The 55195-nt window shown below is 33.6% G+C and overlaps 2 protein-coding genes and 2 pseudogenes across 17 annotated transcripts; all 4 read left to right on the top strand.

Annotated features, from left to right (window-relative positions):
* The first annotated feature begins 1132 nt into the window (after positions 1-1132).
* On the top strand, positions 1133-14465 carry LOC147404145 (terpene synthase 10-like; annotated as a pseudogene). The gene is made up of 8 exons (XR_015177281.1): positions 1133-1239; positions 5959-6259; positions 6338-6599; positions 7569-7936; positions 8243-8461; positions 8739-8871; positions 13333-13581; positions 14043-14465. The product of XR_015177281.1 is annotated as a terpene synthase 10-like (transcript).
* Positions 14466-32539: 18074 nt separating this feature from the next.
* Positions 32540-37539, top strand: LOC147404144 (terpene synthase 10-like). Of its 4 annotated transcripts, none has more exons than XM_086439987.1 (7): positions 32540-32766; positions 32844-33105; positions 33973-34348; positions 34656-34874; positions 35188-35326; positions 36536-36784; positions 37205-37539. In XM_086439987.1, the coding sequence occupies exons 1-7, from the start codon at positions 32551-32553 to the stop codon at positions 37505-37507; spliced, it is 1764 nt and encodes a 587-aa protein (XP_086296113.1). In that variant the 5' UTR covers positions 32540-32550; the 3' UTR covers positions 37508-37539. The 4 variants fall into 4 exon arrangements, with proteins under 4 accessions (XP_086296113.1, XP_086296116.1, XP_086296114.1 ...); XM_086439990.1 differs by having other exon boundaries at positions 36536-36725; positions 37205-37374; XM_086439988.1 differs by lacking the exon at positions 34656-34874.
* A 6740-nt stretch (positions 37540-44279) lies between these two features.
* LOC147404143 (serine/threonine-protein kinase STY13-like) lies at positions 44280-54213 on the top strand. Of its 11 annotated transcripts, none has more exons than XM_086439983.1 (7): positions 44280-44628; positions 48350-48453; positions 49174-49314; positions 51585-51693; positions 52480-52709; positions 53516-53665; positions 54074-54213. In XM_086439983.1, exons 3-5 carry the CDS (start codon positions 49190-49192, stop codon positions 52516-52518), a joined length of 273 nt encoding a protein of 90 aa, XP_086296109.1. In that variant the 5' UTR covers positions 44280-44628; positions 48350-48453; positions 49174-49189; the 3' UTR covers positions 52519-52709; positions 53516-53665; positions 54074-54213. The 11 variants fall into 11 exon arrangements, with proteins under 11 accessions (XP_086296109.1, XP_086296110.1, XP_086296108.1 ...); XM_086439982.1 differs by lacking the exon at positions 48350-48453 and adding an exon at positions 48994-49087 and having other exon boundaries at positions 44281-44628; XM_086439981.1 differs by lacking the exon at positions 48350-48453 and adding an exon at positions 48994-49077 and having other exon boundaries at positions 44282-44628.
* On the top strand, positions 53683-54930 carry LOC147404142 (senescence-specific cysteine protease SAG39-like; annotated as a pseudogene). Its single transcript, XR_015177705.1, has 2 exons — positions 53683-53863; positions 54003-54930. The product of XR_015177705.1 is annotated as a senescence-specific cysteine protease SAG39-like (transcript).
* The last annotated feature ends 265 nt before the right edge of the window (positions 54931-55195 follow it).

Below are 55195 nucleotides of genomic sequence, written 5' to 3'. Positions count from 1 at the left end.
CAAAGAAAATAACAAAGAAAATTAAGAAGTAAGCCAAAGAACACAAAGATTTACGCGATTCGAAAACAATACCTACGTCTATGGACAAATCCAATCGTCTTCACTAAGAAATCAAAGGAGAATAATACAATAAATAACTATTCAAGATTTTAATCTCAAACACAAGCCTTAAAGCCTTTGTACACTCCTTTCCCTTTCTCTCTCAAACCTCAGACGAATTGACTCAGTACAGATTACAACCCAATACCCAAATATATATATATATATAAGAGGAAAGATTAAAAATCAACTAAGATTCAAATTAAAGATGAAATGGAGTTCTAAACCCAATGAGATAGTGGTTGATGACCAATATCTTAATATAACTAGAAAATTATTTCCACAAGAAAACCCAATCCTAATCTAAAAATTCCAAACTTATCCTAACCATTATATTGAAACTCAATCCAACATCTTTGATAAACGTCACATAAATATAACACCAAAAATGTATATATCATAGTTACAAATAAGAAGTTACGATGTTCTCATAAATTTATTTAGAATATGAACTTTGTTCTTCATTATTTTAATGAAACCTCGAAAAAAAATACGCCTTAATATTCAAAATGAAGAGAATATCATTCATGATAAAAAAAAAAATCGTCGAAAATGATCAAAATTACCTTTGAAAAACCTAAGTAAGTGAAAAAGATGAGAAAATGATAGTTTGGGTATTTCAAAGACATTATAACCGTGAGATGAGGTTAAGAGACTATCAAGAAAAGAAAAATTTACTAAACGAACTATTAAGAGACCCTCAAAAACTTAGGGACTATCTAGAAAAAAGTCCCTCCACCAGGTCCTTTAAGTATTTTTTCAAAAAAAAATAAAATCCAAAAAGTAAAAAACTTTCAACATGTGTAAGTAAATTTTTTTTTTTTAATTCTAATTACTTTTACTTTTACCACTTACCATTCAATGAACATGCACAAGTTGTAAGTTTTACACACCACAACATTGTGGGTACCAACTAGCTAGATATGTTGATTCTCCGTGACTTACGCGTTCTAGTGTACATCCTTAAGAAAGAATACATGAAGAAGGATTGATTTCTTTCTTAGTGGAGTACAACAGAGTAGAGGAGCAATTAATGACTTGTTATCCATCTTTTGTATTTTACTTTCTTATTGGTGCTGCTGGGAAATCTGCACAGAAAGGATTGCATACATGGTCACCCGATGTTATGGAGGGTCCCAGGTAGTTTCAATGCTACAAAGGAAACCAGGTTGCAGTGATGCACTGGCACGACAAGGATTTTGGAATTGATGTGATAAATCATTTTATGATTCGTCGAGCTAACTAATTAGTCCCCGCAAAGTGCTGGAATATTAATTTGTGGGGATCAAATGGGTGGTCTGCTTCATTTATATTTTTGAAATTGTAAATGTAGGGTAATGCCCCTAAATCATTACAAATTATTCTTCTTTCTTATAAATCTCTTTGCTTGCTTAAAAAAAATTCTTATTGTGAAAATTTAATTCCTTTGATTTAACATTAATTTTAGTTTAATTGTTTAATATAATGTTTCTTATGGAGTTTGAACGTAAAAGAAAATGTTGTTTGTGGAGTTCGTTGAATTCGGCACTTATTAAATTTATGGTGGAGGCTAAAGTGGCAATGAGCCCCACTAAATTTTGGATGAACACCTCTAAGATATCTTCAAAAAGATAAAAAATATATCCTTTAAAGATTTTGGTGAATATTTGAGATACTCCTGCTTTTTTCGACTTAACAACATACACTCTTGACCGCGGTCTTCCCAAGCTAACTAATAGAAATTTTATTTTAAGGAAAAATTGGCCTCTAACTTTTGCCAAGCAGACAGTTGAGATGGGAGGATATTTCCTAAGGATTATGGAATGAAATGGATTGGATATACTTAAGAAGCATGAACTAATCCTTAGGAAATCTACATTTTTCCTCATATCTCAGTCGTATGGTTGATGTTGTGCATTAACATAGTTTATGTTTAGAAAAAGAGATTCTATTACCACACCAACTTTGGCTAGCGCCACTCCAATTCATATGTAAATCACCAAAGAATTAACACACATGTTAGCGTGATGCTAGCAAAAAGTTGGTGGGCAACAAATAAATGTTCTCTATTGAAATGAAGGGTATTTCAGTCATTTTGATTACTATGTGATAGAAGAGTTTTGTTATCAAATGCTTATTTCCAAGGTGTATTTAGAGAACCTAAATGTGCCCCTAAGGGCACATATTAACAAAACCCGTGATATAGCAGGATCAAGGTAGTAATCATGACTTCATGATCAGTTTGAAAAACACATGATGAGTATATATCCTATCCGTAAATATTGAGAAGACTTTTTTATTCATGTTTTAAAACGTGCTTTGAGTCTGGCTTTTACCTAACAAGTTGTCAAGTCAATGATTTGTGAGATTAGAAAACTTACCCATTTTATGATTGAAATGGAGAGTATTTCAATCCTTTTGATTGCTCTGATATAGAATAGCAATATCAAGTAGTATTCACTAGTTTGAAAAACACATGATGAGTATCTATCAATTATTTTTAAAGTTGTGATTTTCTGACGTCCACTTTGACATACGTCCTGTGATGTGGCATGTGTTAGAATCACATATTTTTTTCATCAGGATGTACAACTGCACATATTTATTTTGTATCCCAAGGAAAAAGATCTTTGGTTCTAACACATGCCATGTCAGGGCGACAATAAATCATTACTCTTATTATTAAGACAACTCTTTTATCCATGTTTTAAAACATGCTTTGAGACTAGCTTTCACCCAACGCGCTGTCAAGTTCATGAATTTTTCTTAGAGAGATTCTATTGGCATATCAACTTTTACTTATTACACCCTAAATAGAAACAAAGAATCTCCATTTCGTGCATTGAATATGATGAAATTTCGAGTTTGGTACACTGTTCATTTTAATTCCCAAAATATGCATTCGTAATTTTTATAATCTACGAGCTCGTGAGTTCGTCACTTTTAATATCTACAAATTCATAGATATACCAACGAATTCATTGATTATAAAAGTTACGCATTCACTTGAAATACATGCTTTGGGAATTAAAATGAACATTGTATCGAAACCGGAATTTGGACATAAGTTGTGCACATTTTGAGAAAAATCCCTAAAGAAAATAAGTGAATAATTGAAAGCTGTAGTGCCAATAAAAGCTCTCTTCTCTCTTTGCTAGATTTCTATTTTTTGGGTTTAGGATTTTATATCAGTCTAATCATTAGACAACTACTGAAATTGTAATTGAACGAGAGTTAATGATGTTTGGGTAGCAATCCGCAAACTTATGGAAAATGAACTCATATGTTCACTCGCAATCTTAACTGTTATAAACATAAAATCCAACGGTTGATATAAATCTTAGGGATATGTGATGGATTCTTGAAATATATATCTTGTCTCAATTGTTGGATTTTACGTTTACATGATTACATGATTGGAATTGTGAGTGAACATATGAATTCCCTTTCTATGAGTTTATTGATCCCAACCCATAATGTTTTGTAATGTAAAGGTTATAGGTTATAGTTTGAGCCAAACCTTTGGAATGTTTGAAAAGTGTTTTAATCTTTAATTGGGGTGTGATAAAAAATTAAGAAATTAGGATGTAATACGTAAAAGTTGGGGTGCCAATAGTAACTATCTTATTTTATGATTGAAATGGAGTATATTTCAGTCATTTTGATTGCTCTGTGATAGAATATCATGATCAAGGTAGTAATCATTAGTTTTAAAAACACATGGTGGGTAGGAATGGCAATATGGGTTGGGTTGTCTCATGTTGAGGTGAGGGTACTCTGAAAATTTACTCAACCCAAATTGACCCATTTAATAATTGTATAAGAAATTTAAACTTGAACCCAAAACATATATTAAATAGGTAATCTGACCCAATCCATGTAACTCGTTTAGTAAAATTTTAATCTTAAGTAGAAAAACTAAGTTCCATCACACCCCGCCCCCCCCACTCAAAAAAAAAAAAAAAAAAAAAATCCAATGTTTTTGAATTTTGTCCTCTATATCCATGTGGACTCAAATAATGTGTTTGGATACCACAAGATAGTCTTCAATTGGGAGACCAATGAATGTTGGGTGTAGTGAACATGCCTCCCTCCAAGAAGGGAGAGGTTTTGAGTTCAAGTTCCCTCGTTGGCCACCCGGGCTTACTTGGTATGTGTGTTTGTGGGGTATTGTATGTATTTGAGAAATGCCGTCATAAAAAGAGGATAGTACAGTCAACAAACTTTCCTTACTAACTTAATACAGAAAATGTTTTTCTTTACCATACTAAAATATAACTCTTAATTATTTGGAAATATCTTAAAACACCTTTTATATTTTATAAAATTTGAAAAATAAAATGTATTATGAAAAAGTTCTACGAAATTCTTGTAAAAAAATGAGTAATTTTAAACACCCTTAAATAATTATTAATATTTGAAATGCCTCACATGTTTCATGATTTAAAATGACAAGTCAATGACACAATAATTAAATGTATTAAAACAGGCTAATGGGTTGATGTCCTTAACCTAGACATGACATGTTTAATAATCGTGTTAGACAAGTCAACACTATTATGACCTTAATCCAAGTAGGCTTGACCAAAACCCACTAATTTCATGTCATGTTCACCGATCGTGTTAAGATTGCCACCCCTAATAGTGGGTATCTATCTATATTTATTAAGAAGGTGCCACTTAGCTAAGTGGTAAGGAGAGTTGATCTCATGACCTAGGTTTAGACCCCAATGAATCATGGTTTTAAATCTCGTTCAAGATTGAGATGACTTGCTCGGGTCATCTTTGGTATTGTTGAGCAAGGAGATGGATATAAACTTTGTCTCAATATTCACATCATCTTGCGAGATGAATGAGATGACATAGACGATATTTTGAAAATTTCGGCCAAGACAGTAAAACTCGACTGATTCAATCGGGATTTTGATTAAAATAATTAAAAATTTAAAATTTATTATATAAATAAAATACGATTTTATGACTAAACATTTTCTAATCTAAGTTATTTTATTAAAATATTATAATTATTTTCATTTAAACATTTATAAATAGAATTGAATCATTTCTCTTGTGAAAGATGAGTTTGACTTGTCCAAGACAATTCAGACTTATTCATGGATGAGACGAGATGTCAAACCGAGTTTCGAAACCATATGTTGAACTCACCTTCACCTCCATTAATCACTATCCCCTGCTTACTTAGACAAAATAAATAAATAAAATAAGAGAACCTCTTTATTCATGTTTTAAAACGTGCTTTGAGACATGTCCCCTTGTGGCTAATTGTTCGTTGGCTTTTAACCAACGAGTTGTCAAGTCGATGATTTGTGAGTCAATTAGTATGCGTCAAATAAAAATACATTAAATTTATAAAAATTTATGAATAAGTTTAACTATTTAAGAAAATGAGTAATATTTATTATTCTGTTCCCATAAAAATGTTTAAATATAACAGCAAAATTAGTTGATAGGCCTCTTTGATAAATTGATTTGACCGAGTCACCTCAAAACACAAGCGAGTTAAGCTGATTTGGACAAGTTTGGGAGTGGATTCAAATTTTGCAACTCACTCTTTTCATGTCATGATGATATTTAGAGTAATGACTAAAGGACTCCCACACGGACATACTCAATGAACTCTTCTTCCCTGATGTGACATGCACCAGAACCGTGGATCTATACTCTTTGGGATATACAACTGAAAATCTCCATAAATATATCTAGTTATGTATCTCTAGGAGTACAGATCCACGGTTCTGGCACATGTTACGTTAGGGGAGTCCATTGAGTATTTAATCTGGGAGTCATTTTATCACGACTCAGATATTTATCATGCTTGCTATGTCACACCTGCGTGACTTGTGTGACTTGATTTCTTAGGTTAAACAGTGAAGTTTGGCCTTTAAATGGACCAGCCCATGTTATAGTGAACTTCACAACATATGTAACACTATTGAAACTTGAAATGGATCTTCCTCTTCTCTTCCAATCTCCTTTCAAACACTTGCATCCTACCACACACATCCCTCCCATAACTGAACCCAATAAACGTCGGATTAGCCATGCTCGATTATTGGTTAGCGCTCGAATCAGTGATCCAACAATACAAAGGAGATCGGCAAACTATAAGCCAAGCATTTGGGATCATGATTTTATACAATCTATAAATACTGATTATAAGGTAATCATGATACAATACATGTCATATATTATAGTTGCATGGATCTCACTAATAATGTAAAAAATTTGTACTGTCTAGGGGGCGATGTACACTAAAAGAGCTGAGGATCTCATGACAGATGTTAGGCGCATGTTTGATGAAGCTGTGGGACCATTGTCTCGACTGAAGCTGATCGATACCATCCAAAGATTGGGAGTGGGGTACCATTTTGAAAATGACATCAGGAAGGCCCTTGATACCATACTGTGCATCAAGGATGACGATGTTTTCATAGAGGATCTATGTGCCACAGCCTTACGCTTTAGACTCCTTAGACAACATGGGTATAAAGTATCTCAAGGTGTAATACCATTACAACTATTCCTACTATTGCTATTAAATTTGTAACGACCGGATTCTCAGAATGTGTGTTTTATCATTGGTAAAATACCATTTCGTGAGCTGAATGTGACAATTATGACTCACTGTTCATTTTAATTCCCAAAATTAACATAAAAAGTGAGATCACTGAATTTTCAAAATGACGACCTCACTGGTATAATAAGGTAGTGAGATCACTACGAACTTGCCAGATCGTTACACTTCTATAACCATAGAGATTGTCAGTTTGAAAAAAAAGTCAATGATCTTGCTTCTTTAAACCAGCAAGAAGCAAGATCATCACTTTGAAAAACCTATGACCTCACCCTTCATATTATGGGAATTAAAATGAACAATTAGCCCAAATGGGAATTTCATCAGAAGTTGATCATGTTTTGAGAAATTTCTGTCCCATCATTATATCAAGATAAAATATGTATCCCAAAGATACGTTACCTATCTCCGACATATATCTTGACATATGGATTTCATATTTTAATGACTGAGATTTTGTGTTTTTTCATGAGTCAATGGACCACAATCCAATGCATGACATATCACCAGGATACATGTTTTATATTGACCATTAAAGCATGAAATGCAATGATTGGGGTTCATCCTAGGGATGCATATATGGCATATCCTGAAGATGTGTTTATCCTTTTTTTTTTTTTTCTTTTTTTAATGACGGGGTGTCCAGACCGTATGTAGACCCGACTAGCAGGGAGAGGCATCTGATCTTTTAGAACACGATATCTCTTAAACCACACAAATCAGATAAGCTGAGATAAATTCCTTTGGGTGGACAACGAGGGGGCTTGAATTTCAAACCCAACACTTTTGATATTTATCCTAGAGTAGGTTAAATGTTTCATCATGACCATTAAAACAAAAATCCAACTCTTATCTATCTATTAACTAGGGAATGTTTTTTTTTTGTGAAAACTAGATGTATTTAATAGCTTCAAAGACAAAATGGAAGGTGATTTTAAGACAAGCATTGGCACAGATGTTGAAGGAATGTTGAGTTTGTATGAAGCTTCATTCTATGCTTTCGAAGGAGAAGAAGGAGGCCCAAGAATTCACAAGAAGACAACTCCAGGTGGTCAAAGGGAACAGTGATACATATCTTGCCAAACAAGTGAGCCATGCCTTGGAGCTCCCCTTCCATTGGAGGATGCCAAGACTAGAATCTAGGTGGTTCATAGATGCCTATGATACGAGGGATGACATGGACCCGTTGTTACTTAAGTTTGCCAAGTTGGACTTCAACACGGTTCAAAATACACACCAAGATGACATAAAATCTCTCTCAAGGTAAAAAAACATGATGTACATTGTTTTTATTATAAATATCTATTGATGGTTTAAAGTTCCATATCATTTCAAAATGTTTCATTTGAGACATTCCAGTTCTAGACATGACAGGGAAAGAAATATTAAACATTTCGTATTGTATTGGAATATTTTGATTGAGATTGTCTCGATATTTCGTCCAATTAAAATATATATTACCTAAATATGAGAATTTAAATTTGATATATATTTGTGTAGGTAGGTATATATGTCAGATAAGGTTGGGCCATGTAACAGTCTTTTGTGCTTTTGTTCTTTGGAGTTTAGGTGGTGGAGGAACTTGGGCCTTGGAGAAAGATTGAGCTTTGCTAGGGATAGGTTGATGGAGAGTTTCTTCTGGTCTGTCGGTGCAATGTTTGAGCCCCAGTACGGATACAACCGGAGAGAAATGACAAAACTCACTGCTTTTGTTACTATAATTGATGATATTTATGATGTCTATGGTTGTTTGGATGAACTTCAACTATTTACTGATGCAGTTGAGATATGACATACAGTCTTGAGGTCTCCAATATGTCTAGTTCGAACTACACTCAGCTTGTAATCAAGTCTTACCAGATGATGACACGTGTAGGGTTAGGATTAATTCCACTTTTCACCTTATACAATTGTCAATTGGTATTATAAAATATGTTTGTTCTTAAATATAAGCTCTCATAGATATATATAAAATATTTGGGAACTTATCCTAAATTTAAGAATTAGGTTGGAATAAAATTAACTTACCCGACCCAATTTTCTATATTTAATAATAGTGAAATAGTTGGACTTTGATGAAACTTTTTGCAGATTACATGAAAATATGTTTTCTAGCCATCTATAACACTGGGAATGAAATGGCTTACGAAGTTCTTAAAGATCAATCTTGCAACATCATACCATACATAAGGAAAACGGTATTACATGTTTCTCCTGTTAAATTTCATTGCTGTTATTTTGTTCTATCCATTTTCTTTTGTTTTCTGTAATTAATTATTGGGCCAAGGTATATATCATCATCATCGTCAGATATATGATGATGATGATTATCGAATATATTTACACAGCTATTTACATTCATATGGTCTAAACTTACTCCCTATTTGAACCCACGCTTGTGAGGTCCTACAGGAATATATTTCGGCCAAATTAGTCGAATCTAAAAATTTACACATAGTTGACTAAAAATAACATTTTAAATCACTATGCTGGACTATAATAAGGTATGCTATGATGTATACCAAATCAGATATGTAGAAGATGGAGATTGGGATATTGATTGTTATTAGGATTAGAATAGATTTATATTACTTTGTTTGTCTATTAGCTCAATTTGAATTCGTGTGTTTGCCATCCTAGAATGAACCCAATTCGAAGAGGTAGGTAGAGATAATTCTTTTCTTGGTTCGCTTTGGTTCCCTAGATCAGTTTGCTAGCTTGATTCGTTTCTGCGCGCGCGCACAGACACACACACACATATATGTATATATATATATACATATAGGGAGTAGTTCAACAGCCCCATCATGGTGCCCCATATGGTGCCATGCATTTTTCAAAACATGGGTTACAAGCTTTGGAATGAGCTGATTTTTTGTGAGGATGATCTCTATGATGAGGAGATCATCTTGACCAAAAATCAGCTCATTCCAAAACTTCTAACTCCGTCAAAAGTGATTTACAAAAATTGGACGGTCCAAGATTCTTCAACTTGTAAACTAGGGTTAGAAGTTTCAAAATAAGCTGATTTTTTGTGAGGATGATCTCTTCACCGTAGAGATCATCCTCACAAAAAATCAGCCTATTTCAAAACTTGTAATCCCATCAAAAGTGATTTACAAAAAATGCGTGGCACCATATGGGGCACCATAAGGGGCTGTTGAACCGCTCCCATACATATATATGTATATATATATATATATATATATATATGTGGGTCAGGATCTGTGTACACATATATCTACAACGTGTTTTGTCCTATGTGGGCTAAATTTTTTGGATTGAGCTGATTTTTGGTGAGGATGATCAGCACGAAAAACAGTTCTTTTTTTTTTATTTGTTTAAATTTTTTTGAATATGAATATTTTCATGAAATCTAGAAGATTGTGTTTTTGGATTGTCACTGTGATAATTAATGTGGGCCCAACGACTTTTTTTAAGATTTTAAAATGACAGTTAGCTGTAATCTTAAATTTGTAAAATTCGGCTCTTGAAATTGTAACTTACCCTCTTTATAACATCATTGAGAAAATGACAAAACACCTTTATGAATGGAGTATTGGAATCTCTAATGATGTTGTTGAGGAAAATCTAGAGTACTTGACTCTAATGCACAAATATTTGATATAAACAAGTAAACAATTTACTTGTACTATACCCTCAATAAAAATATCACTCACAAGTTGAAGAAGAAAATAACACTCTATTAAGAAAAATACATTTTTACAAACACTCACATTTTTTACAACTTCTCAAGACCTCTTACTCACAACTTATTTCTCACAACTTGTTTTCTTACTACTTGATACAAAATGAGAGGACTCACCCCTATTTATACTAGTGGTACCTCCTTAACTAATGGCTAGGATTGTGCCAACACATTTTTAATCTAGTGGTTACAATTTTGTCATCTAGAATTGTTTAAAAATATCTATTAGTCTAGAGTTTTCTACCAAAATATCTACAATTCTAGAATCTTCTATTTTTCTCTTATCTAAAAACATCTAGAGTTTTCTCTAAGAAGATTCTAGAAATTGGACTCTAAATAGCCATTGGGCTTGAGCAATAAATGTGGGCTTTTCTCAATTTGGGCTGGTGTTGAATTTTAACAGATGCTTCTACTCCCCAACTTTTCATGAGGTTAATAAAGTCAAAATGGATTAGAATTTTGTGAAAGTGGCGTTCAAGGTACAAACATCCACTCGAAGGATGGATCATATACTATGACCCGGCATGTAAAATAAGTAAGAACAAGAATTATAAACTAAATCATGTTAATATATACAATGTATTCCTCTCATTCGCCGATGTAACTATGTGGTTTTCGTCGTTAGGACGACCACAACTACTAAATATTGGAGTCGTCACCATTCAAGTTGGAAGTGGGTGTGAATGGTCACCCGGGGTACATTTTCCAAAAGATGAGATTTTTGGCATTTTAGTGACTCGCGATGGATAAAGGGGTAGTCAAACCTCGAGATTTGGGTAAGCGGCTCGGTTGGAGAAAAGGGAAGGTGTTAGGCACCCCTTTCTCCCCGTCGAATGACGGTAACCTCAAAAAACTCGATCATTTTATTTTAAAAATGAAAATAAAAGTAGAATGCCACATGGGTGCATTTGTACCCTAGATGGGGGTTGCTTTCGGCTTAATCGTAGAATCATCTCATTGAAAGAGATGATCCTAATGGATCATGTGCCTTAGGGTCTGACCATCCTAAACTTTAAAATAACATGAGTGGGAGGGGGAAGATAGAAGAGGGAAGAAGAGAAGGTTAGAGAGAGGGGGGGTGTTTTGAACCCACCTTGTAGCTTTCAAGTTCTTCTTCCTTTTCTTTCTTTCCTTTTTCTTCTATGCTTCTTAAATCCTTAGTGTAATACAAAAGTGAACTTTCCTTTTTAGAAGATAGTATGAGAGAGTGATAGAGAGGAGTAGAGAAAATATATATATATTTTTTTTGTGAGACTTGGTGTAACTTGATGATATTTTTGTTGTAACCCCTTTTGGAAGGAAGGAAGAGGGTATTTATAGGAGTTGAGAGAAGGTTTGGGGGCATAATTGGGTTAAAATGTGAGAGGAGGGGTAATGGCATAAGATTTAGGAGTGAAATGTGTGAAATTTAAGGTGAAATGGAGGGTAAATGTGTAATGAGTGAAAATGGGTGAGGTTTAGATCCAAATGGGTTGGATCCTACCCAAATCCATTTGGGTAGAGTGTTTGATGGGTTGACATAAGTGATGGTTGGTGGTGGAGTGGGGGTGGTTTAGAGAATGAGTGTTAGGTTGGTTGATAAGGTGAGGCGTGTAGATTTAGGAGAATGGGTTGTGTAAGAAGTTGTTAAGTTGATTTTTGGGAGGAGAAAGGAGATGATGCCATGTGGCAATCATGATGAGGGGGTGAGGTGATGAGATTGGTTGATTGGTTGATAGGGGTTGTTTGATTAGAGAGAGAGAAATGGGTTAGTTGATTGATGATGAATGAAGTATGGGTTGAGTTGATTTTATTGGAGTGTTTTAAGGAAGATGATGGGTAGAGGTATGAGTGGTGATGTAGGTGGTTGATGATGTTAGATAATGGTGATGGATTAGGGTATGGGTGGAGGTGTGGGTGGTTGATGATGTTAGAGGATGGGAATATGTTAGGTTAGGGTAGGGTATGGGTTGAGGAGAGGTGAGATGGGTTGTTTAGAGAATGTTGATGGGAGTGGGTGATTGGATGAGGGAGGTGAAGGGTGGTGATGACAAGTATCCTCTTTTGATGTTGAGGGGTTGATTGGTTGATGTGGGTAATGGGTTGGATAGTGAATTGAGTATGGATAGTGGTTTATAGGCTTTTAATGTATTGGGCTTGGGTTTAGAAGGGTTGTGGGTTGTTTTGGATTGGATAAGGCTCATTTTGGATTAGATTTTGATAAGGTAGGTTGGTTTTAGGGTTTAGATGATGTAGGATTGATTTTTAGCTTAGGGGTAAGGTGAAATTTTTAAAAAAAAAGAGTTAATGGTTTGTGGGCCTTGAGTGGGTTTAAGGTGTTTGCGGATTTGGAGATGGAACGGTGAAGGTTGGGTGAAGGGTAGGCATCCCAAGTCTCACATTTTTATTTTTTTGATTTTTTTTATTTTTTGAAATCATTGATTTAATAAAAAGGCCATGTGTTGACGAATCGAGCTTTCGGGCCCGTTGGGGAATTTATCGATTTTTGTGTGTAAGCGCGGAGCGACGATGTTGAACAGCTGTAGGATGGGTCACAACCCTTTTTGTGGGTCCTCGAGACCATGGGGTGGTCTTAGGAGCATTGATTTAACCGAAGTTACTACTTTTGATGTTTTGGGCCTTAGGGGCCCGTTGGCCCCTTTTGTTGGAAAATCGGTATTTTGCATGGAGCGGGATAGATGGAGTGTACCGAATCCTTTTGGTGGACCTACTAACCCATTGAGAGATATTAGAGGCTTTGAATTTTGGCAAAAACGTCATGTTCCGATGATTCGGGCCATCGAGGCCCTTTTGCCAATTCTTTATTGGAGCATTACTATTTTTGGGCCCTTTCGAGTGAGGGCCCGTTCAAATCGAGGTGTCTACAGCCGATATTTATATTTATATTTTATTTTATAAACTCAAAAAAACCTGATTTAATAGTGGTTTTTTTTGTTATTTATCATTTTAGTTGGCAGATTTATGCAAAGCATACATGCAAGAGGCAAAATGGTTCTATAGTGGATATAGACCGACGCTTGAGGAGTATCTTAACAATGCATTGATTTCAATATCAATGCCCGTCGTTCTAGCTCCTGCTTATTTTTCGGTTGGGCAAAAGATAACAAAGGAGGCTATGGATTTCTTAGAGAACTTTAGAGGTCTTATATATTCATCATCCATAAATTTTCGATTAGCTAATGATATGGGAACTTCAAAGGTATGTGTTCTATTTTACATTAATGCTTTTTCCCAACCTGAGTATTTAGCAAACATCCAATGTACGGCTATGATGGATGTGAGGAAAAACATAGGTTTCTCAGATATCCATTTTTCTTTGGACTCCTGTGGAGTACTATTTTCTAATTTTAGCAGTACGGTGGAAGTTGTGCCTCTAGCGTTTTTTTGAGACTATAATTTCACTTATGTTAAGACATGACTCACCGCTATGCTAGTATAGCAAGGGATATGCTAACAAAAAAGAGTTCAATGGGTCATTAGCAACCTCTACATACAATTATATTTTATTTTCATGTATGTCCTTAAAAGTTAATCATATTGTCTTTTATGCAAAGAAGTAAGGATTTTATCGATATCATGTAATGTCATTTCTATGAATAACATTTTTAAGATTTTATAATATTTATACAAAAATTCCATTTTTTAATACTTCAACCATAGGCCGAACTTGCGAGAGGTGATGTTCTAAAATCAATCCAGTGTTATATGCACGATGCTAGCGTTTCTGAGGAAGTTGCTCGTGAACACATTCGACACATAATGGGTGAAACATGGAAAAAGATGAACAAAGATGGTGTTGCTTCTTCACCCTTTCATCAGCCATTTATAAATGCTGTACTCAATACTGTGAGGACATCACAATGCATGTACCAGTATGGAGATGGTCATGGTGTTCCAGATCGAGAAACCAAGGATCGAGTCAGGTTGTTGTTGATTGAACCCATTCCACTTACGGAGGGATGAACCAATTAGGCCAATGAGTCATGTTTAATGCTATAATCTATTTATAAATCATGTTTAGATGTTTATGGACGGATATAGAAGACTTCATTTGGTTTCTTATAATTGATCAATTAAGGTCTTATTTTAGTGTGTGATGATTTACTTATCTTGCATTTGATTATTTAAACATTGACTCAAAGCATAGCAAAATCGAGTTGAGTTGACTCAACTAGACATGTTTTAAAACATAAAGGTATTGAAAACTTGTGCGATAGAGTGATATGACCAAAAATCATTGAAATACCCTCATCTTCAATCTTGAAGAAAAACTCTTTTTTTCTTCAAACAAATCATCTTCTTCAAGCTCACAATTATTAATTTTTCTCCAAATAAATTATTTTTTTTCACCAAAATAATAGAGAAAATCAAGTAACTAATTAAATTCTATTGTGAACAAGTGGCCTTCTTATTGTCAAAATCCAAGGTTGAAGAAATTTTTTCTAGAAAAATAAAATAAAATAAAAACTCAAGGGTTTATGAACAGAGGATCAAGATAATGTTATTTCATTTATTTTCAATAGTCTCTTATGGATTTTTATTTTTATTTTTTATTTCTTGGAATTTTTAATGTTTTGTTCATAAAATTTGCCCAATGTCGAACCTTAACATTGGAATGCATTATAGAGTCGAGACTCAACGCTACCTATTGTCAAGGTTTGACGTTGTGGACATTTTTCACATACAGAAACCTTTGTTGGACAATTTCGTCAAGGTTCAACAATAGGTTTCGTTGAGCCTTGATACTATAATACATTCCAACATCGAGGTTCGACAATGAGTAAATTTTATGAATAAAATCCTAAAAAGTTCGTGAATTCAAATATTTTTTTTTGCAACCATTTTTTTATTTTTATAATTATGGATAGTAAAATTATCAAGATTATAAGAATATTTCGACGGTTTGAACTTTTGAGGCCCGTTGATGAATTTGCTAGAAAACTGATTTTTTTTGGGTCCTTCCTAGTGGGGTCCATTCAAATTGGGGTGTCTACAAACACAATATTGCACAAATTCAGTGTAGAATGGCTATATGGAAAGAGATATAACCAATATAAGGCAATCGGTCTTCTTTTATTTTGTTCTTCTCGTTATTTTTCTAAACACTTGGGATTTGTTAACTCATGAAAAAAAAGAAAGAAATCCCAACCATTTACACAAAATCTAACTGTCAAAACCCTAAGGGGTTGGCTCAATGGCAATTTCAGACTGATAAGTTATCAGTGCTCATAGGTCGTGAGTTTGATACCTAGTATGAGCATTAATTCCTTGAGGGCCACCTGTGAGGGCACACCCTCACTTACTTAGTGCATGTGATGTGGGGGCATTGCATGTGCCTCGAAACTAGTCCTTGGACAAGACCATGGTCTATGGATTGGGCAAAGCCCAGATACAGACTTGATCCGTTCTCCATAGGGATACTTGGTTATCAAAAAAAAAAAAAAAACTTAATTGTTAGGATTTATTCTTTAGATATGTGATATATCCTCTAGACACATGTTTATCGCGATCAATATATTTTTGTCTGAATGATTATCATTTCAAAATTTTCCGAGTTATTTGATAATAGAATCGTTAAGTAATCTATATTTCTCTCCCCACTTCACCGTCTCTTTTGTTTGTGGAACATTGGTGTATCCAAATGAGGTTGTGCCCTATAAAAATTCACATTAATAAAGTTTATCAAGCTGATTTTTGGTGTGAAGGTGGAGGATAATGAGTAGGATATGAGATACCTATTCATTAATAAATACCCATTGTCAGAGTATAATGGTTAACATAGCTAGTAATTATTATTTTTCGTTGGGTAGATTTCTTAGGTGGTATTCATTAAATTTTGAAGAAAAGGAAGAAGGGTCCATTGTGATATCGACTTAAAGATTACGAATTCTCTTATCGTAGTCTCAGAACTTATACATGTTGTTAGTAGCTTCCACAGCTTTGCACTCTTCATAGAATCCATTGCTCCAATCAAGGACACTATCGTGTTCAAATAAATAGCTCTACAAACAAATGGAATAAATCGAATTGAAAAATGGAAAGATTTGTATGAGTTACAAACTTCCTCATCACTTTGTAGAAAATTGCTAGGTGTTGTCCTTCCCAATCAAATGCTTGATCCGATTCTGATCTACCTTAATCAAATACTACAAAAAGAGTTGGGGAATTCTCAATCCTCCTAATATTTGAAATTATACTACAAGAAAAATCTCTACCATTCAAGATAATGGCTGCTAATTTGGGCCTAATCTTGGCCCATTCATATTTAAGCCCGATTACTAAGATCTCTTCCAAAACCTAAACATGGTCCAAAGAAATGGGCTTTAGTATCTACTGGGCCACGGAATAACAATCTCATCCTCCCAAGAAAAGCGTTATCACATGGTAAGGACGATACATGTCATAGACCATGCGATTTTCTAGCCAATCTCGGTGCATGGTTTACGATGAATTTTGGGCCGAAATTCATTTTTGGTCTGTCTTAATCTTAAATGGGACCCTAGATACTAGCCCTTGCGTTCTTGGCTACTGAACCCATTATCGAAATAGCGAAATTAATAATATTTATTTGTTTTTTTGGGTATGCTAATAGGCTCAAATTGATAATAATTATTCCATTATTCAACTAAATCTGGATTAGTCTTCAAAAATTCAACTGAACCTACACATTTCCTTTAATATAATTATGAAATTGTGGAAGAAATTTTTATCCCAAAAGCTTGGGCAAATTCTTAAAAAAAAACAAAAAAAAATTTAAACCACTCGAACAATTTTTTTTTCTTTCTTTTTTGAAAGTAGAAAAGAAAAGGAAGAAAAAAGGGCCAATAGAAGGGACTTGGGCCCACAAGGTTCAACAAGATAAGGACTTCTCTCTATTGGGTTACTAAGGGGGAAAGTCAAAAAGAAACTTAAAACCACTGCACTTACTTTTGTATATAGGATAAAATATTATTGCACTAAAATAAAATAATGAAAACTATATAAAACATTGCAAGTTAGTATAGATTTTATACCAGACTTTCCTGCAATGTTCAGCACCCTAAGTTTTACCACACACTTTAACAAACGTTTTTGTCCTACATGGTTAGAAGTTTTGGAATGAGCTGATTTTTGGTGAGGATGATCTCTATGATTAGAAGATCATCCTCCCCCAAAAATCAGCCCATTCCGAAATGTTTAGCCCCATGTTTACACGTTGAAAATCGTGGGCCGTCCATTTTTTGTAAATCATTTTTGATGGGGTTATAAGTTTTGGAATGAGCTGATTTTTGGTGAGGATGATCTCCTCACCATAGAGATCATCCTCACCAAAAATCAGCTCATTCCAAAACTTCTAACCCATGTAAGACAAAACGCGTTTTTTAAAGTGTGTGGTAAAACTTAGGGTGCCGAACGGTATATATATATATATTATATAAATGTTTCATTTGAATCATATCAATATATGTAGTAAGGTCTAAGAAGGGTAGATCAAGGAGAAGGTCTTGATATCAGGTGGACCACCAATTGGTACAAAATCTAGATTGGTGTCCAGGAAATGAGCTACTTTTGTCGCTAGCAAGTTAACATTGAACTTGAACTAAAAAAACAACTCTTATTTGGATGTCTCTTTGACTATTATTATTATTTTGAGTCATCTAACAAACATCTAGTCAAATAAGACCTGTCTTCCAAAATTCTAATTATTTTAGACTGTTTTAATAGTTTATGAAGATAATTTCAATTTCTAGACAATTTATCTTTCACAATTGTTCAATTAAGCTGGATGTTTATATTTTGGAGATCTTAAGAGTTCCAGTTCATTAAGTTTCTAAAATTTATAATTGTGAGGATATTCTTAAGATTCTTTAAAATTCTTTCCTTTTTTTTTTTATTGAGTTTAGTCCCACATTAGATACTTATTTCTTTGTATCTCTTCTCATGAGTTCTTAGGCCTTTCCACTTATTGTCAATTAGTTTTGAGTTGAACTCCCAAATTTATCATGGTATTACAGTGGGTTTTTCCTTCCTTCATGTCATCTAATTTATATCTCTACGTGTTTTGGTCCAGTCCAACCCACATGTATGGAGATATGTTGAGTTTAGTCCCACATCAGACACTCATTGTCTTATCTCTCTCCTTATAAGTTTTTAGGCCTCTTCATTCATTGTCAATTGATTTTAAGTTGGATCCCTAAATTTATCACTTTTATTAAATCTTTTGCTTGTTGTAAAAGAGAAAGAGTGAGTATATTAGAGATAATAACTTTATTCATTTAAATTCAGGATCCCATAGTGTATGGGCAAAAAAATATGACCTAAAAGTGACCTCTAATAAGACAAAAAAATCATTAAAAATATAATAAATTATCAGGGAAAAAATCTTTAACCAAAAGAGAGTATCTTAGAGACAATAACTTTATTCATTCAAATTCATGATCCCATACATATAATATGTCACCGACAGAAATATTACACAAAAGTGAGCTCAAATGTGACAAAAAAAAAAATCATTAAAATCCAATAAATTATAAGGGAAAAAATCTTTAAATATATACCGGTAATTATTTAATTCTAATGTACTTTTCCTAGTCCCACTTGTCTTTCAATGAACACACATAAGTGGTAAGTTTTTCAAACCATTGTGGGTAGGGGTGAAACTTGGTTCGGTTTGATTTGGTTTGAGGCTAAATTGAAATCGAATCAACATAGGTCGGTTTCACTAAATAAGAACCAGAACCGAACTGAAATGCCAATAGAACCGAACCAATCCAAATCAAACTAAAATTTGGTTCCATGGGATACCAATATCTTATAAACTTAGTTTTTTTTTTTAATAGGCTCCTATAAACTTAATTAGAAACAACATATTTTTATAAAAAAATAAATAATAAACATTAAATTTTATATAATAAGTCATTAATCCATTCATTAAAAAATATATTTATTTATATGTAAAGAAGTCATTAATCTATGTCCTAACTCCTAAAATGATTTATAATAAATGATATATTTATTATTTATTATATAAGGTTTGGTTCTCGGTATGGTTCCATTCTATACAAGCCTTGAACTGAGAATCGAACCTAATTGATTGGTTCTCCATTTTAACCTGATGGTTAAGCAAGCTAAATTGTTACATATATATCTCAGGTTTTCATCGATTAAGTTTATTGTGGAAGGTAGTGCCCATGTTGTGAAGGAAATCAGGTTGTCGATGTGCTATAATTCACCATAGAGTACTGGAATATCAATTTTAAATTTATTTTATGGATGAAAACCTCTAAGATATTTTCAATAGGATATAATTTAAAAAAGAAAAAGGTTGCATAGAATGTATTTTCAAATTTAAATGGTTCCCTAGGAAACATATACTTTGGGAAATGTGTTTTCCATCCTATTGAACTGTATGTTTGATATATAGCATCAAACATCAAATGAGGTTAGAACTTAGGTAATTTGGAAAAAATTTCAAATAATTACGAGGTTTTTCATTTATTATCAAAGTGTTGGCACTTTTATTGTAGTCCCCATTTGATAAAAAAATATATATACTTAAGGCATGTTTGATTGCACGTCAAACTCTAAGGACAATAGTTTGCTGGTGGAAAACTTCAAAATAACAGTGTTTGAGTGCAAAACATTTCCACACGAATGAGATTTGCCTCTTGAGACAACAAATATTTTCTCACGCCTCCCAGCTAAGAAAATGATTTGCTCCATGGCACCAAATTTGGATCTCTTAAATACCTCCATTTTTTTACATTTAAGCGTGATCTAAGAAAGGCCATTTTGATAAAAACTAATAAAATTGCAATCACCAACCCAATAATCAATGGTGGTTATTTTTCAAACTACAAAAATATCTTTTCTTTTATTATATAATCTTTAAAAACCCTTTAATTATGATTTTAAATTACAAATACACCCTTTTGATACAGGTACATTTTTTTGTCCTGCCTTCTAATTTAATTTAAAAAAAGAGATAAATACTTTCCTTACTCACTTTGTAAGATTTCAAATCTTACTTAAGGTCGTTGAGCTCAAATGGATTACCAAATTGACAATCCAACACCATAGCCCTCTAGATTTCTTGTAAAAACTCATATTGAAAAAAAAAAAAATCAGTTTTTTAGGAATTGATTCAAGGTTTTGAAAATGAATGACAATTGAACTCCGACCAAACTCCAATTTTAAAATTAAAATTTAATAGTGAAATTTTTTTTTATTTTTTTATTTTAAATTTTTATTATTATTTTAAAGTTCATATTTTTTTGAAGGTAAGTTCATAGAACTTTGTCCTCGACATCCATGTGGCATTGGCTCATGTTTTTTGATGCACAAGATGCCCTCAATGACCCTTGTAAGATTGGAAATCTAACAAGATTAGTAAGGTTAGACCTACAAAAAATAAAATTTAAACGAAAAAGAGACTTTTTGTTTGATTTTCCATGATGTGCTCAAATAGAGGAAAAGGATCTCCAATCACATCATTTGCTTGACAAATGTTTTGCAAGGTAAGTATTTCATGGTGTAGACACCCCATTTTTGCATCCGCCTGATTAATTAAGTCGTCGACCCGATCGCAAAGGTTCCCAATGATGGATGTCTATTCCAATGCTTTATTTTGTTACCAGATATGTTTCAGAAATCTGGATGAGGTATCTCGAACTGACAAAATTTTGAAATCACGCTACGCTAGGAAAATACGACCCAGAAACATAGAATCATCATCTCTTGCAAACCAAAAAGAAGTTTCACGATAAAAAGACTAAATTATCAAAATAACCCTAACATCAAAAACCCTAGAGCCTGCATTACGCTTAGGAAAATCCACTCAAACACATAAAACAACAAATCGAATCAAGTAACCACTTCGCCAATTTTCACAAAATTTGACAAAATTACGAAAGACCCCTCATAAAGTTCACGACCATTTCATACAAAAAACTTCATAAATGATAAAAACCAACATTCTCATTGAATTCCTTACGAAAAACTGATTCCGAAACATCCTGGAACATTGAAAAACGACTTAAAACGTAAAAAATCCTCTCCAAGGGCAAAATGGTAATTTCATAATTTTAATAATTAAAAATTTCGAAATTAATAAATAAATCATTAAATAATGTAAAGTGAAACATTAATAAAATTAATTATAAAATTTAAACCAAAAAATTGATCAATCAAGCTTTCAAGAAAAATTGTTGATGGTTCACAAGATATTTATTTAAGGACTCCTCTATTTGGGGGTCCAAAGAATCAAAAATATAATAGAGGGGGTATCTCCAAAAATTTAAATTCAATCAAGCAAGACTAAAGTCAAGATATTAAAGTCAATCAAATAAGATTAAAGTCAAAATTAAAGTCAATTAAGTAAGACTAGAGTCAAGTATTAAAGTCAATCTCATAAGACTAAGTCAAAACCCTAATCAAAACCCTAATCTAAACTAATCGAGTCAATCTCATAAGACTAAGGTCAAAACCCTAAATCAAACCCTATCGAAACTAATCAAATCAAGTCAATCTCATAAGACTAAGGTCAAATCCTAAATCAAAACCCTGATCTAAACTAATCAAGTCAATCTCATAAGACTAAAGTCAAAACCCTAAATTAAAACCGTAAAGACTAAGTCAAAACCCTAATTGAACCCTAAAAGAAACCCTAATCAAACCCTAATGCTTCTAAAACTTTATAAATAGGAGCCTCCCACACCCTATTTTCGTATCAAAGAAAAAATCCTAGAAAAAGTAGGTGAAGAAACCTCTATAACCCCTCCAAAAACCTAATTTTGGAGCCCCAACTCCTTCCCTAACACCCCTACTTCGATTTTAAACCCTAAAAACACCCAAAAACCTCTCAAAAACATCTCAAAAATCCACAACAAATTCGAAGCAACCCAAATCCAAGAAGGAGATACTTTACCTCGGAGATCAGAAATCAGATCCGGAGATAGAACAAAGTAAGGAACACGGTACAAGGAGCCGTTTTCACCAGATCTGAGGGAATAGCACTTTTGCAGATCAAAGGTAAGTTTTTTTCTTATTTTTTTAATCTAGGTTTGTCATTAGCGATGTAGATTTATTTGGGGTAAGTAGAGATCGGCATTGGCCGAGCGGGGTTGGTGCCTAACACCTTCCAACCCCGTAACATGATCCCCGAATTCAAAATTTTTGTGGTAGATTAGTTCTTTTTATCCATGTTAGAGTCAGTTTGATTCCTAGACCACAATAACTAGGTGGCGACTCCCAAACCTCAAGGGTCAAAAGTGGATCCGCGCACCCCGTGGATCGAGGGCACTTTCACATGGCAATCAAACATCCCCTTAAAAGTAAGATAGCTTCTATAGTTTTATTAACACAACAAATTTCAAGTAAAACGCACCAATTTATAAGTAGCATTCAACTTTGTAAGGATTGGAGTGTTGTAAGTAAAAGTTGGTGTGCTAATAGAATCTCTCTAATAGAGAGCCTTTGATCCATAAAATTCATCAGAATCTACATGTTATTCGAGGCTAGGCTATTCCTAGTTTCAAACAATTTTAAAAATCCAAAAGAAGGTTAAAAGGAGACAAACTAAAAGAAAATCATAATAAGAAATTGGAATGAAAAAAAATAAAAATTCAACATGGTAATGTAAATATCTAATTCTAATATACTTTCACTTGTGCTTCAATGAAAATACTTAAGTGGTAAACTTTATAAACCATTGTGGGTACCAAACTACCAATTTGATAAGTTTGATTTACTCTATAAAGTTCACAATCAACTGTACATTTCTTACAACGAATGCATGAAGGAAGAATTTTTATTTCTTCCTCAGAGAGTAGGGTGGAGTTGAGTTGAGAGAGTAGTGTAAAGTAATAGAGGAACTATGTGTTAATAATGCCTATAAAATTTATAAATTTTATAATTCTATCAAAATTTTAACATCATTTTCTCTTAAAAATGAACATATGATAAATAAAATATCTGCAACATAAAGGTTAAAGGTATTTTGGTAATAAAGTAGTGATGATGAATTATTTTTAGTCTTTGGTAGTAAAGATAAATGGTATTTTGGTAATTCCATTTTATTTTTTAAGGTTAAGTTTGGTTGGAAATTTGATTAAAGATGAATAGTATTTTGGTAAAGATGGAGGTTATTTTGGAAGGTGAATGGTATTTTGATAATTAGTAAAGATGAAGGGTATTTTGGTAAAGGTGAAGGGTATTTTGGAAGAAAAGGTATTTTGATAATTTTATTTTATTTTTAAGGTTAAGTTTAGTTGGAAATTTGATTAAAGATGAAGGGTATTTTAGAAGATAAAGGGTATTGGAGAAGCAAACGCAGAACCTAGATTTTGAACTTAGATTCGTTCAATTGGTTAGTGAGCGAAGATCGATTTTAAACCTAGATTTGTAGTATCAACACCTAACCAACTAACAAGCTGGGATCTTCACTTTGTTGATTTTCTATTGTTTTGTCTTGTTTGTTTGGTTAGTCAAGAAGACCGCCTCTTAGTCCCTCTTCTTTACTTCAATAAAATTTTATTTATTAATATAAAAAAATAAAAAAAAATAAAAAATTGGGGTGTTCAAGAAACATGAAATTGAAAGTGTAACATATCAAACATGACAAGGTTTACCATTAGAAATGAATTTTTATTTATTTATAAATAAAATAGAATCTATCAAATGTTTGCAAAAATTCTTGAAATTGACTAGAAACAACCTCCTTAACCCCTAATTAGATTATAACAGTAAGGGAACTGTTTGTATCATTCTTGAGACAAAAGAAAGGTATTTTAGAAAACCCTTTCATTTAAAGGAAATAACCAAAACAAGTCCTTAAATCAGTTTTTTTTAGGGAGCTTGGATTCAGTTGACCAAAGTTCAGTAACCCATTAGTAGTTGAACAATTTTTTTTTTTTAAATAGTAAATTTAGTTGAGATTAAAAGAGTACAAATGGAAAGAGGAATCACAAAAAGGGCGTCGATCGAATGTTATACAAGAGGCGAACGAGGATTCGTGTATCTTACAATCTCTCCCTCTCTCTCTTACTTCGATCTTAGGTTCAATTTTTTATATTTATTATTATTATTATTATTTCGGTAAGAAATAGAACTCATCACAAAGAAGAAACATTTGCAGAGATGAAAAAATAGCTTTAAAGCTAACAACAACAAAACAAATAAAAAATTAGGGTTTGTCTTTGAATCTTACTTTGTTTTTTATGGTTTCTGAAGAAACGTAGAGAGGCTTGGAGAAGCAAACACAGAAGAGCGTAGAAGCCATTGAAGCAGCTTCTTTTTCGTTGCTGTCTAGAAGAGAGAGAGAGAGAGTGTGTGTGTGTGTGTGTGTGTGTGTGTGTCTGTGTGAGAGCTGTGCGAGAGTGATGTGTGAGGTTCAGTTGAGAAAGAGGAGCTGCTGTGTGTGGCTCTGTTGATAGAGAAGAAAAGAAGTGAAGAAGAGAAGAAAATTATATTGGGGGCAGTCCCGTCATTTCACTAGAATCGTTTTTCGGTGTTGGATTCTCCCGCAAACGCAATATAAAAAAGTGTCTTTTATCTACTTTATAAATCTGCATTTAAAAACGTAAATTCTTAGTGCATTTTTTTTTTTAACAAACGGTAATTCACACCCCAAATGCAGATTCACACCGCAAACGCAATAAAATCCGCATTTTGAAGCGGTAACAAACACCACCTTTGAGACTATAATCTCACTTTTATTACGACTGAACCTATCGCTATGCTAATAAAGCAAGAGATATGCTAATAAAAAAGAGTTCAATGGGTTATTAGCAACCTCTATGTACAATTATATTTTATTTTCTTGAATTCCCTTAAAAGCTAATCATATTGTCTTTTAGTGCAAAAAAATAGGGATTTTATCGATATTATGCAATGTCATTTATATAAATAAAGTTTTAAAGATTTTATAATATTTATACAAAAATTCCATTGTTTAATACTTCAACCATAGGCCAAGCTTGCGAGAGGTGATGTTCCAAAATCGATCCAGTGTTATATGCACGATGCTAGCATTTCTGAGGAAGTTGCTCGTGAACACATACGACATATAAGGAGTTTTGCTTCTTCACCCTTTCATCAACCTTTTATAAATGTTGTAGTCAATATAGTGAGGACATCAATGCATGTACCAGTATGAAGATGGTCATGGTGTTCTAGATCGAGAAACCAAGGATTGAGTCAAGTTGTTGTTGATTGAACCCATTTCACTTACGGAGGCATGAACCATGCATTTAAGCCAATGAGTCATGTTTGATGTTGTAATCTACTTATAAATCATGTTTGGATGTTTATGGACGGATATAGTAGACCAAATTTGGTTTCTTATGTATATTGATCAATTAAAGTCTTATTTTAGTGTGTGATGATTTACTTATCCTGCATTTGATTTAACCATTGACTCAAATCATAGCTAAATCGAATTGAGTTGACTCAACTTGACATGTTTTAAATCATAAACGTATTGAAAAGCTTGTAATAGAGGGGTGTTTTTGGAATGGCTGCAATAGATAAAGTCAGATGGCCACTCTAGAAAGAGAAAAAAAAAACCAAAAAAAAAAACAAAACTTGTGGGAATGTATTTGGTTGGTGTGTTGGGTCGGGGCACTTCATTTTTAAAGTGATTTAGACATGACCCCTCCGTATATATTTAAGATATCCGTCTGTTTTCAAATTGATGACACACCCGTTTTGACCATGGTCTTCTATAATAGGCTAATAAAAAATCATTGAAATACCCTCATCCTCAATCTTACAGCAAAACTCCTTGATTTTGTTTCTTCAAACAAATCATCTTCTTTATCCTCTTTGATTTTTATAAAAAACTTCGATTTATTTCACAACCCCCCACCCACACACACACACACACACACACACAAAAGATTCATCATCCTTAGCCCTTGATTTATTAACCAAAACGTGGATTTTATTTGTAAAACTCGGATGTAGAGAGATTATTCACAAGATTTGCAAATCTTCTTTTGAATTAAATAATAATAATATAATTTCTAGAGGAAGATTTCGGGTAAACTATAGATTTAGATAGACAGGACCAATAAATAGATTAAAGAATTCTTCATTTGATGCGATGTATTTGGGCATAGCTTGAAAACTCCACTTGGACGTCCACTGACTCGAGTCACTTCAATGACTCACAAGTCGACTCAGGCATTTTAAATAAATAAATAATGTGAAGTTCACAATCTACTATACATTTCTCGAAAGGAATCTAAAAAAGAAAAACAAACATGGAACTTCATTCTATAAAATAAATAAGAGTCATGATAGTGTGACCTCAGCAAGGACACTTTGTTGTGGTGGCACGCGTATGTCTGTCAATGCAATTTATTTGTATCTCGCAGATGATAGATCTTGGAAAGAAAAAAATCTGAATTTTTTATTTATAACTTGAAGAAGAGGGTATTTGGTCAATTTTCATCAGTTTATTAGTATAGACTAATGTCAAAGGGTTTGCTATCTGTTGGAAAATTTAGAGGGGTGGCTCAAATATTATTAACATGTGGAGGTGGTGAAAAAACATGATAACACATTAAAACTCAGATAAAATTTGCTTGATCCACTACTTTTAACGAACCGTAACACGAACTGGTTTGGTTTGAACCAGTTGAACCAGTTCGTGATTCGATTCTTCAATAGTGAATCTAGTAACCCTGATCTACACGTTGTTCGTGGCTAGGCTATTCCTAGTTTGAAGCAATTTAAAAATCCAAAAGAGGGTTCCAAGGAGAAAAAAGCAAATCATTAAAATAAAAGAAAATTATAAATGAAAAATATTCAACATATAACTGTAAACATCTAACTCTAATATGCATCCTTTTTAGTCTTCATATGCATAGTAGTTGCAAACCTGATGGGTGAATTGAGATGAGAGGGAAAAAAATAGGTTAACTAGGATCCATTTTTCTTTGGAATCCCCGAAAATATATGGAATCATGGCCACAATGTTTAAAGTAATGGTGTTTAATCTTGGCTCATTCTTATTTCAATCAGAGATAACTCATCCATCTCATGAGACTAGTAGGTCAAAAATCAAATTTGGGTCCAAAGAAAATGGGCTTTAAACTTTAGTATGTAGTGAGTGTTTTCCGTGCCATAAGGGTGAGAGGAAAAATAATAAATTTGAAAGGATATTATAGTAAAAAAAGGAGAAAAGGAAACACATGTAAAAAGTTGTAGAGGATTTTTGAAAAATGGTAAAATAAAAAAATACGATAAATTAAGTTGGGGATATTGTTGAGAAAGGAGAGAAGACAAAAACAGAGGAACAACCATCCTTATTAAGATATGTTGTTTATGGAGTACTAATCTTGAGACAAAAGAGTGAAGTTTACCATCGTGTTTTATTTTATAAATGTGTCCAATTGATTCATGATCCCTTATATAAAAAAGTGGGTTAAAATTTCCAAGGAAAAAAATCCAAAAATTAAAAACTTTCAAATTATGACAATAATTTTTTAATTCTAAATACTTTTACTTTATACCACTTACCATTTAATGAACATGCATAAGTTGTAAGTTTTACAAACCACAACATTGTGATAAAGTCTTTAAGTGATGATATCAAAGATCTGAGTTCAAATCCCGCTATTACTGCATTACTGAACTCATTAAAAAATTAAAAATTGTGGGTACCAACTAGCTAGATATGTTGATACTCTATGAATTATACATTCTAATGTACAACATTAAGAAAGAATGCAAAGAAGCATTGATTACTTTCTTAGTAGAGTCACCAATTGAAAAAAAAAAAAAAAAAAATGGTCACCAATTGTAGTGTTCAATGCTTCCCTCCCATCTCTAATTTAAATTATATATAATGAGTTTTCATCTATTTAATGATGAAGTAACATTTGCGGGGTGGGGGGAAGCATCTATGGCTCCTACACACTTCCATGTTAGAAATGTCTCTAATGTAGACGTCTCCTCATATTGTTACCCCAGCACAAGTCTTAAGTCTATTATTGCGGGGGGGGGGGGAAGCATCTATGGCTCCTACACACTTCCATGTTAGAAATGTCTCCGATGTAGACGTCTCTCCATATTGTTACCCCAGGGGGGAAGCATCTATGGCTCCTACACACTTCCATGTTAAAAATGTCTCCGATGTAGACGTCTCCCCATATTGTTACCCCAGCACAAGTCTTAAGTCTATTATTGCCGGGGGGGGGGGGGGGAAGCATCTATGGCTCCTACACACTTCCATGTTAGAAATGTCTCCGACATAGACGTCTCCCCATATTGTTACCCCAGCACAAGTCTTAAGTGTATTATGGGAGGAAGTGTCTCAATGCTACAAAGAAAACCAGGTCCAGGTTGCAGATGCACAAGCATGACAAGGATTTCGAAATCAATGTGACAGGTCATTTTATGATTTGTCGAGCTAACTAATTAGTCCCTGCAACCTGCTGGAATATGAATTTGTGGGGATCAAATGGGTGGTCTGCTTCATTTATATTTTTTGGAATTGTAAATGTAGGGTAATGCCCCTAAATCATTACAAATTATTCTTCGTTCTTATAAATCGCTTTGCTTGCTTCGAAAAAAAAAAAAAAAATCTTATTGTGAAAAATTAATTCCTTTGATTTAACAGTAATTTTACTTTTAGGCTTTAATTGTTTAATATAATGTTTCCTTTGAAGATTAAACATCAAAGCAAATGTTGTTTATGGAGTTTATTGAAGAGTGTTACTATTGCCACACCAACTTTTACTAATGACACACCATTTATGTGTACTTTGGGGGGGGGGTGGGAAGCATCTATGGCTCCTACACACTTCCATGTTAGAAATGTCTCCGACATAGACGTCTCCCCATATTGTTACCCCAGCACAAGTCTTAAGTGTATTATGGGAGGAAGTGTCTCAATGCTACAAAGAAAACCAGGTCCAGGTTGCAGATGCACAAGCATGACAAGGATTTCGAAATCAATGTGACAAGTCATTTTATGATTTGTCGAGCTAACTAATTAGTCCCTGCAACCTGCTGGAATATGAATTTGTGGGGATCAAATGGGTGGTCTGCTTCATTTATTTTTTGGAATTGTAAATGTAGGGTAATGCCCCTAAATCATTACAAATTATTCTTCTTTCTTATAAATCGCTTTGCTTGCTTCGAAAAAAAAAAAAAAAAATTCTTATTGTGAAAAATTAATTCCTTTGATTTAACAGTAATTTTACTTTTAGGCTTTAATTGTTTAATATAATGTTTCCTTTGAAGATTAAACATCAAAGCAAATGTTGTTTATGGAGTTTACTGAAGAGTGTTACTATTGCCACACCAACTTTTACTAATGACACACCATTTATGTGTACTTTGATGATTTACCTAGGAATTGGTGTGGCATTAGTAAAATTTGGCGTGGCACTAGCAGCTCTCTTATTGACTTGGGCACATGGTTAATTTATGGCGGAGGCTCAAGTGGCAATGAATCGCACTAAATTTTGGATGAGGTTAGCTAAGATATCTTCTAAAGGATATACCAAAAAAAAAAACACACAAAAAAAAACTCTAAAGATGGTGGTGAATATTTGAGATACTCCTTCATTTTCAAATGACAACATACACTATTGACCGTGGTCTTCAAGATAACTAATAGGATAATTTATTTAAGGAAAACATTTGGCTCAAATGATTGTCAAACAGAGATGGAAGGAAATTTCCTAGGGATTACAGAAGGAAATAGATACCTAGGGAACACTTACTAATCCTTAGGAAATCTATCTTTTTCCTCCGATCTCAATCGTATGTGTGATGTTGTCCATTTAACCTTGTTTGAGATTAGAAAAAGAGAGATTATTTTACTACACTAACTTTTGCTAACGTCACTCCAAATCATATGTAAATCATCAAAGAGTTAGTACACATCTTGGGGTGGCATTCACAATAGTTGGTGTAGCAATAAAAGCTCTCTAGATTTTTTATTTTTTAAGATTGAATTGAAGGATACTTCAGTCATTTTGAACCTAAGGGTACTACCTGTATTCAACACAACATGGAAAATGATTTTCTTACCAAAAAAATGCCCTAAAAAACACAAGTGTGTTTCTATCTATAATTATTTACTAGATACTTTTTATCCATATTTTAAAACGTGCTATAAGTCTAGCTTTTACACAACAAGTTGTCAAGTGGATGATTTATGGGATTAGAAAAATGGTTTATTTAATGATTTAAATGGAGGGCATATCTATCATTTTGATTGCTCTCTCTGATAGGATGGCAGAATTAAAATGGTAACCATCAGTTTGAAAAACACATGGTGATTATCTATTCATATATAAATGTTCTAAAACGTGCTTTGAGACTTAGCTTTTACCCAACGAGTTATCAAGTCGATGATTTGTGAGATTAGAAAAAGAGTAGTGCTGGGGTGATATTACAATTGACATTGTTTCACATATTGCTGATGTGGGGAGTTGCGCATACAATCATAAATGGTTTTTTACTCATCATATCTTGACGTAAAGCGTCTATGGTTCTGTATACACATTCACATCAGTAATGTGTGGAATGATGTAGATTTTAATGTCACTCCAATATTTTCCTTAGAAAAATTGTCTATTTTAGAGAGATACTATTGGCACACCAATGAGTTATGATTTGTGAGATTAGAAAAAGACTAGTGTTGGAGTGAGACTACACTTGACATATTGTTTCACATATTGCTGAATTGGAGGTGCACATACAATCATAAATGTTTTTTACTGATCATATCTCAACAATGTGTGGAACGATGTAAATTTTAACGTCACTCCAACATTTTCCTTAGAAAAATTATTTATTTTAGAAAGATGTTATTGGCACCCCATCTTTTACTTATTACATCCCAATAAAAAATAAAGAAAATAAGTAAATAATTGAGAATAAGTAAAAGTTGGGGTGTTAATGGAAGCTCTTTGTTTTTTTTTAGATTACTGTTTTTGCTAGAAAGTTAAGTGAATGTTAACACTGTTTAAAACACGTCTTGTACCTCTAATGATTAGAAAACGCGACTTTTTCATACATAATAGAAAATGTAGTTTTAAAAAAAAAAAAAAAAAAAAAAAAAAAAAACCATTGAATACTTTTTTTCTTAAATGTGGAACTTAATACATAATAAAATTTGGTTATTCTTAAGTGTAAAAATATCTTTTAATATAATTTTTTATCTTTTATTTTCATTATTTTTTTCTAAAGTTTTTCCTTGCCCTTTTAATCCTGTATTTTGACTTTGTGTTTATTGTCAACACTTTTATAACCTAAGCCTAAGTAAGCTTAGGCTGAAACACACAAATTTCATGCCATTTTTGAGTCGTGTGTAGAATTGCCACTCTTAATGGTGGGTATTCATCTATAATTAGGTATCCATCTATAATTATTAAGAAGGTTCCACTTTCACCTCCACTAACCACTGTTTGAGAAAAAAAATAAAATAATAATAATAAAAAAATAAAATAAAATAAAATAAGAAGACATCTTTATCCATGTTTTAAAACGTGCTTTGAGACTGGTTTTTCTCCTAACGAGTTGTCAAGTCGGTGATTTGTGAGTCAATTAGTATGCGTCAAAAAAAAAAAACATTAAATTTATAAATATTTATGAATAAGTTTAACTATTTAAGAAAAATGAGTAATATTTATTATTCTGTTCCCATAAAACAATTTAAATATACCAGAAAAATCAGTTGATAGGCCTCTTTGATAATTGATTTGATCGAGTCACCTCAAAACACAAGCGAGTCAAGCTGATTTGGACGAGTTTGGAGTGGATTCAAATTTTGAAACTATGATGAACTCTTTTCGTGCCATGACGATATTTAGAGTAATGATTAAATGACTCCCTCACGGGCATACTCAATCGACTTCTTTTCCCTGATGTGACATACATCAGAACCGTACATCTATACTGATACACAATTGACAATCACCACAAATATATGAAGTTATGTATTTCTAGGAGTACAGATGCACGGCTCTGGCACATGTCACGTCAGGAGAGTCAGGTGGGTATGCCACTTTGAGGAGTCATTTTATCACGACTCAGATATTAATCATGCTTGCTATGTCCCACCTGCGTGACTTGATTTCTTAGGTTGAACAGAGAAGTTTGGCCTTTAAAAGGACCAGCCCATGTTATGGTGAACTTCACAACATATGCAACACCATTGAAACTTGAAATGGATCTTCCTCTTATCTTCCAATCTCCTTTCAAACAATTGCATCCTACCACATACATCCCTCCCAAAACTGAACCCATGAAATGTCGGATTAGCCATGTTCGATTCTTGGTTAGCGCTCAAATCAGTAATCCAACGATACAAAGGAGATCGGCAAACTATAAGCCAAGCATTTGGGATCATGATTTTATACAATCTATAAGGACTGATTATAAGGTAATCATGCTACAATACATGTCATATATTATAGCTGCATGGATCTCACTAATAATGTAAATATTTGTACTGTCTAGGGGGAGATCTACACTAAAAGAGCTGAGGATCTCATGACAGATGTGAGGCGCATGTTTGATGAAGCTATGGGACCATTGTCTCAACTGAAGCTGATTGATACCGTCCAAAGATTGGGAGTGGGGTACCATTTTGAAAATGAGATCAGGGAGGCCCTTGATGCTATACTGTGCATCAAGGATGATGATGTTTTCATAGAGGATCTATGTGCCACAGCCTTACGCTTTAGGCTCCTTAGACAACATGGGTATAAAGTATCTCAAGGTCTAATACCATTTCGTGAGCTGAATATGACAATTACGACGCACCGTTCATTTTAATTCCAAAAATTAGCATAAAAAGTGAGATCGCAGAATTTTCAAAATGACGACCTCGCTGGTATAAAGTAGTGAGATCGCTACGAACTTGCGAGATCGTTACACTTTTATAACCATAGAGATTGTCACTAAAGTCAACGATCTTGCTTCTTTATGCCAGCAAGAAGTAAGATCATCACTTTGAAAAACCTATGACCTCACCCTTCATGTTTTGGGAATTAAAATGAACAATATGCCAAAATGGGAATTTCGCCAAAAGTTGATCATGTTTTGGGAAATTTCTCTCCCATCATTATATCAAGATAAAATATGTATCCCAAAGATACATTGCTTATCTCCAACATATATCTTAACATATGGATTTCATATTTTAATGACTGAGATTTTGTGTTTTTTCATGAGTCAATGGATCACAATCCAATGCATGACATATCACCAGGATACATGTTTTATATTGACCATTAAAGCATGAAATGCAATGATTGGGGTTCATCCTAGGGATGCATATATGGCATATCCTGAAGATGTGTTTATCCTTTTTTTTTATATTTATGATAGGGTGTCCGGACCCATATGTAGACCCGACTAGCAGGGAGAGGAAACTGACCTCTTAGAACATGATATCTCTTAAACCACACATATTAGATAAGCCGAGATAAATTCCTTTGGATGGACAACGAGGGGGCTTGAATTTCAAACCCAACACTTTTGATATTTATCCTAGAGTAGGTTAAATGTTTCATCATGACCATTAAAACAAAAATCCGACTCTTATCTATCCATTAACTAGGGAATGTTTTTTTGTGAAAACTAGATGTATTTAATAGCTTCAAAGACAAAATGGAAGGTGATTTTAAGACAAGCATTGGCAAAGATGTTGAAGGAATGCTGAGTTTGTATGAAGCTTCATTCTATGCTTTCGAAGGAGAAGATATATTGGAGGAGGCCCAAGAATTCACAAGAAGACAACTCCAGGTGGTCAAAGGGAACAGTGATACATATCTTGCCAAACAAGTGAGCCATGCCTTGGAGCTCCCCTTCCATTGGAGGATGCCAAGACTAGAATCTAGGTGGTTCATAGATGCCTATGATACAAGGGATGACATGGACCCGTTGTTACTTAAGTTTGCCAAGTTGGACTTCAACATGGTTCAAAATACACACCAAGATGACATAAAATCTCTCTCAAGGTAAAAAACATAATGTGCATTTTTTTATATTATAAATATCTATTGATGGTTTAAAGTTCCATATCATTTCGAAACGTTTCATTTGAGACAATCCAGTTTTAGACATGACAGGGAAAGAAATATTAAACATTTCGTATTGTATTGGAATATTTTGATTCAGATTGTCTTGATATTTCTTCCAATTAAAATATATATTACCTAAATATGAGATTTTTAAACTTGATATATATTTGTGTAGGTATGTATATATGTCACATAAGGTTGGGCCATGTAACAGTCTTCTGTGTTTTTGTTCTTTGGAGTTTAGGTGGTGGAGGAGCTTGGGACTTGGAGAAAGATTGAGCTTTGCTAGGGATAGGTTGATAGAGAGTTTCTTCTGGTCTGTCGGTGCAATGTTTGAGCCTCAGTACGGATACAACCGGAGAGAAATTACAAAACTCGCTGCTTTTATTACTATAATTGATGATATTTATGATGTCTATGGTTGTTTGGATGAACTTCAACTATTTACTGATGCGGTTGAGAGGTGGGTTGTTTCCAACTTAAGGCACCACAAATATGTCTAGTTCGAACTACACTCAGCTTGTAATCAAGTCTTACCAGATGATGACACGTGTAGGGTTAGGATTAATTCCACTTTTCACCTTATACAATTGTCAATTGGTATTATAAAATATGTTTGTTCTTAAATATAAGCTCTCATAGTTATATATTAAATATTTTGAAACCTATCCTAAATTTAAGAATTAGGTTGGAATAAAATTAACTTACCGGACTCAATTTTCTATATTTAATATAATAATAGTGAAATAGTTGGAGTTTGATGAAACTTTTTGCAGATGGGACATTAATGCAATGGAAGAGCTTCCAGATTACATGAAAGTATGTTTTCTAGCTATCTATAACACTGGGAATGAAATGGCTTATGAAGTTCTTAAAGATCAATCTTGCAACATCATACCATACATAAGGAAAACGGTATTACATGTTTCTCTTGTTAAATTTCATTGCTGTTATTTTGTTCTATCCATTTTCTTTGGTTAAATTTTATTTTTGATTTCTGTAATTAATAATTGGGCCAAGCTATATATCATCATCATCGTCATATATATGATTAATAGGATGATCAAATATATATATACACAGCTATTTACATTCATATGGTCTAAACTTACTCCCTATTTGAACCCACACTTGTGAGGTCCAATATGAATATATTTTGGCCAAATGAGTCGAATCTAAAAATTTACACTAATTTGACTTAAAATAACATTTTAAATCACTATGTTGGTCTATAATAAGGTATTCTATGATGTACACCAAATCACATATGTAGAAGATGGAGATTGGGATATTGATTGTTATTAGGATTAGAATAGATTTATATTATTTTGTTTGTCTATTAGCTCAATTTGAATTCGGGTGTTTGCCATCCTGGAATGAACCCAATTTGAAGGGGTAGGTAGAGATAATTCTTTTCTTGGTTCGCTTTGGTTCCCTAGATGGGTTTGTTAGGTTGGTTCGTTTCTACACACATTATATATATATGAGGTAGGATCCGTGTACACATATATCTACAACGTGTTTTGTCCTATGTGAGTTAAAATGTTTGGATTGAGATGATTTTTGGTGAGAATGATTAGCACGAAAAATAGATTTAAATTTTTTTTTTTTTTTGAATATAAATATTTTCATGAAATCTAGAGGACTGTGTTTTTGAATTGTCAATGTGATAATTAATGTGGGCCCAACAACCTTTTTTAAGATTTTAAAATGGCAGTTAGCCATAATCTTAAATTTGTAAAATTCGGCACACGAAATGGTAATTTACCCTATTTATAACATCATTGAGAAAATGACAAAACACCTTTATGAATGAAGTATTGGAATCTCTGATGATGCCTCCACTCCCCAACTTTTCACGAGGTTAATAAAGTCAAAATGGATTACAATTTTGTGAAAGTGGTCTTCAAGGTACAAAGATCCACTCGAAGGATGGATCATATACTACGATATTTATACTAGCCCCGGCATGAATAATAAGTAAGAGCAAGAATTATAAGCTAAATCATGTTAATATATACAATGTATTCCTCTCTCTTTCGCGGATATTTATATTTATATTTTATTTTATAAAATCAAAAAAACCTGATTTAATAGTGGTGTTTTTGTTATTTATCATTTTAGTGGGCAGATTTATGCAAGGCATACTTGCAAGAGGCAAAATGGTACTACAGTGGATATAGACCGACGCTTGAGGAGTATCTTAACAATGCATTGATTTCAATATCAACACCCGTCCTTCTTGCTCCTGCTTATTTTTCGGTTGGGCAAAAGATAACAAAGGAGGCTATGGATTTCTTAGAGAACTTTAGAGGTCTTATACGTTCATCATCCATAAATTTTCGATTAACTGATGATATGGGAACTTCAACGGTATGTGTTCTATTTTATATTAATGGTTTTTCCCAACCTAAGTTTTTAGCAAACATCCAATGTACGTACGGCTACGAAGGATGGGAGTACTACATTCTAATTTTAGCAGTACGTTGGAAGTTGTGCCTCAAGTGTTTTTTTGAGACTATAATTTCACTTCTATTAAGACATGGCTCATCGCTATGCTAGTATAGCAAGGGATATGCTAACAAAAAGAGTTCAATGGATCATTAGAAACCTCTACATACAATTATATTTTATTTTCATGAATGTCCTTAAAAGGTAATCATATTGTCTTTTATGCAACAAAAAAAAAATATGGATTTTATCGATATCAAGTAATGTCATTTCTATCAATAACATTTTTAAGATTTTATAATATTTATACAAAAATTCCATTGTTTAACACTTCAACCATAGGCCGAGCTTGCGAGAGGTGATGTTCCAAAATCAATCCAGTGTTATATGCATGATGCTAGCGTTTCTGAGGAAGTTGCTCGTGAACACATACGACACATAATAGGTGAAACATGGAAAAAGATGAACAAAGATGGTGTTGCTTCTTCACCCTTTCATCAGCCATTTATAAATGCTGTACTCAATACTGTGAGGACATCACAATGCATGTACCAATATGGAGATGGTCATGGTGTTCCAGATCGAGAAACCAAGGATCGAGTCAGATTGTTGTTGATTGAACCCATTCCACTTACGGAGGGATGAACCATTTAGGCTAATGAGTCATTTTTAATGTTATAATCTATTCATAAATCATGTTTAAATGCTTATGGACGGATAGTAGACTTAATTTGGTTTCTTATAATTGATCAATTAAAGTCTTATTTTAGTGTGTGATGATTTACTTATCCTGCATTTGATTTAACCATTGACTCAAAGCATAGCAATATCGAGTTGAGTTGACTCAACTTGACATGTTTTAAATCATAAAGGTATTGAAAAGCTTGTAATAGAGGGGTGTTTTTGGAATGGCCGCAATAGACAAAGTCAGATGGCCACTCTAGAAAGAGAAAAAAAGAAAGAAAGAAAAGCTTGTGCGATAGAGTGATATGGCCAAAAATCATTGAAATACCCTCATCCTCAATCTTGAAGCAAAACGCTTTGTTTTTTTCTTCAAACAAGTCATCTTCTTCCAGCTCACAATTATTAATTTTTCTCCAAATAAATGTTTTTTTTCACCAAAATAATAGAGAAAATCAAGTAACTAATTAAATTCTATTGTGAACAAGTACTGGCCTTCTTTTTGTCAAAATCCAAGGTAGAAGAAAATTTTTCTAGAAAAATAAAATAAAATAAAAACTCAAGGGTTCATGAATAGAGGATCAAGATAATGTTATTTCAGTTATTTTCAATAGTCTCTCATGGATATTTTTTTTTATTTCATGGAATTTTTAATGTTTTGTTCATAAAATTTACACAGTGTTGAACCTTAATGTTGGAATGCATTATAGAGTCTAGATTCCACGCTACCTATTGTCAAGGTTTGACGTTGTGGACATTTTTCACTTACAGGAACTTTTGTTGGACAATTTCGTCAAGGTTCAATAATAGGTATCATTGAGCCTCTATGCTATAATACATTCCAACATCAAGGTCCGACAGTGGGTAGATTTTATGAACAAAATCCTAAAAATTTTGTGAATTTAATTTTTTATTTTTATTTTTGCTACAATTTTTTTTATTTTTATAACTATGGACGATAAAATTATCAAGATTATAAGAATACATAAATGATTTAAAAATGAAAAAAAAATAAAATAAAGGGGACCTGAAAGGTTTACTATTGTTTCTCAAATCTATACCCTCTTTGGTGAACTCCAATGGCTTTTTGGTAGATAGAACAGATCTCTCTCTATTTTGATGGTATAAAATGTTGAGAGGGGAAAAGTTATAATTAAGAAGATTATTTTTAAGGATTTATTAGAGAAATTGTAGGTGAGGGTATTTCTATCCAAAAATAGGAGTTACTATAGCAAATAGCCTTATTTTGAGTAATAAAAAAAAGTGACTTTTTTTTTTCCATTGCTTTATACCTATTTTGAGTAATAAATGTGTTAGGATTTTATATGAGCCTAATCATTAGACAACTATTGAAATTGTTTGAATGAGTGTTAATAATGTTTTGTAACGTAGGGGTTAGAGTTTGAGCCAAACCTTTGTAATGTTTGGAGAGTGTGTTTTAATCTTTAATTGGAGTGTGATAAATAATTTAAGAAGCTGGGGTGTAACAAGTAAAAGTTGGAGTGCCAATAACATCTCTCTTATTTAATGATTGAAGTAGGAGGTATTTCAGTCATTTTGATTGCTTTGTGACATAATAACAAGATCAAAGTAGTAATCATCATTTTGAAAAACACATGGTGTGTAGGGGGGCAATGAGTTGAGTTGGGTTGTGTTGTATTGAGGTAAGGATATTTTGAATATTTTACTCAACCCGAACCCCACCCATTTAATAATTGTGTCAAAAAGAACCCAACACATTTAACTCATGTAAATAGGTAAGCTGACCCAACCCGTGTAACTCGTTCAGTTAAATTCTAATCTTAAGTAGAAAAACTAAATTCCATTTCCATCACAAAAAAATAAAAAATAAAAAAATCCAACATTCTTCGAATTTTATCTTTTACATTCTTATGACATCAGATCATATTTTTAGATGCCACAAGAAAGTCCAATCAGGAGACCAAACAATTGTTGGAGATAGGGCACTATGTCATAATAGGCAAATTGCGACTGTATTTTGCTAAAAAAATGATAGCTATAAACAGTTGTTTTTCAGTGACAAATTCCATCAGTCGTTACAGTAAAAATGACTTATTTTCAATTGGCTTTAGTTGTAAATATTAGTCACAAATCGGGACCGTCACTTTGATGATGTCTTTTGGATCGATTATCAGTTATCTTTATGCCAAAACCCATGATTTACCTTCTCTCTGGGTTTCACGCTTTATCGGCTGAGAATGTTTTCTTGACTTCTGGAGAAGGACTTTAAGCTTGATTTTCTCTTTAATCAAAATCCAAATCTTTTGAAGAGCTTTGTTTTATTTTTGGAGGAGGGCTTGAGAGCTTCTTCTACTCTAGAGAGAGAACTTCTGTCTTCTGAGAAAAAGTAATCCAGATCCCCCTCCAAATAAGGGAGACTTTGGTATTTATATACTTAAAATTAATTTCACTTTTCAATTATGTCATGACTTAAAGAAAAATCTTTGATTTGTTTATCTAAAAAGTTAAATTTGCCCGAATCCAATTTTAAGGATTTTATGGGTTATTGGTGGGCCAAACTCATTTATTTGGGTGTAGGGCCCAACACTTAATATGTAAATCACTTAATTTTATTTTAGATCATAGGTTTTATTTGCGATAGCTTAAACCCAAATCATATAAGTCCGTCTCAATCAATGAGTCCTAATTAAAATGTATAAGCCCAAATTTGATTTTAAGGACTTTTTGATAATTTATAGAATTGCAAGGTCTCTTCAAATTTTTTGACTCCTACAATATTATTCTCCCACATTCCCTTCCTTTTAAGGTGAGATACATTGATATGATACAATGTATCTCATGTATCATAATATGTTGCATTTGGTTCTCTAACACTATCAATTTCATTTGTTAAATTTCATTGTTGTTTTTTGTTTTTAATATTTGGGCCAAGGTATATATCATCATCGTCATATATACATATGATGATGAAATATATATACACAACTATTTACATTCATATGGTTTAAACTTACTCCCTATTTGAACCCACGCTTGTGAGGTCCAATATGGATATATTTCGGCCAAGTGAGTTGAGTCTAAAAATTTACAAAAAGTTGACTTAAAATAGCATTTTAAACCACTATTTTAAAAATCAGACCGATGGTGGTTTGATCGGGTTTGACTGGATTATGTAATTAAATTGGTCGGACTAGTAAACCATTGGTTTTTTTTTTTTTTTTTTTTTAAAGTATTTCCTCTTATGAAAATAATTAAAAGTATTTTAGGAAAAACATACATATATTTTTATGATCGATTTTTACAAAATCATGCAATGGTTTGACACAATTGATCCAGGGTCCAAGCATGATCTGACTGATTTGATCTGATCATCAGTTCAATGTTTAAAACATTTTTTTAAATGAAAATTTTCTATCGTTAAAAATTGAAGTCAAATAGAATTCCTTTATTTATTTATTTATCCCGATAGTCAAGCAAAGTGAAATTATATTGAAAATCAAATAATTTACATGGTGAAAGAATAATTCTCCTTGCTTCACACAGATTGAATTCTTAGAAATGGTAGGCACATCATGTCCTCTGCGAAGGCCTTTGTAGCTTCCCGGGCATATCCATATCTTTATAGAAATTGATCGATTTCTGACTATAATAAGGTAAATTATGATACACCGAATCAGATATGTAGAGATTGTGATATTGATTGTCATTAGGATTATAATAAATTTATATTATTTCATTCATCGGTTCACTCAGTTCGAATTCGGGTTCATGGTTTTCCATCCTAGAATGAACCCAGTTCCTAGGGGTTGGTAGAGATAATTCATTTCTTGGTTCACTTTGTTCCCTAGATCGGTTTGCTAGGTTGGTTTACTTCTGTATATATATATAATTCCAGTATACACGTTACTAGTAGAGTTATAATGTTAAACAATTCTACGTTAAATAGAAAAAAATACTGGGAAGACTGGCCATTGAGGCATGCTTGCCAAGTGCATCAGCAACAATGTTCTGCTCTCTCCGCACACGCTTAATTAATTTTCCAAATCACATCAGCAACAAATGCCAACGAAGCTGTCCATCTTGAAGTAGGGCTGCAACCTGGGCGGGCTGGCCCGAGCTCAACCCGATTGATGAGAGAGCCTGGGCTGAGTTATGTAAAACATGACTTGAGCTTAGTTAGGATATCTCATCCTGACCCCAATTTGAGTTGAACTCAGGTTGAGGGATCGATCAACCCGTACCCAATACTAACATACAAATAATTTTATTATAATTTATATTTTTTTGTTAAAGTTTTTGATGCCATCTTATTATTATGTCTTGTGGACAATTAGATATTACTAATATGGGTTTTGATTAAGTATGATTTGTCTAAATAATCTCTCAATGTTGGATATGGATGTTGGTTGTGATTTTATTTATTAGTGGGTTTTTTTTAATATTATATATATATTTTTAAGATATAAAATTTATTTATTGATTATAATGAAACTAGGGGTATTCAACGAGTCAACCCACCCAAAATTATCAAACTTGGGCAAATTAACACTACAAAATTTTAGGCTTTTAGCGGGGGTCAAAAACTGCCGCAAATACCAAAAACCGCCACTATTATTAATAGTGATGGCCACGTGTAACGCCACTATAGGTGGTGTAGCTAAAGGCCATATGAAGTCCTATAGTGGCAGTCGAAAACCGCTGCTAATGGATGTATTACTGTCGCTATGAGTATGAATGAGACCTATAGTGACGATAAAAAATCGTCGCTAATTAAAATTATTACCGTCACTATAGATATAAATGAGATCTATGGTAACGGTCACAAACTGCCGCTAATTGATTATATTACCGTCACTATAGATATAAATGAGACCTATAGTGACTGTAGTGACCGCCGCTTATTAATTTTTTACCGTAACTATAAATACGATTTTGAATACTTATAGTGGCGGTAATGGCCGCCACTAATAAGATTTTTTTTAAAATTTTAAAATTATTTGTAATTAAATATTTATTTTTATACAACCTGTTAATTAAATACAATTACTTAGTAAATCAAATTAGTTAAGAGACAAGTATAACAAAATAATAAGTCGATTGAATTAAGAGTCAATGCTTATAAATCCATATTTGATGCTTACAAATCCAATGCTTATAAATCCATGTTTGTCATTAAAAAAATAAAAACTATCTATCATGGTTGTTGTTGACACTGATCATTGTCGTGTTGATTGTGTTGTTCATCAACCTACACTTCATATACATTAATCAAATTAGTCATATCAATCAATATTTATTTATTAATAAAATATTTTAAAACACAACATATTCAATTATCAATGAGAATTTACCTTTCTCATTAGAGTAATGATCAATTCCTTGAGTCTTTCCACCTCAGCATCTCTCACAATCTGTTATTGCTCTAAAGACTCAAGTTTCTCCTTCAATCTAAGTACCTTAGCAGAATCGCTAGAGGAATTTTTGGAAGATGATGTAAATAATTTACTGGGAGTCGGTCCCAGGCCAACACCACGAACACGACCATGTCTATCAGGACCCAAGATGAAAAAGTACAAAAAGATTGAGTTGAACTCGGGTTGAGGGTTCTACCACTTGGATTGAGCTTAGGTTTAGTCTCCAACTCACCCAGGTTGCAACTCTAAGTTGAAGTCCTTGAACCACAAACATAGAATCTGATTCAATAAGCATTTTTCTCCATCAAACAAATCTTAGCTTAATTATTAGTCGCCTCTCCTAAAAACCAGTTGGGTTTACCAATGTTTATAACACAAACCCTCACTTCAGCTTCAATAATTATAAGAGATAATATTTATGACAACGTGACCAACTTTTGAAAAAAAATCAAAGAAAGCTAATTAATAGTGGTTTTTTCATTTTTATCATTTTAGTGGGCAGATTTATGCAAAGCATACATGCAAGAGGCAAAATGGCACTACAGTGGATATAGACCGATGCTTGAAGAGTATTTGAACAATGCATTGATTTCAATACCAATGCCCGTCCTTCTAGCTCCTGCTTAGTTTTCGGTGGGGCAGAAGATAGAAAAGGAGGCTATGGATTTCTTAGAGAACTTTAAGCGTCTTATATATTCATCATCCATAATTTTTTGATTAGCTGATGATATATGGGAACTTCCACGGTATGTGTTCTATTTTACATTAATGATATTTCCCAAACTAAGTTTTTAGCAAATATCCAATGTAAGGCTAAGATTGATTGGAGGAAAAACATAAGTTTCTCAGATATCCATTTTTCTTCGGTAAAGGCTAAGAAGGGTAGATCAAGGAGAAGGTCTTGGTATCAGTTGGACGTCCAATTGGTACAAAATCTAGATTGGTGTCCAGGAAATGAGCTACTTTAGTCACTAGCAAATTAACATTGAACTTGAACAAAAAACAACTCTTATCTGGATGTCTGTTTGACTATTATTATTACTTTGAGTCATCTAACATACATCTAACCAAATGAGACCTGTCTTTGAAAATTCTAATTGTTTTTATTTTTATTTTTAATTTTTGTTTATGGCTTGTTTTAATAGTTTATGAAGATAATTTCAACTTATAGACAATTTATCTTTCACAATTGTTTGGTTAAGCTGGATCACTACGTGAAATTCCCAATTTTTTCAAAAAAAAATTGGTTGGGCCTGGCCCGTCGAATTTTAAATCCGAAATTCCGCGGCCTGTGGACCACGTTTTCGGTCCATCACACTCACTCTCTACCTCTCTCTCTCTCTGCCTCTAACTGTTTCCTCCGTCTCTCTCTCACAGTCGATCGATCGACTTCTCACTCTCTGCCTCTCTCTCTCACTGTTTCTCTCTCTCTCTCTCTCTCTCTCTCACACACACACACACACACTCAATCGATCGACCTCTCCATTACTTTCTCACAGTCGATCGATTTCTCTCCCTGTCTCCCTTGATCTCATCTCTAGATCGATCTCATCTCTGGAGTATGGATCGATGTCATCGCTCAATCGCTCGATTTCTGGTCACTCGAAGTGATCTCTCGATCTCTGAACATTGGAAACGATGGAGTGATCTCTCAATCTCGAAGTGATCTGTTCACTGTTGTTTTTTAAGGTGACTCTCTCTCTCTCTCTTAGGCTGATGGATCCATAGCATTGTTCAGATTGATGAGGATGAGATCTAGGGTTTTGGATTCCACAAAATCTTATGTGATTAATTGCAGATAAATTATGGGACTGATTTGTAACTAGTTTATAGCTACACTATGAAGCTATCTATGTGCCTTGATCAATCACAAGATCCCACTTTGATGCAAATCTTCAAAGAAAGAAACCCCTGAACTCCTTCTAAACATTTTAACTAGTAGAAAACCTGAGTTCTGATTTTTTTCCTACTGATGTTATTATCAATATATCTGATTTCAGTTGCATTCTGAAACATCACAATAATTTGTATTTCAGAAAACTTTGTTTAAGGTTCTGATATTTTGTCGACATAATAGAAGAAAAAATTAGTCTATTTTCTATTTTTCTTATATTTTGTTTGTAGTCTTTTGTGGACTTGTGTAAATATTTCACAATGGAGAATGGCGACCACTCAGTGAAGAAGGGGTACAAGTTGTGGAAGCTCTGACTAGAAACATTAGTCACAATGTGCATTGCACTGAGTGCGGGAGCCAGTCCATTGATATTCTCAAGCAGATGCTGCTATTCTCCTCATAAGAGTACAGTTTTTGGTTAACTTCTTTTCCATTATTTTTCCCATTTGACCTCTGAATCACTACAGTTAACATGCTTGCTATCTTCCAATCATATATTTGTATCCTTTAGTGAATTGATTATTGATGAAACTAGGTTGTATTTTGAACTTCGACTTGTGTTTTGGTGACACTATGTTATTTTTTCATTTATAACTTCAGTTAACATTCATTTTTTCTGCTTAGTCTACTATAAGGATGCAGTTGATTCATTTTCCTTGCTTGCCGGAATTCAGCCAGATTCTTGCCAATGTTCAAAATAAGTTCTTCTTCCTCTTAGATTTTTTTTTTCATCTCTGAGAAAATGAAATGCTGAACCTGTTTTCAACAGATGACATGCCCTTGACCTTGGTCTTCAATGGAAAGACCTAAGAAGAAATAACCTCAACATGGATAAACGTGTTCCCGATTGAGTGGATCATTTTTTTTACTGGTTTTGGTCAATTGGAACGAATTTTAGTAACGTTGCTGCATGATGTGTGTTTCTTGTTAGTTAACGAATTTGATAAATGTGAAATTAATCTTGGTCAGGCCAAGGTTTTTCTACTCAATATGTTAGGATTGATTGTGGGACCATGGGCAGTGCCAATGGTACCCAGCCCATACATAGCAGCCCTTGGGCCCTTTTCTGGGACCTTGTGAGATTTTGATTGGGCCCTCTGTTTTGGGCCTTGCTCTGCCATGTGTGTCTTTGATTGGGTCCCACATCTTAGTTGGCTAAAGTTCTAAGTTAGGTATGACTGTTTTGGCCCTTTGGGAGATGTAGACCAAGGAACTGCCGCCATGGAAAATATTCTCCTCAAATAATGACCCACAATGTCATGGATTTATGGCAAATCTTAAATCATAAAGATCGTAAAGTACATCATAATAGTTATGAACAAGATATTTTGATGCTAGTTTAGGAAAGTACATGAGAGTAGGGACAGCTTGGTTTGGTCTGGTACTCAACTATTGAGATATCTATCTTCCTAGAGAAGGGTTGATAAGGTCTATAAGATTTGAAGGGGATGGGACTGATATGGGTTGGGTTCATGAGAGAGCGAGTTTTGGTTAATATGGAAGGCAGGCTGGATGGATGCTTGAGGATACCAAACCTTAAGGAAAGTGGAGTAGATGATTATTTGTAAAGTGGAGGGTAGCACATGGCAGATCATCTACTCACTCTTGCTCTATGCTAAGATGGTAGGGGTTAGATGGGATGCCTGTGAGAGAAATGTATTTCACTTTGAAGCAGTCATGCAATTCTTTAGAAGTAACAAGATCTGTTGGCATTATTTACGCATATAGCATTGTGTCACCTGACATATATCAGTACTACCACTTGCCAATACTGTGAGTGGTACTGACACTTGAATCCTGGATCAAACTCAGCCAACTGGAACTCCTAACCTCTAGTCTTTTGACCCTTAGACACTTCTACTGAAAATTATTTTACAAATGAAGTCCTAAAAGATAACACCCTATTTACTGTTTCTTACTTAAACTTGTTCTTTCTCCTTGTTTGCAAGATGAATGCCTCCAATCTTACTAATCACAGCTTCTGACTTCCATAGTAGAAACTAGAATAAGAGACTATGTGGCACTAAACCTTTACAATTTTCATTTTGACAGTCCCACCATCTAAACAATGATCGTCATAATACCATAGTAAAAAGTCCTACACTTCACATTAAAGAAATATATAAGGTAAACTTATATACAATGTAGTAGAAAATAAGGTGAACTTAACTTGGGACTTCAAAGAAGGCCACGTAAAGAATAAGTTTCAATCATTTATAAATTTTTTTTAAAACTACCTGAAAGGCGAGTAAAATTTTCTGCTTTCTCATGTTCAGCTCAAAAGAAAGTAAGTGTGTTTCGAACGACTCTGATGAATTCTTCTGAAGTAGCATCAGGATTTGTTCTATAATTGGTGAATTATCGAGATCTCCACTAGAGGCACGAGTTACATAGGCACGATAGACTTCCTCATGCAAAGATCGGTTTTTTGCATGTGGCACTACAGCCATGAAGCATGGAGCATCCAATGTAATAACCCATGGACCATTGAGGATATTATGTTTAAAAAAAAACAATCATTTTGACAAAAGACATTATATTAGTTGTATTTTTATTTGTTGTTGTTCGTTTGATAGGAAAGAAGAGTATGAGTTGTTGTTGTTGTTTAAAACATCTATGGATCTATATTATATAAATAAATAGTGGCAACAATAGAGAGGATCTGAAATTAATTAACAATGCCCTTTATTCTTGGGCATCTCTTTTAAATTTGTTACCTTACCTGGATTCTCAAGCTTTCTCTTGTTTTAATAAAAGAAGAAGCACCCACTAACCCTTAAGGCAACAGAAAACCCTTTTGTTGTTTCTACTGATTTGCAACAAACGGACAGCTCACATCTTCGTTAACATATCTCCAACTGCTACTCAATTGTATATAACATTTTGAAATGTGTGTTAAAGTTATAAGGACTCTATGTCAGGAAGTATCATTAAGATTCTCTTAGATAAGTTAAAATAATAATTAGGGTGAATTACACTTTCGTCAACTAAAACAAACATTAGTTTATACTGAAACAAACATTCAAAAGACCACCACCACCATCAACCACCATTAGTTTATACTCCTAAGTCTTTGAGTTTGGGTTACCAATATCAAATGCTTTATACCATTTGAGGTCACTCCAGCACGACTCATTTTTTTTTTTTAGCAAGCTCTGCCTTGTCTATCGTATGCAAGTATTATTCTCATTTTGGATTGCTTGTGATCGTAACATTTGTTTCTTCTTACTTTTTTGGGGGGTCTTGCATATTCAATCTGATCCATTTAAAAGGTGCATATAGAGCACATGTTGCCTAAAACAGGAACTATATTCCATAGTGTGAATTTGTTCTGAATGCCATTATGTGTTCTTACTTTGAAAATCAACCCATTGAATTGAAGTCCTTGCCTAACATACTTTGTGCATTGTCCCCCAGTATTAGTTCATAGTGATTCTTTTAGCTTGCCCTTGCCCAGCTCATAGGATATGAAGTTGACTTGTTTGTTCTTCAACACTTGTATCATTGTTTAAGCAGCACACCCCTTTGGAGCTCCATGAACTGCAAGCGAATATTGGGAAGTTATTACAATGATTTCAGCGCATGCATTTTCTTTTGCATCCTCAGGGAAAAAATCATCGGTAATGATTCCTTTGTAATATTTGTAATGTAAAAGCTACCGAGATGTTATTTGTTTGATGGACCGCCCTTTCCATGGTTTGTATTTGTGTTTAAGTAAATTTACTAATTTTCAATATCATGTACTTGAAGATGATCTATCCTTTTATTTCCTTTTTTTTTTTTTTTTTGGTATGTGCTTGTGTTAGTAATATCAGTTACAAGTCTTCATATGCCAATCTAATTGCTGCTCATGGTTTTGGGTAAGGTCTATATATGTCAATCTAATTGTTAGTTCCCCATTTTTATGGGTTCCATATGACCCATGAGTCAATCAAAGGGTTGGCTCAAACATACATATAAGCTCACACTTGGCTATGGCTTTGTAACAGAAAAATGGATCCTATACATATGTTTTTTCATGTGCTTTTCTATAAAAGCTACAAACATATTTTTTTTATTCTTTTTCAATTTATTAATCAGAGGAAAGAGTCACAAGAACAATGCCTACTTGCCCCTTCGTCTTGAGTTCAAATATGTTTTCGTCTTGTTACTTGAACCAGCAAGGTTAGACCAGAGGTTCTCCAAGGGATTTTCAAGTGTTTTCATTGTTGAAGCCTTTTAAAGAATGTAGATCAGCAATTTAGGTACACAAAGGTGTAATTTCTATTTGTTAATTTGAATTGGACTACCGGTTCTTCTTGATTTTATATTTTAATAATATTGGTTGTTTTGTGTTGTAGCCAATAATTTGCGTGAATGCTGCCTGTTCAGAGGGTCAGAATACAAGAGACCTCAAAAGAGATAACCACGGGTTCCCTTCCCCGATCATTGGATGTTAACCTCCGCCATGAGATTGTCGAACATGCTAGGGCGGGGGACATGTAAGATCTTAATTTTGAAGTCATTTTAATGTATAGTTGTTTATTGATGTTCTTGATCATTCTCATCTCATAACAACACTCCTTTTCTTCTAAAATCAATACCCATATCTTCTTCTACCTTGCTTGAATTCCAATTTCGATGATCTTCGTATAGCTTTTTCAATCATGGTAAGTTGCATTTAGATTATTGTTGGATTCTATTTTTGAATTCTATTTTTTTAATTAATATCGTGGATCTACAGTCACGGTAATGTGACTATGTTGCAATGGGTTCTTTGCTATGTTGGAAATATATAACGAAACAATTCGCGAAGTATTTTAGACAATGGTGGGGCTGGAAAGCAATACACAATTAAACATGAACCCCACGTTAACACGTGTTGATAGGTCTCATTGAGATTGGCACTACCATGAACCCCACGTTAACACGTGCTTATCGTGGGAGTAGATTAATTTTTCATCAATTTTGCCTTTTTATGCAATAGGTTGCACAAATTAGTGAGAGTATGTCATGTTTCATTTCTTTTATTAGTTTTAGTGATTTTTGGTGTCACCCTTCATTTTTTGTGGAGGAGATGGCTAAGCTGTGTTGATTCTTAGTCCACCACATTTTAGTAGGTTTAAATATTCCTAATTACGGATTGACCCATTTTATAAAGTGTGTGGATCATATTGGATCGTTGATTTTATTCATTGAGTCCCATGCCTTGATCACAATGTGTAGTTGCATTGGCGGTATGGTGCCATTAATTATTAGAGATCATGTTCAGAGGCCACTGGTGGTTGCAGCTACATAGGCTAATATTTCCTCTGATCTCATTACATATTCTACATCTCACTCGCTTATTTTAAACTTTATTAGATTGCCTTCTACCACCACAACTACAACTTCTATTCATCCTTTGTAGCTGACCCACCAGCTTCAACAATCTGCTTAATCTGATTCTCCAGCTACAATCAATAAAGAGAACAATAAGAGTCATTATAGAGAAAAACAGATTTATTTACAAAGTTGGGTTTCAGTAATACCTTGATCTACTCACCGAGACTAGATATTTGTTTCATGTTTTCTCTTTACTTTTGTTTTTGTTTCTTTTGTTTTCTACTTCTTGCTTGATTATGTATTTTATCTTTCCATATGAATGGGGGAACCCAATGAGGATGTGATGTTTAGTAGCTTGAACTTTAAACAAAATATTAGCCTGATTAGTAACTTTTTTGTTTTCTATTTCTTGCTTGATTATGTATTTTATCTTTCCATATGAATGGGGGAACCCAATGAGGATGTGATGTTTGGTAGCTTGAACTTTAAACAAAATATTAGCCTGATTAGTAACTTTAAAATATTTTATTTTATTTTATTTTATTTTTGTTGATTGGAATATATTTCATCAAAGAGATTTCTATATACTAGGTTTCCAACAAGCATTATGCTTCTCAAAGGTGGGTGAGGGTGTGGTTGGCAGAATCAAATTTCTGTTCATGGTTGAGGCTCTCTATCAACACGACGGTTGGGATTTGAGGGGAAAAAAAAATAGATTTCCTACAGATCAGTACTTATAGGGATTCATTTTTCTACGGCTATGTTGATTGAGAGCCTTAACCCATTTTTCTTTGTTTCTTGGTTCATTAGTATGGCACAGATTTCCTTGAGTTGGTGAAAGAAGAGTGCTTGAATGTGGTTGATTCTCCAAGGTTCCATGGTTATCAACTTAGTACTCAATTAGAAGAATCCATCCTAGATTGTTTCAAATGTATTGTTAACTTTTCCACTCATGGAGGGTCAAGTACTGAGTTGATTTATTGTTGGTTAGGAGAGAGATTATTAATTGGGATTCTTTCATCAGCAATTTGATCCCGACTTACTCACAAAACTTTGAAAAAATGTATTTTTATACTATATTTGAATAAGAAATTTTGTAATTTTGTTTAATATTTTATAAAGTATCAACATATTTTTATTTTTTTGGAATAGTATATCTTTTTTCTTGTGTATTTTGTTTAAGAGGTATGTTTTTGTACTAAATTTCTAGATAAATATGTGGGTTCAAATTTTATTGTTCCGTTCTGAATATTTATGCAAGCACAAGTCCTTTTTGTCATGTAACGTTGTGAACCGTGAGTATTGCCTTGTCAGAAGTTATTGTTTATTAGTAAAATTATTTAGCTAAAAGTCTTCATTAACTGGACTAAAGATATTCATCAATGTTGCTTTTGAGTATCTTAGCCAATTTTGCACTCTCTGATTCTCGAATTCCTGATTATACAAGGAAAGTCGATGTGTATAGCTTTGGGATTGTGCTTTGGGAGCTCACGACAGTTCTACTTCCATTTCAAGGGATGACTCCTGTGCAGGCTGCATTTGCTGTGTCAGAGAAGGTTGGTTATTTGATACTTCTCTAGTTATTTTTGGCATATTAACATTTCAGATAATTTTCAGTAACTCCTATCATTTTATATTAGATGATTTGTTTATTCTTTATATATATATCGCCTTGGGATTTTACGAAAGTAAAGTTGTTTTAGAATTAAATGTTTAGAAAGGGTTCCTAGAGAGAGCTAATTTGATTGTATGATTCGAACTATCGATTTGGTTGATTGTCACAAAAATGAAATAGACTTATTTGCATGCTTATAAAGAATTTCTGTATGTCTTTCTAATATTGAAAGAGGTGCCACTTTGGCTTGAAGCCAAAGGTTCTTCTTTGATTTTAGACATTTAGTAAGTTCTCCTAGAGTCCCCCTTTAGAAAAATCTAGTCATGGAAGTCCCTAGGACATTTGCTTTTCTCTAATTGAAACTTGTAATTTGATTGATTAGTATAGGTTGTTAATTTGTTTGCATATTTAGTCAAGCTGAATGTTTTCTTGAAACACCGTAATAACCCATTTTTTGCTCTTGAAATTTGGAATCCACGTAGCTAGATTGTCCAAGTTTTACGATATGCGAGAATGTCTAAGATTGTCTAGTTTTCTGATTTTTTGGGTCATGGCCCATCCAATATGTAGGTTTCCAATTAAACAGTTAGGAACGATGAAGAGTTGACTTTAGGAGGGGATGTAGGTGTTCTTTCAAGGTCATTGCCCACCAACCAAGTTAACAACAGCAACAACAATCTCAAGTCTCTGTCTATCCATTTCTCACAACATTTGTCACTCCCTGAAGGTTTGGCTCATCTTACATCGCTCCAAAGGTTGTCAATAAAGTTCTCTGATTCCTTGATGTGCGTGTCTGAGGAGCTGAAACAGCTCACCTCGCTTCAACACTTGGAAATTATTTGGTGCTCTGTTCTGGGAGCACGTTGCCAAAAGGAGGTAGGAGAGGACTGGAGCATCATATCACACGTCCCCAACGTCCACATTGCTCCATCATGACTCCACCGAGATCTGAGAGAGGTAAAGTTTGTTTTTAATTAAGATTTTACTTTTGAATTTTGAATTTTGAATTAAGAAAAGAAACAACTCCACTCCTAATTGGTTGATTTGAGGTTGGATCTCATCATCACATGCCAACGGTTCAAATGATGAAACGGTTATTTTAAATCAACTCTCTTTTTGACATTTTCCATTGTTTCAATCAAACAATGAAATTCATTTTCCGATGATCATTTTTTCAAGGAATTCTTAATTCTCTTGAAAACGAATTTCATACAATGAAATAGAACCTATGGATTTGTTGAGAATTTCATACTAGAAGCATTCAACTTTCTTGATGTTGTTCTTTTGATAAGGGACATTGGCTAAGAGTTAAAGTGATGACTTCTCTATGTTTAGTAGTTCAAAAAATTTACTTTGGAAGATAAAATTTTGGGAAAGAACATAATTTCATTATTTACTAATCAAACACTTATAATGAAATTTTATCTTTTTTTTTTTTGAAAGTAATTGGGGATTAGGCAGACCCAAACCAGAAAGGCTTGAAGACTTACAACCTCTCGTAGGCATGCCCACTAGTATCCTTTTTTTAATGTTATATTTTACGAAAATTTAAAAAGTTATAAATTTATATTAGATAATATATTTTATGCCGACTATCGACCTGACATAATCCTAGTCCTTTATATTTGGGTTTGGGATTGGTAATGTAATTTAAAAGTAATACCATGTACGTGAAACTTCTAAATCCTACCAAATGTAGATTTAAAGTTTCGATTAGTTTGAGTTTGTAATATTTAATATTTCTTTTCTTTTAAACTTTGTAGATTGCAGGGAAAGTCTCAAATAGTTGAAGATGAGTTAGTTAGGCTTGGCGAACAAATGGTCCATAGTGCTGAAGGCACAAGAGCTATAGCTTTGGAGCTTTGCCGTGAATTTGAGGATAAGTTTCTCCAACATATATTGCTACTGGTGAGGTGAGTAATTTCTTCTAATGCACACAAATATTCAGATATTCAGTGTTCCGTGACTGTGTGCAAAATCTTATTCTTTTACAACTTACTGGTAATCCCTGCATCGGGTCTAATCTTCTCTCATGCTTCTGGCATTGAGGTTCCTAATCTTGTGAAGTCTGGTTCTGCATTTGAGTTGTGTCACTTCTGTTTTCTTATGCTGTTTGGAATTAATGCAAGACTGTTGTAAGCCATTTAGCATTACTTGGATTTCCTAAGAGTAACTGTCATCAATGTTGTTGAAGTAAACCAAGAATGTGAATTTGGTTTCTGTCTCACTGTTTTCTAACTTGTATGGAAGTTTTTGTATACAACCCAAGAATGTGAATTTGATTTCTGTCTCACTGTTTTCTAACTTGTATGGAAATGTAGGATGTTGTTGGGCATTCTCAGCAGTGGCAGCTATGGAAGGGATTAAGCAGCTCACAACGGGTAAGCTGATCTCTCTATCTAAACAAGAACTAGTAGACTGCGATACTAGTGGAGTGGACCAAGGATATGTGGGGGTGGTGTTATGGACGACGCCTTCAAATTCATCCAACACAACAAGGGCCTCACTACCGAAACTAACTATCCTTACAAGGGAATTGATGCTACTTGCAACACCAAGAAGACAGCCTCATCGGCAGCTAAAATCACTGGGTATGAAGATGTTCCAACCAATAGCGAGAAGGCCCTATTGAAGGCCGTGGCAAATCAGCCCGTGTCTGTGGCTATCGATGCTAGTGAATTTGACTTTCAATTCTACTCGAGCGGTGTTTTCACTGGACAATGTGGCACTGATCTAGACCATGGTGTCACTGCTGTTGATTACGGGACGAGTGATGATGGGACCAAATATTGGTTGGTGAAGAATTCGTGGGGCTTGGGATGGGGAGAGGAAGGATACATAAGAATGCAAAGAGATGTTGATGCCAAGGAAGGGTTGTGGTATTGCCATGGAATCTTCTTATCCTACGGCATGAAAGTAATCGATAAGTACGATGGAAAGAAGATGATTTGGATTCTCAGCTTGTTAATCCCTCCCTCTTAAGTTTCTCCTATATATGTATGACTAATGTGTGTGTTAAGAGGTTTACATGTATATTCATTTTGGGTTATTTAGTTTAATTTGGAGTTTGTTTTATTATTTTTCTTTTTCTGATTTTTTTAATTATTATTTCGTTCATTGTGATTGGTGAATTAAAGGACCGTGCTATTGTTTGTTAAACCTCCAAATTCGACGGTCATACTCCATGGATTTTTTTTGTTTTTTTTAAAGCCCATTCTCTAATAATTTGATAGTCCAGAGCCGTCAAAAAAAAAATTCTACAAAAGAATATTTGACGGGCATATTTGACGAGAGGGTCTGTCAAATTTCTTAAAATTTGACGGGCTAAGACCGTCAAATATGGGCCTTTTTTACATAGTGGATGTTTATATTTTGGAGATCTTACTTTGAGTTCATTAACTTTCTAAAATTTATAATTGTGGGCATAATCTCAGGATTCTCTA

Source organism: Akebia trifoliata, chromosome 4 (assembly GCF_017979445.1).
Source record: "Akebia trifoliata isolate Shusen 1 chromosome 4, ASM1797944v1, whole genome shotgun sequence".
NCBI lineage: Eukaryota > Viridiplantae > Streptophyta > Magnoliopsida > Ranunculales > Lardizabalaceae > Akebia > Akebia trifoliata.
Note: the sequence above shows the minus strand (reverse complement) of the source record. Positions and strands in the feature narration are given on the sequence as shown.

Coding starts and splice junctions, on each gene's coding strand:
- LOC147404144 (XM_086439987.1), top strand. CDS start 32,551: ATGGATCTTCCTCTTATCTTCCAATCTCCTTTCAAACAATTGCATCCT. Junction 32,767..32,843: donor CTATAAGGACTGATTATAAG/GTAATCATGCTA, acceptor TGTACTGTCTAG/GGGGAGATCTACACTAAAAG. Junction 36,785..37,204: donor ATGATATGGGAACTTCAACG/GTATGTGTTCTA, acceptor CTTCAACCATAG/GCCGAGCTTGCGAGAGGTGA.
- LOC147404143 (XM_086439984.1), top strand. CDS start 49,190: ATGCTGCCTGTTCAGAGGGTCAGAATACAAGAGACCTCAAAAGAGATA. Junction 49,315..51,584: donor CATGCTAGGGCGGGGGACAT/GTAAGATCTTAA, acceptor TGATTATACAAG/GAAAGTCGATGTGTATAGCT. Junction 51,694..52,479: donor CATTTGCTGTGTCAGAGAAG/GTTGGTTATTTG, acceptor CACTCCCTGAAG/GTTTGGCTCATCTTACATCG.